We start from the raw sequence: 51,883 nt of genomic DNA, 5'->3' as shown, positions 1-51,883 counted from the left end.
TCTCTCTCTCTCTCTCTCTCTCTCTCTCTCTCTCTCTCTCTCTCTCTCTCTCTCTCATAGTTTCCACCCAGCAATGAAATGGTTTCAAAAAGAAGATGTTGTAATTGTGAAGATAAGGCTAAGAAATGTAAAAGATCAGAAATGTAAATTTTTTAGAGAAAGGGTGGTTTTCAGGTAGGCCTGTATATGTATTTTAACCAAAAAAAAAAAAAAAACTGGAACCACTTGACTGTGTTAAAAAGACTAACCTTACTTTTTTTAATTTAGTGCTTGGGTAGGAGATAAATTTTACTTGGCTGATATGGACCTACATGCAAGTATATTAAAAGAGGAATCCAAATGTCTAATTAAGAATGAAGAACCTATAGTCACTCTTGTAAAAGAGAAAAAAGAATCTTGGCATAATTTGCTCAAGAAAAGGGTAATAGATTTTAATGATTTTTAAGTCTTAATATCCTTGGGGTGTATATATAAATATATATATATATATATATAATTTATAGGTATATTTATCCTATTTTCTCAGTTAATGTTATATTTTATATTTAACAGAATCCTAATGTGTCTTTCGATTTTGATCATTGGGAGGAATGTGAAGATATAAGCCCCTTTTCTAATGGTAAGACTATATTATTAGGAAACAAGGAGAAAAGTTTTAGAGGGGGAAAAAAGTTCTCATTAGATAGTATGTTCTAGTTGGGCTATATGTTCAAAGCCAAGAACAGGGGGACTAAAGCAGAAGCAGCGATGGGGTGTGAGTCGCGATCAGAAATTATGGCTTCATATGGTCACATGTAGATATGTATGGTCCTTTAGGAATTTAAACCTCTCTGAGACATTTTACTTCTGTTACAATTCATATAAGAGTTCACATTCATTTTTTTCCACATAGTTGTTCTGTTGTGAACATGTTTGGAAAGCTTTCTGTTAGCCAAGTAGATAGTTTTTTAGCAAGAGTGGGATATGTGTACCTTTCTTATTTCTTATGCACTACACGATTTTAACAATTTGAGTAATTTTTTTTTCCTTTTGAAGAATAATATCTCAGATTTATACAACACTTTGTTTTCCTCAAAACAAACCTGTCAGGTTAATTAGTGCAAGGCGGTATTGTCTCCATTTTACAAATGAGGAAAATTATTTATCCATAGCTGCACACAGCTAGTTGGGACTGGGATTGTAATTGGAATCCACATCATGCCTACTATACTACAAACCTCTCACTTCTGTGGCCACTAAAATAAAAGTTTGTTTAGTTTCATGTAGTGAGACTTTTTTCACTCCAGTGCTGTGTTGAGTAATTAGTTTGAGAACCATGTAATGAGCTGTTTAAAAAGTTCTTAGCAGGCTTCTTAAAATAGATAATAATGCTTGAGAAACATGCTTTATTTAATCTGTGATATATCCAGATTGGTGTACAGACAAGTTGTGTTTTATGACCTGTCATAAATATATAGCTATTTAGTCTAAAAATAATGCTACATATAAAGCAAACTTTCCTTGTACCTGTGGAGAAGAAGGTTGGTTTTGATGGCTTATAAGCTAGAATTAATCAGCTAAATTCAGACAAAAACAGAAATGGGGACTAATCTAAGTGCAGGAATTGAAGAGTACAGGACATCCAATTCTTGACATGTTAGTTTTGGAATGAGAAGTGTTGCTATTTATTGCTTTTCTATACTGTGAACTTTATTGTTCCTTTAGCTCAGTGATTTGCTTTTTTTTCTTTAAGAAATTATGTACTAATAAGCATAATGATAAAAAATGGTTCGTTTATTTCTACATTATTAGCATGACATATTAACTGACTCAGGTTTTGAAATGAACACATGAAACTATGCACAGAAAAGATTTTTCTTGAGGAAAATAATTGAATAAACCATTTATTTATAAAATATATCTATTAATAAATAGAGAATATCTAATTACCAGTACATAAATTGTTCATGCTCGAATTCCGGAGAATAAACATTGTGCTATTACATGTTTTGATATGAAAAGCATTGACTGAGCTTACTTGGCTCCCTATTATGACATAGCCAATAAGTGTTTAATTTACTGAATTATGTGTAATTTTTTTTAAGTTGTGTGCTCTAGAAAGGTACTCAACACTGGTGTGCAGATAAGCGAAGATATAGATGATTCTTCTGAGGACAGTGAAACTGAGAGTGAATAGCATGCAAATTAAATGCTGGTTGGAAGACTTTTACAGAGCAGTGTCTGTCACTGCACCTGCAAGTTGAGAAGATATGCATGGACACATCTGAGGAAAAAAAACCATATTATCTATAAAAGTAGTCATTTCATTTATTAATGATAAGAATTACTTAGTTGTTAGTTTATAAAGAGACCAAATCAAGGGAATAGCAAGGGAATAATGGGGGGGGACATTGGCTACTTAAGGAATGGTGATAGATATTGGTTACCTGGTTGAAAAAATATATGCCCAGCTAATAATGTACCTTCTGTTTTACTCCTTCTCCTCTTCAATATCATTTAACTCTGGCAAAGTTTAAATTTGATTGGCAGATAGCAAATTTTGATCCCCCAGGTAGTAAAATAAAGACTTTCAGCCTATTAATTTTACTTTAGATCTGTGTTATAAAACAAAAATTTGTATGATTCATTGGCCTACTTAAATTATTGAAATTTATAATTCTGTTCTAATGAGTAGGCTTTCACCTCATAAAATTATACTTTAAACTGGTTTATTGATCCCATTATTTCCTTATTAATTAGGCCTTAGGTATATAATCGTCATCTTCTTATTGTTGTAGGGTGTAGATGTTTGAATCAGTTTGCATTAATATGTATGTACGAAACAGTTTAATAGTCTTAAAATAACTGGCTTATTTTTCCGGTGGTACACTTTATGAACACTAAATTCACTCTTTGTGAAGAAGAGGTGTAATTAATGACTTTGACATCATTAATTTTAAATTAATCTCAAGTACACTGGTGAAAATTGGATTGACCTAAAGTTATATCTTTATGATCTACAGACCGTTTTTAAAAGAAATACCTAAAGAAAGTCCTAAAGTGAAGATTTTTCTGAATGCAAAAGTTACAGGTTCCAAATAATCCTTTGTGCTATGCAGGTCTGTGATCAGGTCTGTGTGGGGCTCCATGAGTGTATGTATCACAGAGTAACCCCAAATGGGGAAGCAAAGAAAGGTTGCATTTTAAGTGAGATTGCAAAGGCTGACAGATTTGGACACTCAGGAAGTTTAGATTTCACAAGATCTAGGAATGTCAGAATATTCTTAACCAATTGGCAATACTGAAGTCATCAAGATCACATATTTGGTTGAAAGCACATGTAGAACTCATACTTAGTATGTATGTACATCGTAGACTTCCTTTTCAAGTTTTATAATTTCCACTCCAAATTTTCTTCCCTAAAGTTTTTTGTGTTAATTAATACAACACACATTTCTGTTTGAACATATAGGGAAAAAATAGATCTTTAAAACTGAAGACAGATTTGAAATTTATAAGGTAGATGTGACTTAAAGAATGGTGCATTTCACTAGTAGTGTTAGATGGTATTTAGGCATTCTCCTTTTTGTTTAGCAAAAAGAAAGAAACAAGGTCCTTTCCTCATGAAATTTGGTAATAGAAATATATATATATATATATGTATGTTTGATAAAAATCAAAACTATATATATAGAAAAATATATGTGTGTTTGATAAAAATCAAAACTCTTCCTTCAACTGTTCTGTGAGATGGAGTGAAATTAAACTGTGTCTCAGTTTTCTCATCTGTAAAATGGGCTACTTATAGAGAAAGAATCTCAGGACGACAATCACAGCACCATTTTAAAGGAGTATTTCTAAGAACAAAGTTAAGATATTTTTCCCATGATGAGATCAAGTTAACCCTTTTTGCCAGAGCGGGTAGGGATTTTCTGACTTCATATAGGTAGGTACAGCTCTGTGTGTGTGTTTATAGTAGCCCTTCCCTTTTGCCACTTGTTAACTTTAAAGTTTAGTGAATCGACTTTTGCCCCTACCAGTGATGTTGTATATTGAGTGATGGAGATGAGGGTCAGGGAGGTAGGTACATATAATTCAAAGTGAACTTAGATTTTCTTTTTTGATGGTTGAATTTAAACTAAGTAAAAGGTATCAATATCATCATGTACTTCCTCCAGTGTCTCTTAGTACTTTTTTGACTTTAAATTAATTTATACTTATACAACTTGTATTCCCACAGAATTATAATAACCAGCCCATTACAATATAAGCCTTGTTCAGTGAATTATCTTATTGTGTGCATAGAGATAACCCAATAGTCTGTAGGATTTCGTTGCTTTCTGTCAGTAGTATCTCTTTTTGTTTGCCTCTTTTTGTTTTGTTCTTTTATGAAACCTTTTTTGTAGCCAATGATAGAACTACCTAAAGATGTTTAATCCTAAAAAAATAAAAAGCAAATAGCTAGTAGTTGTGGTGGCCTTTTAAAAAAATAAATGTTAAGTTACTGTTATTTGGTTTTTTTTTTATTCAAACATTTTTAAAAGCCACCAGTTGGTTAATTAGGATTTTTAATTATATAATTTTATTTTAAAAGTATGGAATGTGCAAGTGCTATTTTTGTATTAGAACATATACTATTGACAGATTTAAGACTTGTAAAATGTGATGTTACAACTTTTTAATAATGGAAACAAGGCTTCTATATTTCAGGTTCCACGATAAATATTTTCTTGGAGGAAAAAACCTCATCTCTTATATGGTTTAATGTGATGAATAGCATGCAGAGTTTTGTCCTATGGTTTCTTATGTCAGTTGCCTGTGGTCTTAGTTACACATTGTAATGGGAAGTGGGAATATGTCATCAATAAAATGTACTTGTTTTCATACAAAAGTGGCATCCAGTTTTTTTTTTTATTCTTCTTACAGTATTTTCATTGACTAATGACAAAGTGTAGTAGCTAAAGAGCAGGTCTCAGAGTGAAAGAGTCTGTGCTCCAGTCACATGTGATTCTTACTGCCTGTGTCTCTGGGCAAATCACTTAGCCTCAGTGCCCCAGGAAAGCCTGGAATTTGAGAATAGTTGCTGATCTATGAGAGTAAAAGTTAGTTTTACTGGCATAACCATATGAAGGGGGTGTATTTGGGGTGGGAGAGGGAAGTTGGGGAATGGAATAAAAGTCAAATTTTATTCCTGGGAATTTTCTCCTCCATCTATTTCAAATGCTAATGAAGGGCATTTGGGTGCCCATGAGAGCCACTGACTTGAGACTACAAGTCAATATAAGATATCAAATTGATGTGATCTGTAAGACTAGAAACAATGGCTTGTCAGTGACGTTCACACAAACCAAGATGTGATCAATTATCCAGATTAGTTACTATGTTAAACATAGATATAAATAATCCCTTATTGGTTTGATTCTCTTTGAAATAAAAAAATTATTTAAAGGAAGCAGATAGTTCACACTGGCTGTGCCACTTAATATCGAATCAGACTTTTTCTGGACCTCAGTTCCTTCATCTGTAAAATGGGTTTGGACTTGACCTCTATATCATACTAGGTGAACTATTTCAGAATTACAATTTCTGAAATATTTGTTCGATTTCAAATATACTCTTCTGAAACAAAGTTTCAAAGGTAATTGAATTCAAGCATAGAATCCTATGTTCAACAAACAAGTGTATATGCAAAGCAAAATGTTAGGTGTTAGAGAAAATAAAATTTTGTTAAATAAGATACAAAAAGCATTTGACCATTGAGTTTGAGGAACTTACTTTACTGACAATTATTTTAAATAAATGTATGGTTCTCTTTGTTAAATAAGTCACCACCACAACTGTGGCATTTTATTTACCACTCTCCTAATTTTCAATAGGGCAGAGTAGCTTCCTTAGCTTGCTAATTTTAGCAAATTCCAATTGCTTCTCCTCCCTATAAACTCCAGGCCAAGAGAGAATTGTGGATCTCTTTAAAAAAAAAAAAAGATATTACAAATATTTGTAAAAATTCTCTTGGAAAAAAATGTGTACATCAAGAAGACATAATCACAAATATTCCATACAAAAATACATCTATTACATGGCTTGATGTACTAAAAATCAAATGTTAGTTGAGATCTTCTTCTGGTGGGACAACTTCCAGGAGCATCTGTAAGTGCATGGTGATGGGTTCTGAAATCCCAAAGTTGATACAATTAGAAATAATGTATTATAGATGGCATTTAATCCAGAAAGTCATTAAAAGTCAGCCAGTCATAGAATTCATTATTTTGATTAGAGATTTCTAACTGTTTACTGCCTGTAATACAGGGTGTCCCAAAAGTCTTGTCATAAACTTGTGCAGATTTAAGCTTTCGTAGCTGACAATGGCAAAGTAAACAGAATAATAGCCTAAAACTGCAAAATTTTAAGCTTTAATAGTATAAAGCTTAGCACTTAAGACTTTTGGGACAAACTATATAGTTTATTACCCCTTGATTTGCCATCTTCTTCCTACACATTTCCACAAGCCAGAACTGTCCCCCATACACTATTCCCTGGAGAATAATGTTTATTTAAGGCTGTTAAGGTATTGGGAACTAGAAGCCATTTCATAGAATCTTAAATTGGAAGGGATCTGAGTTTATCTGGCCTAAACTATACCTAAACATGAATTCCCTCTCCAAGCCACTCAAAAGTCCTTCTGCCTTTGCTTGAAGATTTATACTTCTATACAGCCTCTAATTGTTAGGAAGTTTTGCCTTTACATCAACCGTATATCTGTCACTCTTCCCTCTGGGGTGAAGCAAGATTCCTCTAATCACTCTTCCATGTTTCAGACCTTCAGATACTTGAAGACACTTGAAGATGGCTAAAATGTCTTTCCTATGTCTTCTCCAGGCTCATCCCTTTTTCCTTCACATCCTCCTCCTAAGGTATTATCTCTAGGTTCTTCACAGTCTTAACTGTCTTTATGTTTTCTTGTTTTGTCTTTCTTAAAATATAATACCCAGAACTGAAAACAATACTCGGGACAAGTTCTAATCAGGGCAGAATGTTCTTGACACTGTACTTGTCAATACAATCTGATTTCATATAGGTTTTCTTTTTATTGCTGACTCTCATTGAACTTGAGGGCCATTAAAAACCTCCATGTTATTTGCAGATGAACTGTATAGTCACATCTATTCCATCTCATATTTGTGAAATTGACTTTAAAAATTTTTTTATCTATTTGTTTTTAGTTTTCAGCATTCACTTTTGTAAGATTTTGAGTTCTAAATTTTCTCCTGGTGTGCTATCTGATATAGGCTATACATGTGCAGTCATATTAAACACTTCCACATTAGTCATGTTGTAAAGAAGAATTAGAACCAAAGGGAAAAGTCACGAGAAAGAAGAAACAAACAAATAAATAAAGAGAAAATGGTATGTTTAAATCCCCATTCAGACTCCACAGTTCTTCCTCTGGATGTGGATAGCATTTTGAAACTGATTTTTTTTTTTAACCTAAGTATAGGACTTTGTATTCATCCCTGTTAAATTTCATCTTATTTATCCATTATTAATCCATAATTATTAGTCCAATGCTGTAGACTATTGAGAACTTTTTGGATTCTTATTCTTAACCTGTTAGCTATCTGTTTCAGTTTTGTACCATTTGCAAATCTGATAATTATGCCATCTATACCATTATCCAAGTCACTGACAAAAATGTTTAACAGTATAGTGAGGGCCAAGCAAGGACCCTTGGAGCATTCCAGTAGACACTTTACCTTTCTCCTATCCTATGGCCCCTCTTGTGATTTTAATATCCTAGGATGTAGTTAATATGGCCTGGTGACTTAAACTCATCAAAGGCAGCTAGGCACTATCTACCTATGATCTTGATTTCAGCTCCCTATTAGTTTTTATATGTCCTTTTGAGTCCAGAGATTGTTCTCTTTGACAGGAAAGAAGAAAACCAAAATCAAAAGAAAGGTTAAAGTGGTTTGGTCTTACACATGGAAGTCACTGACCAACTCAGATTTTCGAAGAATCACATATCTACATCTAGACAGTTTTCCTTTCTCCTTTACACAATTTTCTGCTTGAGTATTCAGAATCTCATTCTTGGTAGCTTCTCATTGTTTTGAATTGATATCCTACAGAATTTAGCCCCTAGGATTCTACTTATTCTTTCTCTGAATCCTTTAATATCTGCTCTACAAAAATATAAGGGATGTCATTTTGTCCAGTTTTCTCTCCTCTGTCATGAATCCTAAGGTAGAGTGGTCACTTATTTCCAAGGTTTGCATCATTTCCTGGAGCATAGATCGAAGAAATAAACAGATCCAAGATTTGTCAAAATAGTTAACTTCTGGTAATGGACATGAGCACTAATGATACTGTCAGGAGCCCAGAAACTATTGCCAATGGTTATGAAGTCATGAATAAGGAACTAAAGACCATTAAGGAGACAAGGTTTATTTACCTCACTGCTTCCTCAGTAAAGGCAGGGAATGCAGAAGTTTAAAAAAAAATTGTATTTAGAAATGAGCTACTTTTTCCAAAAGTGAAATGCATTCCTCTAGGGGGCAGTAGGTCCCCTCTTACTGAAGAACTAGATAAGTAGAAACAAGATGACTTGTGTTAGAGAAAGAATTGCAGAGAAAGATAGGAGTTGGATTAAATTCCTGTGTAAGTTTCCTTACAACTCTTAGGTTCTGTGAGACATTTGTGTTTAGTGGAGACACAGAACTCTAAGGTCATGGAAAAACCAAAGGTGTGTGGAAAAATCAGGACATATCGGCATCAATGGCCCCCACAATATTAGAAATACTGAATCATAAATCACAATAATTTCCTGAAATTTTAAGAATGGATAGAATCCTTCAAATTAGAAGGCAATTCTTTCTACATACTTGATTTATACTGCTGTGACAGACATCTACATCAACAGAGAAAAATATTAAAAATATAAAAACATTTTAAAGGTGAAATACTTGCCAAGGAATCAAATAGGACTTGGATTTCTGGAACATAAATTAACAATATAGGGTTGACAGTCTCCTGGACGAGGATGGAGGGTACCTAACAGGCTAGAAGGTTATTTGCCAAGTGTCTTGCAAATCTAAAGGGTGTTCAATATAAAAAGACGAAAGAGAAGTCTGCCTACGTATATTCATCAAGCTAGATGCAGTACAATAGAGAGGTAGCTATGGTGAAGGAGAAAAGAGCAAGTAAGACAAAAGACACACAATCCAATAAAGAAGTCAGGAGTAAAACTCCTGGCTCCATGTGTCTATAGGTGGATATCAAAAGTTTAGACAACCAACTAAAAGAATGAGAGGTTCTAATGCAAGGAATCATTAGGGATATATGACAAAGGGCCATATAGTGAAAGGTATGGTTTTTCCAGTAGCAATGTATGGTTGTGAGAATTGGACTATAAGGAAAGCTGAGCACTAAAGAATAGATGCTTTTGAATTGTGGTGCTGGCAATGCCTTTTGGGAGACCTTTGGACAGCAAGGAGATCAAATCAGTCAAGACTTTAACAGTCAAGAAATTAACTCAGACTATTCAATGGAAGGTCAAATACTGAAGCTGAAGCTGAAATACTTTGGTCACATAATGAGAATACAGGATTCATTGGGGGAAAAACCCTAATGTTGGGAAAGATTGAAGAAAAAAGGAGAAGGGGACAGCAAAGGAGGAGATGGATAGATAGTGTCATGGAAGCATTGAACAGGAGCTTGGAAAGACTTTAGGAGATTGTAGAGGAGAGAACGGCCTGGCATGCTATGGTCCATGGGATCACAAGGAGTCAGACACAGCTGAACGACTGAACAACAGTAACAACAACAAATGCAAGGAAGCAAAGTTGACCTCATCTGTATCATTGATTTAGTGGGATGAAACCTATGACAGAAATATGGTTCTGGATTGATACATTTTATTATTTTTTTAATGGACAAATAAAAGGAGGTATGAGTGGGTGGATGAATATTTAAATAGAGATAATCATGTGAGCAAATCCAGGACCCAGAGTAGAAAAGTGTAGTGAAAATCATTTGGATAAAGATCAATAGAGGGAGAAATGGAAGCAATTTTATCATTAGAGTTTACTATGTGCCACCTGGATAGAAAGAGGAACTAGATGAAGAATTTGGAAAAGATTATAGGATTATAGATGTTTTTAAATTTAAATTTTTCAATGAACAAAAATGTTTTCCTGCCCTTCCACCTTTCTTCTACCTTCCCCCATTAAAAAAATAAAACTCGTAAAATTATGCATAGTCAAGCAAAACAAATTTCCGTAGTAGCCTTATCCCCACAACATGTCTCATTCTTTACTCTGAGTCCCTCATTTCTGTCAGGAAGTGGGTAGCTGGCTTCATCTTCACTCTTCTGGGATCTTAGCAGACCACAGATTTAGAGCTAGAAGAGAACTTAGTGCTCATCTTCTCAAACTTCCTCATTTAATAGATGAGTAAAACTGAGGCCCAGAGAGGTTAACCAGCTTCCCCAAAGTCAGATAAGGAGTAAATAGCACAGCCAGGATTTTTAAGTCTAGGCCTTCTGATGTCATATCCAGAGCTCTTTCCACCGAATCACACATTCTCTCTTGGAGGCATGGCAGATTACTGATGAAGGACTTCAATTAGCCAGAGTTTTGTTAGAAAGCTTTCTACCACAAACAGAAGAGCTAAGAGTTTCTTAATTTTCCTTAAAGATAATTGAGTCCTAGAAAAGTTGGAGGAGTTAACAAGAGGAAATTCTATATTTGATTGTTACTAACTAGAAAAATTGGTTGCAATGTGGAAAGGATAGGAGCCTTGCAGGAAAGTGACCAGATCCCTCCTAGAGTCTATGATGGAGAAGAAAGTTAGGCATAGTCTGACATGCACCCAAGATTTTAGAAAGGGAAATTTCACAGGTTTCAAAGACTTCATCAACTAAAATTCTACAGGGAAAGTCAGATCAGGAGAGATGGCAGATAATAGAGGCCGAATATGATTGTGGCATAGTCCTATAAGAAGAATTTCAGTAGTATATAATAAGCTACGCCAGGGGAGGAGAGTGAGGCAATAAAAAGACTTTTTAGCTAGAAAACAGAAAGTGATTTTTAAAAAAGGGATAGGACCAGGAGTGTACTCCCAGGGCTCTCTGAAAATTCACAACACATTTTAAAGTTTAATCTGCATAGACAATCAGCAAGAGAATAAATCAGACCCTGATTTGTAAATCTGTCAATTTCTGAAAAGTAAATGCTCACACTGAAAATTTAACTGTAGGCTCTCAAGGGGGTAAAAGTTTCAACCTCCACCCTTAGATAGGACTACTGCTTGGGATGAATAGGGTGACAAGTTGATGACAGAGAGAAGGTAGAATTTTTTTATTCCTTTTGTTTCCTTTTATAACAGAAGATGATCTTTGGACTAAAAGGGACAGAACAAAAATGATAACAGGGATTTACTACCCAAGATGAGTAAAGAAAAAAGGCAGCAGCTAGCTGCCCTGAATGAATTCAAATCATCTGACCCAGATTAACTATATCCTCGGGTACTGAAAGAACTGGCTGCTGTGATTTCTGAGCCACTGGTTGTCAGCAATATGTGAAAGAACATGGAGAATAAGAGAGAGCTCTAGAAGGGCGTATGCTGTCGGGACTTTCCAAAAGGGGAAAAAATAGTCTGCAATCTATAGGCTGGTAAGCTTGACTTTGATTCCCGGGAAATTTTTAGAACAGATCATCAAAAAAGCTGGTGAACTTTTAGAAAAGGAAGAGATGATTACAAAAAGCCCACATGCTTTCATCAAGAACAGCTCATTCCAGACTAATCTTACTTGGTTTTCTGTCAGAGTAGATCAAGATTATGTGCTAGATGGAGTTTATCTGCATTTTGGCAAAGCATTTGATAAAGTATCTCATACAATTTTGTGGAAAGGATGGAGATACAAACTAGATGACAATACAAAATGGATGGATTTGGAACTGGTTGAATGGCCAGAACTGGTTCAATGTCAGCTTGGCAGGAGCTTGACCCTGTGTTGTTTCATATTTTTATCAGTGATTTGGATAAGGGCATAGATAGCATGCTTATTAAATCTGCGAATGCCACAAAGCTTGGAGATAACTAACACACTGGACAAGAGAGTCAGGATCCAAAAACCTTGACAGTTTAGAGCACTGAGATGAATCTAATAAGATAAAATTCAATAGGGAGAAATATAAAGAGTTATACTTGGGTTAAAAAAAAAACAGCCAATTTCACAAGTACAAGATGTGGAGGAGGATGACTTAGATAGTAGTTTGTCTAAAAATATTACATATAGAATTAAATTAATTAAATATTAAATTTTAAATTAAATATTAAATGTAGAGCTGCAAGGGATCTTAGAGGTCATTTAGTCCATTCTTTTTATTTTACAGATGAGGAAACTGAAGTTCAGAATTGGTAAATGACTTGTCCTAGTGGAAAAGCTGGGAATCATGAACTCATATCCTCTGAATTGAAATTCAGTGTTTCTTCCCATACAACAGCCATAAGCTGAAGATTTTAGTGGATTACAAGCTTAATATGAGTCCATTGTGTGATATGGGAACCATAAAAAGCTCATAGGATCTTGGGCTGCATTAAGACACGCATAGTTGGGGCAGCTAGGTGGTGCAGTGGATACAGCTCCAGCCTTGGAGTCCGGAGGACCTGAGTTCAAATATGGCCTCAGATGCTTGACGCTTACTAGCTGTGTGACCTTGGGCAAGTCACTTAACCCTGATTGCCTCACCCAAAAGAGGAAAAAAAAAGAGAGGCATAGTTTCCAGGAAGAAAGAGAGTCATTTTTTTTCCCCATGCTCTGATCTGATCAGACCATATCTGCAGGATTATGTTCCATACTTGGTGTTTTAGTTTAGAAAGGAAATTAACAAGCTGACATGTCTAGAAAGAGGACAGCTAAGACAGTGAGGGGCCATATAAGGATAGGTGAAATGGATGAAGTCAAATTCGTCTCACATTAGTATCACTAGATTACCTTGCTTGTTACCCATACTTTGTATATTTGTATGTAGACATCTAGGTTTTGTTTTTGTTTTGTTAATTCCTTTCTTGAATTTTCTTTTCTCTAATGAATTTCTTCAATACTTCTTATATTATAAGCTATCCTTCAACATCTAGCTTGGTGAATGCACACACATACACATACACACAGAGGCATTTTTCTTTCTCCCTTATTCCTGTTGATGTTAAAGATTTGTAAGAATTCAGGCAAATGCAGTTTTACTAGCTCTTATTTGTTATCAAATCCAGAGGAAATGGATTTCAGAGGAACTCTGCCCAATGAGCAACAAAATGAGAATTGGTATTTATAGACAGGAGCATTTAAAACTATTTGGTATTGTTAAAACAACAGAAAGGTAGATCAGTGGAACAACCTTGCTAAGCAACAGTGAGAAGTCAAAAACAGCAGCCCGGTGTTTGATAAGCACAAATTACTGAGGAAAAGACTCCTTATTCATCAATAACTAATGAGAACACTGGAAAGCAGTTTGGCAGAAATTAGGTTTAAACCAGTATTTATAACATGCAACCATAAACTCCAAATGGATACTTGACTTGACTATAAAAAGACCCAGGATTAAAAAAAAATATAGAAGGATGGAGAAGAGCTATTTCCCCACAGCCATGACTAGGGGAATAATTTTTTTGGACTTACTTTTTTTTCTAATTTATTATTAACTTATTTTTAATATTCTTTTTTGGGATAATTTTTTTAAAAAATATTTATATCTTTTGTTTTTACATCATTTTTGTTTCCAAATATATGCCTTTTCAACTTCATACAATGACCAGAAAGTCGTCCTTTATAATAAAGAAGAAAAGAAAAAGGAAAAAAAACTAGCCAATACACCAACTGAGTCTGATAGCATATGTAATATTTTACATTTACAGTCCCCTAACTCTTCAATGATATAAGGGAGGTTTATTTTCTTACCTCTTCTTTGGGGGTTAAACTTGGTCATTTTAATTAGACAGCATTCAATTTCATTGTTGTAGTCATTGTGTTTATTATTTCCCTGATTCTGGTTACTTTACTTTTCATCAATTCATATAACTCTTCTCTGTTTTATATTCCTCAAATCTTAGACAGCAGTAATGTGACATGTCAAGATTTGTTTAGCCACCCCACAACTGATGGGTATTTACTTTATTTCCAGTTCCTTGCTACTATAAAAAATGCTATAAATATTTTGACCTTAGCTACTCTTATCAATAATATGATTCACAACAATTTCAAAGGACTCAATGAAAAATGCTATCTAACTTAAAACTTTGGGTGTGAATTGAAGCATTTTTTCCACTTTATTTTTCTTGCTTTTTTTGTAACATGGATAATTTGGAAATATGTTTTGCATGACTTCATTTGTATAATGTATCTTATTGCTTGCCTTCTAAATGGGTGGGGTAAAGGGTGGAGAAAGGGAAAGAATTTAGAACTAAAAATAAATTTAAAAAAAAACTTAAAAATTTCTTTTGGTGTATCTTGTATGTTTCTTTTATTATCTCCTTCGAGTACATGGCTAGCAATGGGATATCTAGGTCAAAGTATTTTAGTCATATTCTTAGCAAAATTCCAAATTAATTAATGTATCTGTCTTCTGCAATCCCTCTGGCATTGACTATCCCTATCTTTTGTCACCTTTGTTAATTGACTCAGCATGAAGCGAAACCTCAGAGTTATTTTAACTTACAGTAGGAATAGCTAGATGGTGCAATGAATAAACTATCAGGGTGGCTGTGATGACCAAATGATATAACAATTGTAAAGTCCTTAGGATATTGCCTGGCACATAGTAAGTGCTATATAAAAATTATTAATATTTCTCATTAGTGGTTTAAGGCAATCTTTCATAGGTTGTTGTTTGCAATTTTTTAGAGAAATATTTGCTCGTATTCTTTGACCATTTATATATCGGAGAATAGCTTTTGGTTATACATACTTTTGTTGTGTTCGTTCATGTCTTAGGTATCAGACCATTACCAAAGATATTTGAACTAAGGCTCCTCCTCCCCCCACCCATTTTATAGCTTCTCTTATGATCTGTCTTATTTTTTGTGATTACCTCCATCCTTTGTTTGGTGAGGAACTCTCAAAGGGAACAATTCTTTATTAGACAAGGTATAAAAGTGATCATAAAAGAAAACAAATTTATATTACATTAATATGTAAAGCTTTTATGTGAACAAAATCACTGAAGATTGAATATAAAGAAACTGACAAGCAGGGAAAGTGGTTACATCAATTATCACTGATAAAAGTCTAATATCCAAGCTATATTGGGAATAGCCACACATATATAAGACCAGGAAGCATTTCCTAATAGGGAGGTGGTCAAAGAACACGAACAGTTTCCAAAAATTAAAAAAAAAAAGAATCACAAAATGTAAACAACCAGATAAAAACATGTTCCAAATCATTTATGATGAGAGGAACAAATTAAAACAATTCTGAGTTTTTATCCTCACGGCCTACATATTGGCAAAGATGAAAAAAATAAAAACAGGCCAGGCTGAAGGGGATGTGCAGAGACAGGAGCATCAATAATACTTACGGTGAAGCTGTGGATTGGGGCAAGCATCCTGGATGTCAATTTGGAATTATTAAAGAAAAGTGACTAACCTTTCAATGAGTGGAAGTTGACAAGAAGAAAACTAAAGCTTCGTGTAAGGAAAAGCTCCCTAACAATTAAAGTTATACAAAAATAGAATGGGCTACGTTGTAAATAAAAGGTTTCATCTGACTTGGGTCTGATAGATTGAAGGAGGAAGGAAGGAAGAGAAAAAACATTCATTAAGTCCCTACTATGTGTCAGGCACTGAGCCAAGCACTTTACAAATATTACCTTATTTGAGTCTCACAACAATCCTACAAGGTAGGTGCTATTACAATCTCAGTTTTATAGTTGAGGAAACTGAAGCAGACAGAGTTTAAATCACTTGGCCAAGGGTCACAGCTAGTAAGTATGTGAGGCTAGATTTGAACCCAGGTCTTCCTGACTCCCAGTCTAGCACTCTGTACACCATACCACCCAGATGCTTTCTTATTTAAGTGTAGTTTAGGCTAGGTGAACACTGAGATCTCTTATAATTCTCAAATTCAGTGATTTTATGATTCATACTATTTGGTCCAATGACCCTATTACTGAGCCGATGTCCCAAGGAGGTAAAATAAAAAATCAAAAGTCAAATATAATAATAATAATAACTAGCATTTCTATATTCCTTTGATGTTTGCAAAGCGACTCACAAATGTTATCTCATTTAACGCTCCCCGACATGTAAAGTAGGTACTATTCTTACCTTATTTTGCTGATGAGGAAACAGAGGGTGAGAGATGATGTGACTTGCCCAGGGCCACACAACTAGGAAGTGTTGGAGGCAGTATTTAAACTAAAGACTTCCTGATTCTAGGTAGAACTTTCTATCCATCGTGCCATCTAAATGCACTCCCCCCACGTATATACCAAAATATTCATAGACATCTTTTTTATGGCAGCAAAGAACTGGAAACAAAGTAGGTGCCCATCAATTAAAGAATGACTGAAAAATCTATGCTATTAAAAATGAAATGGAATATTATTATGTAGTAAGAAATTAATGCAAAGAAACTAACGAAAACTTGCATAAGCTAATACAGAGTGAAGGGCGGCTGGATAGCACAGTGGAGAGAGTGTTGGACCAGGAATCAGGAAGATTCATCTTCCTCAGTTCAAATCGGGACTCAGACACTTACTAGTTGTGTGAACCTGGGCAAGTCACCTGTTTGCCTCAGTTTCCTCATCTGTAAAATGAGCTGGAGAAGGAAATGGCAAACCACTCCAGTATCTTTGCCAAGAAAACCCCAAATGGGGTCACAAAGAGTCAGATACAACTGAAACAACTCAACAACAACAAATGTAGAGTGAAATTAGCAGAAGCAAAAGTACAATAATCACAGTAACTGCAACAGTGCAAAAGAAGGTGACTAGAAGGAAGCTAACCAGCGATGGTCTTGGAGAACAGACGTGAAGCAAAGCTCCCTCATCAAAGCAGAGAAGGGGACCACAACAGCAATGCTGTCAGATTTGGTCAGTGTATCAGGTGTCTTTGCTTGATTATTTTTCTTTGCTACAATGGAAGCTTTGGACAGAGAGGGGATGCCTTTCCAGAAATGATCATAATATATTGACAGAAGGCATCAATAAAACTTTTATTAAAACAAAAGAGAGTTCTGTAGAAATAACATTTAACTATATGAACAAAAACTCAAAATATATCAGAAAGAGTACAGTTATTTTCAGATCTTAAGGGCAGAGACTTTTTTACTTTAATGCCAACCAAATAAGTATTTTACATTGTATAATTTATATCTCATGTATTCACAAATAATTTTTAAGCTAAATTTTGTAAATTGAATTTGGTTGTGATTCCTCTGCAAAGACTTCCTAACTTATTTTTTGTGACTTTTGCAACTTAGTTTTTAAATTAACGCAAGTAGGCTCATTGGAATATTATGTGCATGATATTTTATCCTATACACCCAAAATTCTACACAGAAAATTCAATATCTGAAAAATACAAAGTAAATCAAAGCCCCTTCTGGAGTACCCATTCTACAAGGGGTTAAAGTACTACCTTGGTTACATTTTCTTTCTTTTTTTTTTCATAAAGGAAACTTAATCTGGTATATAATTGTTTTGGGTGTTTTGCTAAGACTACTATTTTTATACTACTTCAGTGGAATAATATAGTTTTTCCAACTATGCCCCATATGCCCTTAAAAAGTATGGATACCCTTGTTCTAATCTTTCTGCCTCTCTTTGACCCACTGATAACCTTGCCCTAGCTGTTACTGAATGCCAGCTAAATTATAATTTGTCACCTGGCTAAGCCTTCCCTATTTTCTCCAGACCTGGCTTAAATCTACAGCAGCTACTCGCCCAACATAATCAGACCTTGGAAGATAGCATTAATCCATGTCTCTTTTTAATAACCATGTGAAAAACCAGTAATAACCATGTTAGGACTTGATATATTAACCTACTTCTGGCCATGATTGGAGGTCAGGGACAAATTAAGTTAATGAATTTCTAAACGTCATTAGATATTTGATGTTGTAGTTCATTCTTTTTTTTATATTAAATGATGAGATATCTGTTACATTCTAGTACCCTCTGAAGTACGACTGTTAGATTGTTTAATTGTGGGAATTGTTTAAGGGGAATTGTTTAAGTGGTCAGTCAATTTTGGTTACATTTTCAAACAGAAGTGACTACTAATACTTAGCACAGTGTCTGGCATTTAGTAGGTGCTTAATAAGTGCTTGCTGATTGACTGACTACTAAAGACAGCGATTCAATGATTGGATGGAAAATTTCTTGCCTTTTAGTGTAAGGAGTTTTATTCAATGACAGTGTTAAAATGCTCCCTTTCATCTACCAGTTTCAGTAAACAGGTGCTTAGTGTAGACAAATAGCTTATACAATTAACTGCGGATAACTATATTTTATTTGCAGAATATTTGCAAATGTGTTTTGTTTATACTTACTTGAAATCCTCTGTACGCAGCTGAACTTGTTGTGAACAAAAAGTAAATAAAACAGAAGTCCACTCAGTATAAATAACACGCAATATAGATATGGTAACTCTGGTTTAGTGATGATTGGTGCCAATACGAGGTAAATTGAAATAAAGGTCATCAATATGGGAATAAAAACAGGCACCTGTAAAACAAAGCAACAAGTTGATATTGGTTATGGTGTTCTTTTGTATTCAAACTATGCCTTATGTAACAGAAGAGATTCTAGAAGTATGAATTTGTAGAGCCGCCCATTCAATTTGTGTCAAATGTCCAAACTCTACTCTGACCTGGTTTCATTCCTGATGGTTAAGATTTTGTTCTAGGATGACATAATAGCTCTCTAAAACAAAATTCTAGATCTCTTATTAGCAGCTTTTAATAACTCTCATTTTTGTTATTTATTTTTCATCTTTTTTTAGTTAACAAAAATGGATTTTTCTCCCTCCCACATCTCCATCTACCATTGGAGGAAAAAAAAAGAACAAAATTCTCCTAACAACTATATATTGTTGAGTAAAACAAATTCACACATTGACCATGCCCAAAAACTATATGCTTCAATATGCACCCTGAGTCCATCACTTCTCTGTCAGATGGTGGGTACATGCTACATAACTGGTCATCTGGAATCATGGTTGGTTATGGCATTGATCAGAATTCTTAAGTCTTTCAAAAATAATTCTAACTTCTATAGCACTTTCTTAACAACAACTTTGTTAGGTAGTTAGTATACATTAGTTAGGTAGTTAGTATACGTATTATCTCGATTTTACTAAGAAGGAAATAGGCTGAGAGGCTGAAATTTGCTCCTGGTCAAATAACTAGGAATTATATGAAGTGGAATTTAAACCTCTGTAAACTCTAATTCCAGTGCTGTTTATACTATACTGAACTACTAGCTAAGATTTGTTAGTACTTAGGTTTAACCAGAAAAGGTATACTGCCACTTGAAGACTTTGGATACAAGAGAACACTAGGCACTTGATAGGGGTAGGGATATGCTGCCATTTAATTTTCCTGAGGCCTTTGAGTGGGAACCATTTACATGCCCTAGCAAGATGCCTACCAAAGACTGCTAACACTTCATACACTGAATAAACTGGAAATATGTTTCATGCATGTTTCAACCTTGGTAATATTTTATTAAAAGTGCATATACATGAATCAGCTAACCCATTTACTCGAGGAGTCTTAGGCTATGAAAAGCTATGTCAGAGGTATTTGTGATGTCTAATCAGACAAGCTAATAAAGGGATCAAGTCAGTAAATGGTAAAAATGAAAGTTTGGGGACCTACCAATTCAATCAATCAACAAGCTCTTCATAAGCACCTAATACATGTCAGACACTAGAGATACAAAGTCAAAAACAAGAACAGAGCTTGCCCTCAAGGATCTTATATTCTACTCTCTCCCTACACTATACATGTACCTGTAAATAAATGTATAATATATACAAAACAGAATAAAAAAGTAATCAGGAAAGAAAGGAAAGTTAAACCTTAAAGGAAGGAGAGGGCTTTTTCTTTTTAAACAGAACCTACCTTGATAGGTCTTTTATGGTCTTTCTTTGTAAACCTCATCACAATCAGTCCTACTATAGTCAGGCCATAAAAGAACCATGCAGCAAAGCTGAAGTAGTTAATTAATGTATTTATATCTCCAGGTATGATGTACAGGATAGTAATGATGCCCTAAATGACGAAAAGAGTGAATTTTGAGGTTACTAGAACACAAACATTATCCTGATGTCCCTGAAAAAAATAATTCCTCCTATAATAATACAGATTTGAAGAGGTGGCCGTGAGACAAGGGGACATCTTTTACCTCACAAGCAGCAAAGGCAGACACGAGCACCTATTACTGGCTTCCTTCAAGCTCAATGGATACAAATTGACATGTCTACAAGGATTTGGTGTTTCCATGATAAAGAGAAAAAAACAACCTGAACTGGCCTAACAACTATTATATTTAATTCCACTTGACTTCTTACTCAAATTCATTTGGCCTTGGGGGAAAAGAGAGCTTTATATTGATCATGTCAACAACATTTGGCTGAGATCACACTCCTTTCTTCTGTCTTCTTGCTTATATAGAATCTATAATTTGTGACTAGACTTGAAAAAAAATTCAAGTATCTATAACATGGGGTCAGTAGTTTGGGGTAAACACACATTGAATAGCTTAAGCAGGAACTGACAAACTATGGCTGGGATACTCAATAAGGCACAAGAAACTTGGTAAACTATTGGACATTTTCACTTTACACAGACAATCTCTCCCAGGAATAAAGGAAAGAATGCTGTTTATTTGGAAACCGTTGTGATTAACAACAAACATTTTTGTGTCTGAAGGGTTTACCTTGAAGAATTTGTACTTACATAAAAGATGATGGCAGGTGCTGGAGTTAGGCGCTTAACACTGATGTAAGAAAGCATCTTTAACATGTGACCTTCCCGTCCTGCCACATAAACCAACCTGACAAAATAAAAATAACTTGGGATGCTCAGGAAAGAACTGTACTGGCCCTCAGAGAAATGTTTTCACATTTATTGAGCCTTGTACACATATAATGTCACTTCATTAATGAAATAAAACATTTTTTTCAACTGCACTGTTGGCTTTAGTGGTGGATGAGTTTAGATCTCAATTTCATGACAGTGTGAGGAGGTGAATATTGGAAAAGTGAATTTTGTTTTGTAAATGTGATATTTACATGGCTCTTGGAAGAAAATGTGACTAGTGTATTCTACTTCCTCTTTTCTAATAATCAGAAAACTACTCAGATGTGCAAATTACTCTAGAGGGGGTAAAATATGGAGCTTGGGGAATTCAAAAGTTTGCAGATACTCTGTGGGCTGATTTTGTACTTTATGTCAAGCTCTAGAAGTTCCTTGAAGTGAAAATAGTTACTTTCTAAAAACCATTTCTTACTGATCATTTTGTGGCCCTCTACATATGAAAAGTAGAATTGGATTTATGACCATGTCCTTCCTGATCCCCCCGCCTTTAATATCTCCTCTTAACTTGGTTCTTCATAACACTAGCAGAGTAATCTTCCCAATGCGCAGTTCTGATCACGTCGTCGCTGTTTGTTTTTCATCCTTCATTTTTGAAGAAGATCAATGATATCACAGGTGATGTCTTGACTTGCTAGTAAATTATATTTGAGTGAAGCAGAGTTGCCTAAAGTGGTCCATCTCACTCTGTCTTCCAGACTCATTGTAGTCCAGTGGCAAGACAAAAGTCAGGACAATTGGCAATGACAGGGGTGCAGAGGTTAACCTTGGTGTCTTCAATGTCTGACCAAGCTCTGAGCGCTCCACAGTGCCTGCTTTAGCAGCCTTCATGGCCCATTGGAACAAATTATTCTCATCCACCCATTCAGCCAGGGGAAGTCTCCATGTGCTTGGGGCAGACATTTCCCTAGTCACCGACTGATTTAAGGCCTCTTGGTTTCCCTCATCCTGGTTGAGCCTGTCTGCCAAGAGAATTTTACTGGGGTCTGGTCGCTGCACATGCTATATCTTCTTGGATCTACAAGTGAGAACTCTTCTGCTCTTCATTCTCTTCTAAATAAAAGTTCAAACCCCATATTTCAACATTTAAGGCTTTCCACAATTTGGTTCTAATCTACCCTCATCTGACATTCCACCTGTTCACATGCTCTGAGTTCTGTCTAAATTGGACTACTTAAATTGATCTTATCCTGTCCCCTCCATGTAGTTCCTAATGTTATCCACTTACGTTGAGCCCCATATCTACCTAACCTCCACCTACTGAAAGCCTTCCCTGTCTTTAGAGTCTAGCTCACATACCACTTCCTCCATGAAGCCTTCCTGATCACCTCTACCTGGATGTGACTTTCCTTTTCCTTGTTCCGACTACCACCACCAAAACTTTCTCAGAACACTTTTTATCTCTCCTATGCCCTTAGCATATTATAATTTTTTATATTTGCATTCATGTCTTTTCTGCTTTATTAGATTATTAGCCCCTTGAGGGCAGGGACTTTAGTAGGGTTTTGCTTTTGTTTTTGTTTTGTTTTCGTTTCCTTTTGGTGAGGCAATCAGGGTTAAGTGACTTGTCCATGGTCACAAAGCTAGTAAGTGTCAAGTGTCCGAGGCCAGATTTGAACTCAGGTCCTCCTCACCCCAAGGCCAGAGCTCTATCCACTGTGCCACCTAGCTGCCCCTAGTAGTTCATTTTTAATACTTAACAGAGGATTGCTTTGCACAGAGTAGGTGCTTAATAAATATTTGTGGAAATGACTTGAATTTTCCTCCTTGAGGGAATCACAAAGCTGATTTGCTCTGCCCATGTTTAACACAACTAGTTGTCCTGAAACTTTACCTTCCAGCAGTGAAACAGGTCCCATTAGCAGCTCCAATCGTTGAAAATGCTACAAAGAGTGGGACGATCCAGGAAGCTGGATGGAGAACCCGGTCACCAAAAGTCTAGGAGAGGAAAAGAATTTGCTCCAGAGGAAGTTAAAAGTTCTTTGGCCAAGGAAACAAACTTGGGTTGACTGGTTCATTTCAGATCTTGGGGGTTGGCAATTCAATCTAGTTCCGTATTTATGCCTGACACACGCTACAATTACCTTAAAAGTCTTAAGTGTTTTCTATCCTACACGAAACATTGATTTGTCTTTGATGAACAAAGAACCCTTTTCCTTCTAATTCAGGAGTTCTTAACCTTTTTTTGTTCATGGACCCTTCAGTGGCCTGGTGAAGCCTCTAAACCCCTTCTCTGAATAATAATGCTTTTAGATGTATAAATTAAAATACATAGGATTACAAAGGAATCTAATTATATTGAAACATAGTTATCAAAATAGTTAACCGAAACAAATTTATGGACCCCAGTTTAAGAACTCCTGTTCTGATTGATAATTTAGACCAGAGATGTTAAACACAAGACCCATGGGCAACATATAGCCCACAATACTTTTGTGTCCAGAACAAAATCAATAAAATTTAATTGGGAGTAAGTAAAAAAATACAATAAAACATAGATAATGTTAATATGTGATTTTCTAAGTCAAAATGTGACCTGAAGGAATCCTTTGATATGGCTGCTTTAGAGGCCCTTGTTTTCATTTGAGTTTGAGACCAGTGATTTAGACTTCCTCCCCCTACACTAAGCCACAGCCATTGGGTGGGTGGAATGCTTGTTCCTGATACGATGATTCCACAGTAGTTCTGCAGTAGGGACATTGGGAGTATGGGACGGGATAGGGGGGTTGTAAGAAATGATAGCTGCATTTGTTATTGAAGGAGAAATGATCTTTAATGCTTCTATCTCCTGTGAAGAAACATCTGACCATCTTTAATGATTCAAGAGAATTTGTTTTCTTACCATCCCGGTGTTAGGGGTTGTTTCATTCTCAAGGGAGGCATGTCTTTCTGATCATAGAATCACAAATTCAGATCTGAAAGACATCTTTGACTAAGTCAGGTTCAATTTCCTGATTTGATAGATGAGGCAACTGAGGCCCAGTGATTTGCCCAAGGTCACATAGGTAGTGACAGATCCAGGATTCAATTACAATTCTTTGACTCCAAAGCCAATGTTTGCCCTAGGGTAAAATCAGCTGCTCATCTTGATTGTAAGTGAAAAGGCCACCCAACAAAAATGTCGAGGGCAAATTTTTATTTGGGGTCATCAAACTCTGTTTAGGTACTTATGATAACTAGGTGGTTGAATCTTCCCCAAAGCAAAGAGAAGGAAAAGAGATATCAGAGGTTATGGGACCACAAGGTCATTAGACAGTACAGCATTCAAGAACTCAAGGTCACCTCTGTGCCTCTAGTCACTAATAATAACACAATTACTCATAATGATAATAAATAAGACAGTGTCTTGCAAAAATTCTGGATGACTTACCACAGCCACAGCTTGGGACTGTAAGAGTTCTGTAGAAGTCATTACAGTGAAGTAGGAAATATTTATTAGAATGTAGCACACAGTTACCAGGGGGATGCCAATGACGATAGCCAGGGGCAAGTTTCTAAGTTTGCAAAAACATAAGAACATAGAAGCATTCAAAGCTGTTGGTATTTCTCAAAATATATGGCATAAATCTTCCTTAGTATTACTTGGCTAATGGACAAAAATCATTACAGAGAAGCTCAAATTTTAACTCAATAATATTATAACTAAAATTATAAAAAGCAATTGAAAAAAATCAGTTTTTCAACCAGGTTCTCCTATTTTAGATACAAGATCAGCTCACATACCTCCAAAAGCAGATTGGAAAAAATCTTGAACTATAACCCTGTGTGTGTGTTACTTGCTCATGACTTTTGATGGTGGGGTGTGTGTGTGTGTGTGTGTGTGTGTGTGTGTGTGTGTGTGTGTTTGTGTGCAATGTTAAACAACCTACTAAAAACTTGGGGTTCAGAGACTCAGGAGCATTTGTTCATTGAAGCAGTTGGGATATTATGGCCTGCATTGTGTCAGCTCCTTCGTCAAATCAGTGGTGTGTCCTTTGTCAGAAGACTGCTCCAGAATTTGTCAAGACAGTGGATTTGTTACCCTTTCATGAGGCTAATGAGCATGCATTTCCAAGTTACAAAAGCCATGAGCAAGTAAGTACTGGGAGAAGGGTAGGAGTATACTGGCATTTATATAATAATAGCTAGCATTTACAAAGTGCTTTATAATTATCATCTCATTTTATCCTCACAACAACTCTGGGAGGTAGGTGCTATTACTATCCCCATTTTACAGTAGGGAAAACTTGGGCAAGTAGAAGCAAAGTGACTTTCCCAGGATCAGACAGCTAGAAAACATCTGAGGTTGGATTTGAACTCTTGTCTTCCTGACTCCAAGGCCAGGGCATTAGCTATTATGCCATCTAGCTTTCCTACCCATTTGGCCCAAATGGAAGGTGAAAAGTTTTGCTAAGACTTAGATCAATGTTATGGCTGTATAGAAAATAAAGTTACTCGTTTTGATATTTCTAAATGACAGATCAAAGCTCCATCTACCACAGCCAGCCTAGACACTTTCATCTCATAGCCTTCCACCACCCTGCCCCCCACCAAAAGCTCCGAAAGTGCTAGCTAATGAGCTCTCTATCCTGAAGAAACCAGCCTCCGATTCATCTTCAAAGAGGTACAAAGGGATAGTAGAGGAGCCACGAGGGAGTAGTTTTGACTATCTGTGGGAAGAGATTACACCTGCCACTACACCTTGCCTCTTGTTACTCTGGCTGGGCCCAGAGACACTTACCTGTAGGGGTTTTTAAGTTCTTCTGTGATGTAATTGAGTTGATTCCTGAAGAAAGAAAAACAGCCATGTCTAGTATATCTGTGGTTTTCCAACAATATTCCTCCTGATTTTGGCAGGAAGACTTTCTTGGTCCTCCTCTCCCCAACACTCTCCTCCTATAGTAAGTTGCATTCTCTCTGAAATGATCTTTTATCTACACCTTAGGTATCTTTTTATTTTTAATTTTTTTTATATTTGACATGTGTTTTTAAAACTTTGGGTTTCAAATTTTCTCCCTTTCTCCCTCCCCACCCATCCTCATTGAAAAGGCAAGCATCTTGATACAGGTCATAGATGTGTAGTCATGCAAAACTTCCATAGTAGTCCTGTTGTGAAAAACTAAGTATATTTCCCTTCATCCTATCCCACCCCCCATTTATTCTATTCTCTCTTTTGACCCTGTCCCTCCTCAGAAGTGTTTGCTTTTGATTATCACCTCCCCCAATCTGCCCTCCCTTCTATCAACCCCCTGCTCTCTTGTCCCCTTCCCCCCTTATTTTCCTGTAGGGTAAGATAGATTTCCATACCCCATTGTGTATGTTATTCCCTCCTTAAGCCAAATCCTATGAGAATAAGATTCACTCATTCCTTCTCATCTTTCCCCATTTCCCCTCCACTGTAAAAGCCTTTTCTTGTCTGTTTCATGTGAGATAATTTACCCCATTCTACTTCTCCCTTTCTCCTTCTCCCAGTATAATCCTCTCTCACTCCTTAATTTTATTTTCCAGCTATCACCCCTTCATCTTCAATTCACCCTGTGCCCTCTACCTATCTATACATACATATAATTTTTTCCCTCCCACTACCCTAATACTGACAAAGCCCTCATGAGTTACAAATATCATCTTTCCCTGCAGGAATATAAACAGTTCAATCTTCACAAGTCTCTCATGATTTCTCTTTGCCTGTTTATCTCTTCTATGTTTCACTTGAGTATTGTATTTGAAGGTCAAATTTTCTATTCAGCTCTGGTGTTTTCTTCAGGAATGCTTGAAAGTCCCCTATTTCATTGAATGACCATTTTTTACTCTGAAGGATTATACTCAGTTTTGCTGGGTAGGTGACTCTTGGTTGTAATCCTATCTCCTTTGCCCTCTGGAATATCATACTCCATGCCCTCCGGACCCTTAATGTAGAAGCTGCTAAATCTTGTGTTATCCTGATTGTGTTTCCACAATACTTGAATTGTTTCTTTCTGGCTCTCTGCAATATTTTCTCCTTGACCTGGGAATTCTGGAATTTGGCTACAACAAAAGAGTTTTCCTTTGGGGATCTCTTTCAGGAGGTGATTGGTGGATTCTTTCAATTTCTATTTTGCCCTCTGGTTCTGAAATATCAGGGTAGTTTTCCTTGATAATTTCTTAAAATATGATGTGTAGGCTCTTTTTCTGATCATGGCTTTCAGATAGGCCAATAATTTTTAAGTTCTCTCTCCTGGATCTATTTTCCAGGTCAGTTGCTTTTCCAATGAGACATTTCACATTATTTTCTATTTTTTCATTCTTTTGGATTTGTTTTACAGTGTCTTGATTTCTCATAAAGTCACTAGCTTTTGATTGCTCTATTCTAATTTTTAAGGAAGTATTTTCTTCAGTAATCTTTTGGACTTCCTTTTCCATTTGGCCAATTTTGCTTTTTAGGGCATTCTTCTCCTCATTGGCTTTTTGGACCTCTTTTGCCATTTGGGTTGGGCTATTTTTAAGGTGTTATTTTCTTCAGTATTTTTTGGGGTCTCCTTTAGCATCACTCTCAGTTTTTTCTCTACTTCTTTTCCTTGCTTCTCAAAATCCTTTTTGAACTCTTCCATGCCTGGGACCAATTCACATTTTTCTTGGAGGCTTTGGATGTAGGAGTTTTGGCTACGTTGTCTTCTTCTGGTTGTGTGTTTTGATCTTCTTTGTCACCAAAGTAAGATAATATAAGATAATAACTCTTTTTGTGCTGCTTGCTCATGATCCCGGCCAATTACTTGAGTTATAAACTCTTTGTTAAGGTAGGGGTCTGTTTCCAGTGTGGCGAATGTACTGTCCCAAGCTTCAGGGGTTTTGTGCAGCTGTTTTCAGAGATACTTCTAGGGACCTGTAAATTTTCAGTTTTTCCAAGGTGCTATGATCAAGGGTGAGGTGTTTACTCCTTTTCTGTCCTGTGCTCTGCTCTATGAGTGACCTCAAGCACTCTTTTCTGTCTTGGAACTGTGAGGAGGATTTCCTCTCCAGAGTCAATACAAGCTCCACCACGCCAGTGCTCCTCCTTGCCCCAGGACCCCCACCCAGAACTGTGACCCAGATCCAAGCAAGGGCAAAGCAAGAGAATCCTGCACCAGTAGAGAGATCCCTGCAATCCCCCTCTTATCAGTCACTCGATTCCCCCTCAGTCTGTGGGCCAGAAGCTCAGGAAGCAGCTACTGCCCCGGGGCCAAGCTAGGGGAATGGGGCTGGGACCCTGTGCTTCTCTCTCACCATTGCAGAAACAGACTTTTCCCACTGACCTTTTAAGTTGTCTTTGGCGTTCATGGGTTGAGATGTCTGGAAACTATCACAGCTGCCTGTGATTCAGTCCACTGAAGACTGCTCCAGGTTTGCTGCAGCCTGCACGCCCACGCCAAACTGTGTTCCTCTCCCAGCCCAGTGAGATATACCTTTCTGATCAACCATCAAACATCCAGGCTGTCTTGGGCTGGAAATTTCACTTTGTCTTTTTGTGGGTTCTGCTGCTTTAGAATTTGTTTAGAGCCATTTTTATAGGTATTTGGAGGGGTTTGGGGGAGAGCTCAAGCAAGTCATTGCTTTTACTCCTCCATCTTGGCTCCGCCCCCCTATAGGTATCTTATATGTACAATTTTTGCATGTTTTCCCATCTTGAATGTGAGCTTTTTAAGGGCAGGGACTGTGTTTTTGCCTTTCTTTGTACCTGCATGCTTAGCACAGTGCCCGGTACCCTGTAAGAACTTAATAAATGTATATTGCTTGCCAACTTGACCAGAAAGGTCTTTCCTACCCCTATCCTCCTCATACAAGAATGTACTGCCAAGTCATGTGAGCTCAATGACAGGCATCAAGTACACTCAGGTAAGACTCCATTCTTCACCCCTGTCTTCAGCACTGTAAGGTAGGTGCTATTTTATCCCCAATTTACAGATGAGGAAACTGAGGCAAACAGAAGGTTAAGCAACTTGATCAGTGTCACACAGCTGGTAAACGTCTGAGGCCAAATTTGAACTTAGGTCTTCTTGACTCCAGGCCTGATACTCTCTCTACTGTACCACCTAGTTGCCCCTAATATAGGCATTTAAATTTCAATTATGTAGTTTTGGGAAACAAATGGAAGAAGTAAGGATGTAACCATGTAGAGGTTCTGAAAGAAAACAGGTTTCTATAACGACCAAGGTAACATGGGAACTTGCTGCGGCCAAAAAGCATCTCCAAAGATAGTTCAGGGCCCTGGCTGACATTCCAATTGTCCCTGAAAGGAAATTTTAGCTGAGACTTGAATTTCCATTATTCCCTAGCCAGAGAATTAAGGTCACACTGTAAGTATTTAAGAGTTGAAATATACTAGCTGTGTGACCCTGGGCAAGACACTTAACCCCTGTTGCCTTACCAAAAAAAAAAAAAAAAAGTTGAAATAGAAAGAGATAAAATACTAGCTGATCTGCTAAAGTATCTGGAAGGCAGTGACTACTTCATTCATATAGACTTCTTGGAGTAGCTCTGGAAATAAATGTAGGGTAGTGTCTGGCTAACAGAGAGCCAAGGCTTCCAGAAGAGGCATCCTCATAATGAAATTCTTTCATATAAAAAGGTGTTTCTCCTCTTCTATTGTCCATAGCATTTTTCTGTTAGTAATAGCTTCTAATTGGTCCCCCTGCCTCCAGGTTCTCTGTCTCTCTCCAGTTTATCCATCACACAGCAACAAAAATAACCTTCTAAACGGACAGGTCTGACCATTTCACCCTCACACTCAAAAACCTTCATTGGCTCCCTAGCGATTCTAGCAGAAAATACTAACTCAATAGTCAAATATTCAAAGTCCTCCATAATCTAGTGCCAACCTTTCTTTCCTTCCTTCTTTCTTTCTTTCTTTCTTTCTTTCTTTCTAAATTCAATTTTATTTTTAAGTCCACATTCTTTCCTTCACCTCCCATCTACCTGCCCACTCCCAGTTGGGAAAGCAAGAAAATCAAAACCTGTTATATATTTGTATAGTCAAGCAAAACACATTCTCACATTAGTCATCTCCAAAGAAGTATGTCTCAATCTACATACACTTTGAATCCATCACCTCTCTATCTGGAAGTAGGTAGCAAATTTCATCATGGAATGAAATGTGGTTAGTCATTGTGCTGATTAGAGTGCCTAAGTCTTTCAAAACTACTTGTCTTAACAATATCGTTGTCATTGTATAAACTGTTCTCCTGATTCTGTTCACTTTTGCTTTGCATCAGTTCATACATGTCTTCCCAGCTTTCTCTGAAACCACCCCATTCATCATTTCCTATAGGACAAGAGTATTCCATTATATTCAAACACCATAATTTGTTTATCTCTTCACCAATTGATGGGCACTTCCTTAGTTTCCAATTCTTTGCTGCCACAAGAAAGACTTGCTGTATGGGTCCTTTTTGGTATAGACCTGGTAGTAGTATCAAGGGGCCAAAAATATTCACAGTTTAATAGCTTTTTGGATGTAGTTCCAAATTGCTTTACAGAATGGTTGGACAAGTTCACAGTTTCACCAACAATGCATTAATGTACCTATTTTTACACAGCTCTTCTAACATTTGTCATTTCCCTTTTTTGTTAACTTAGTCCATTTGTTGGTTGTGAGGTGGTACCTTAGAGTTGTTTTAATTTCCATTTCTCTAGTTACCAGTGATTTAGAGCATTTTTTCATATGGCTATTGATACCTTGAATTTTATCTTCTGAAAACTGCCTATTTATATTTTTGGACCCTTTATTATTTGAGGAATGGCTCTTATTCCCATAAATTTGAATCAGTTCCCTATATATCTTAGAAATGAGACTTTGATTAGAGAAATTTGCTACAAAGATTTTTGCCCCATTTACCTGATTCTCTTCTCATTTTAGCTGCATTGGCTTTGTTTGTGCAAAAACTTTTTAATTTTATGTAATCAAAGTGACCATTTAACCTCCTGTGAACCTTTCTTATTTCTTATTTGGTCAGGAACTCTTCCCCTATCCATATATCTGACAAGTGGTTTTTTCCATGCTACTCTAAGTTGTTTATCACCCTTTCTGTCTACATTGTATACCTATTTAGAGCTTATCTCAGTATATGGTATGAGATGTTGGTCTGTAACTAGTCTCTACCAGATTGCTTTCCAGCATTCCAAATAATTACAGTCAAATAGTGAGTTCTTGCCTCAATAACTGGGATCTGTGGGTTTATCAAACACTAGGCTACATGCATGTTTACTTCTACATATTGTGTACCCAATCTGTTCCATTGATTAACTTCTGTATTTCTCACCCAGTACTAATTTTTTTTTGATGATTACAGCTTTGTAGTATAGCTTGAGATCTTATACTGCTAAGTTGCCTTCTTTCTCACTTTTTTTTTCATTAATTCCCTTGGTATTCTTGATCTTTTGTGCCTCCAAATACATTTTGTTATTGTTTTTTCTAGTTCTATAAAGCAATACTTTGGTAGTTTGATTGTTATGTACTGAACAAATAAATTACCTAGGATTAGTATCGTCATTTTTATTTTATTGGCTCAGTCAATTATATCTGTGTTTCTTTGTGTAAAGAGTGTTTTATAACTGTGTCCATATAGTTCCTGTGTGTCTTGGCAGGCAGACTCTCTACCTTGGCAGGTAGATTTCTCAAGCTATTTTAAATAGAATTTCTCTTTCTTTCTCCTGCTGGATTTTGTTAGTAATATTTGATGATTTGTGTGGGCTTATTTTATATCACGCAGCTCTGCCTAAGTTACTAATTATTTCAATTAGTTTTTAGTTGACTCTAGGATTCTTTAAGTAAGCCTTCATATCATCTGCAATAAGTGATATTTTGTTTCTTCTTTTCCTACGCTTACTCCCTCTATTTTTCTGGTCTTAATACTTTAGCTCACATTTCTAGCACTATATTAAATAGTAATAATGAATATCCTTTCCTTACTCTTAATTTTACTGAAAAACCTCTAGTTTGTCTACATTAAAGATAATGATGGTTCTTGGTTTTAGATAGATAATACTATGTATTTTACTATGTTTTTTTTACTATGTATTTCTCTCTATAAACATTTTCCTTTTCCTTTAAGAATTGAGATGGTATGCTTTTTGGTGCACATGTGTTTAGTATTAATAATAATTCAGTGTCTATGTGGCCTTTCAGCAAAGCATAATTACTTTGCTTACCTCTTTTAATTAGGTCTAATTTTGCTATTGCTTTCTCTGAGATTATGATTGCTACTCCTGCTTTTTTTTTTCCTACTTCAGCTGAAGCATTAAAGATTCTGTTGTAGCACCTTTTATTAATTCCACTTACATTTTTCTGTCCGGAGTGTGTTTCTTGTAAATAACATATTGTTGAATTCTGGTTTCAAATCCTTTCTGCTATCTTCTTCCATTTTATTGGTGAGTTTGTCCCTTTCATATTCACAATTATTTCTGCTAATTGTGTATTTCCTTCGAACCTATTCTTTTATAAATCCCTCTCTTTGTTTCTGGCCCCATCTTTAAGAGTTTGTTTTGCTTACAACTAATTCCTCCCTTAGTTTATCCTCTCACTTAATTCTCCTTTTCTCTTAAACCCTTTCCTTCCTGTTTTTCTGTTGACTGAAATGTATTTCTGTACTCAACTGTTTGTGTATACTATAGTCTTCCCTCCTATGACTAATTTAAGTGAGAGTGAGGTCCAGAGTCAACCACTGCCCCTCATCCCTTCCTCCTTGCTGTATAGACTTCTACTTCTACACTCCAATTATGGGAGATACAAAGTAATTATAATAAAGTAAATAGAAAGACACACCAAAAAAACAAAAATAAATATAACAAAATTATAAAGATAAATGGTACTCAAATGAAGAGATGTGAGAAGATACCTTCAAACCACTCCTTTGAGGAGGTGGAAGGTCCACAGGTGTTACATATTGCATATGTTTTCACATTTTTTCAATATATTTATCACTAGTGCAGACTTTTTTCCTCTCCAAAAAAAAAATAATATTTGTCATATGGGATGGCTCTCTGGGAAGGAGAGGAGGATAGACACATGAGACCCCACGGTGATGTAAGAAAAAGAAAATATCAATTAAAACTTGTTTAAAAATGAAAGAAATTAACCTATAAGTTCATGCCTACTCACCCTAATGGCTAAGATTTGTAAGATGGAGCTTACTATTCTTTTTCTCATTTCCATGGCTAGATGTATCACCTGAACAGGCCAATGTGAGTTTGAAATCAGGTATTTTAAATTCAAAGTCGAATTACAGATCTATGGAATTTCACATCTGGAAGGGATTTCTTCATTTTACAGGTAACGAAACACAGGCCCAGCGAGAGGAAAGACTTGCTAAAGAGCACTGAGCTCATGAAAAGGTTGACCTAGAACCTAGGTCTCCTGACTCCTAGTCCAGGACCCTTTCACTGCACTAGATTGTCATCTCCCTTGGGACCCTCTTCTAGGTCTTTTTTCTTACTTTACCTCTTTTCTTACTTTGCTGTCTTCCCTTCTCAGTCTTGACCTTGTAGTTAAGTAATGCAATGTTGCACTGTCCTCCAGGTCTAAGTCTTTGCCCCTCTGTCCCAATAACACTCATGACTTGCTAAATCTCAGCTGTCCACTATCCCCCACCTCCACTACTCTACATATTCTAATGGTGATGAATTGGCTCCACTACGTATTCAAGTTCTCTAATATCAACTGAATCCTCGTGGAAATAAAGCAATCCTTTCACTCCTCTCTAACTGATTTTCTATGCACTCCCCACTGCAGCCGTTCTAAGTCTTTTCTCCTCTCCTCAAACCTCTCACATCAACTTTCAGCAGAGGATTTCCTCTCATGTTTTATAGAGAAAATTAAAGCCCTTCACTTTGAGCTCCTTCTTCTCCCCTGCTCTATATTTCAAAACCTTTTGATATCATCCCTCATTCTTTCGTTTATTCTTTCTCCCAGATAAGGCCATTCCCTCTTATTGTCTCCTTAATCCTACCCCTTCCTGTATCCTCCAGGGAGAATTCCCACCAAGATTATCCCTTCTCTCTCTCCACCTCTCTGTCTCTTTGTCTCTGTCTCTCTCATCTTCAATTTTTCACTATTTACTAGTTCATTCCCTGTTGCTTACAAACACACTCAAGTCTCGCCCACCCTTAAAAACCCTCACTTGACCCTATCACCCTCCCAAGCTAAGATCCTTCATCATTCCTCCCTTTCTTTGCTAAACTAGAAAAAGCTATATACTCTTACTGCCCCTACTTCTTCTCTTCTTACTTACTTTTCAACGTTTTGAAGTTTGTTTCCCAATTTCATAACTCAGCTAAAACTGCTGTCAAAGATCCCAATGATTTCTTTTCTTCCCCCCAGTGATTTCTTAATTGCCAAATCTTGCGGCCTTTTCTCAGTCCTTATCCTTTTTTTTTTTTAGCCTCTCTACAGCACTTAACACTGTGGATCCCTTTCTCCTCCTATATACTCTCTTTTCTCTTAGTTTTCATGATATTGCTCTCTTTTAGTTCTCAATCTCTTTTGTGACATAATCATTTGTAGGATTTCTCCTAATTTTAGGTGTACCACAAGGTTCTGTACTGGATTCTTTTCTCTCTATTTTCTCTTGGTGACTACATCTACTTTTATGGGATAGCTCCCAGATCTATATATCCAGCCCTCATCACTCACCCCCATCTTACATCACCCACTACCTATGGACAATTCAAATTGTATGACCTGGAGACATCTAAAATTCAACTTGCCCAAAACAGAACTTATTTTTTCCCCAGAACTTACTTCTCTTCCAATCTCTATTTCTGTGAAAAACACTGCCTTCTTTTCTTTTTTAAAAATATTATTTATGTATTTTTTAACATTCTTTTTTTTAAATTTTGATTTAATATGTTTCCCCCAATTACATGTAAAAACAATTTAAACATTTTTTCAAATTTTGAGTTCCAAATTCCTTCCCTCCCTTTCCCTCTTATTGGGAAAGCAAGCAATTTGATAAATGTGTAGTTATACAAAACATGTAAGTCATGTGGTGACAGAAAACACAAACCCAGTCACCCAAATAAAAAAAATTTTTTAAAAATGCTTTAATCTGCATTCGGATTCTGCCATGTTTTCATAGCCCCAGTTCAAAAATTTTGCTCTGAATATCTCACTCTTGCCCCCCAATTCCAAACAGTTGCCATGTCTTGTTGATTTTAGCTCCACAACATCTCTTTTGTCCATTCCATTCTCTCCACTCACACAAGCTCCAGTCCTCATCACCTCTTGCTGCCTGAACTGCTGAAATAGCCTCATAATTAGTCTCCCTATTTCCAGTTTCTCCCCTCTCCAGTCCATCAACCACAAGGCTGCCAAAGTGATATTTCTCATCAATAGGTCTAAGCATCACTTTTTTGCTCAGAAAAAAAATTTCTTTTTCTTTCTTTTTCTTTCATTGCTTTAAGCATTTAAACCCTTTCACAATTTGGCTCATACTTAGCTTTCCAGACTTATTATACATTATTGCTCTTAACACACTCTTCAGTTCAGTCAAACTGACCTACAGGTTGTATTCACATATGACCTACCTCTATCATGGAAGGCACTCCTTCCCCTCAGGTTTCTAGAACCCCTAGCCTTATCCAAAACGGAGTTCAAGCACAAAGGCCTTCCCTATCTTCCCTCTCATCCCAAACTACTAGCTACCTTCTCAAAATTAATTTGTACTTATTTTGTATATATTTGTGTGTGGAATGTTGTTCCACTATAATATGTATGTTTCTTGAGGGCAAGGAATGTTTTAATTTTGTTTTTGTATCCCCAATGCTTAACACAGAAAACATGCTAATAAATACATGTTATGTATGTATAAAAAAACTTGTTTCTTTGCATTAAGTGATGTGGGAACAGAAATGTATTATCTGAAGCCCTCATGTACATGGTTTTCAACAAAATGATAACAGAGAAATCAGAGAGCATGGAATGTAATTAGCTAGTTAGCCAATTCTGTTTGGCTCAAGCAATTAATGTAGTTTCAACTTAATTTATAAATTTTTTTGTTCTTTAGTCAAAACCTGAAAAGATGTTGAATTCTACCCTTTAACTGCTCTAATTGATTTAAGAAAAACCTCTAATTGATACTTGGTATAATGTCCAAGTTTGAGTTAGAGTCAAGTTGAACCTTCAGGGAAAGTCTAGTACTAGAAAGTTTAAAAGAGAAACAAATCACAAGATTTCAGATGTCCTTTGCTTACTTTTGAGAGCCCAGATTATTGTGGCCAGTAGTATTTACTACCTCTATGGTATGTCTAGTACCCAGATAGTAACTTACCATCCATCATATGCCCAGAGTCCATTATAAAATGCCAGACTCATGGCACCCACAGAGACACTGGAATCTTCAAAGGAATTTTCAAAGTTTTTTGTTTTCCCTAAAATAAAAATATAGATGCCATAGGTATTGAGAGATGAAATTAATAGTTCCACCCCCATTTTCCACTTGAAATAAGTATCTGAACAGTGATTTCAGATTATAAGACACATACTTTGACAACAAAATGAGAGGCTAAAGATTCTTATGAACTAATCTACTAGATTTTTTTCTTACATTTTCCCATCTCTGTATAAAATGAAAAATTATACCTTAAGAACATTTAAAGCAATTCCACCAACAAACTCAATACAGTTATTTACCATACTAAGACAATCAGGACCTGCTCATAAAAGGAAGTTGTCCCAATTCCTTAGAAATAATTATAATTCAACAAATACTTAAGTGTCTACCACATGCAAAGCAATACTAAGAGAGGAGGTTAGTAGTAGGTAAAGAACTGGTGTCAGCGTCAGGAGGACCTGAGTTCAAGTCCTCTCTCTAACACATACTGACTGGGTAACTGAGCAAATCACAACCTTTTAGTGCCCTAAGCAATTCTCTAAGACTATAAATTGCTGAGCAGTTTAACTGCTCTCCCACTTCTTCCACTGAAACCCTCAAAACTTTAGAAGGCCTTGACCTCACAGAGTTCACAGAGAGCTCAGCAATAGGAAAGATAGAAATGAGATTTACCTTGGGCAAGAAGCACAATTCCACTTATAATAATAATGGTGACAATCACCAACTTGGCTGCCGTGAAAAAGTTCTGTACATAACTGCCCAGCTTCACACTCAGGGAATTCACTGTTGTGATAACCACTGGAAGGAAAGTCAGACATAGGAAAGGAGTTTTATATTCTAGATTTTTCAAAATCCTTGATCTAATGCCAACACATAGAAAATGCTTTGGGAAGATTCTGGAAGAATACTGTGATGCTCATTCCTAGGTATATCCTACATAATTACCTATTGGGTTTCAAGGAAAATACATACACATATACATATATATGTATATACACATATATTTTTATTATGTATATTTATATATAAAAGATAGGTTAGAGAACATTTTAAACATCTGTAATTGTTTTAAACATTTGTAATTTTAAAAATCAGTCCAAGTATGGCTTAGACATCCATCCAGTGGAAGTATAACAAGGTACATGGTCTAGTGAAACAGGAGGAGAAGGCTCTCAGCCAACAGTCTAATGTGAATGAAACCCTCAGCCTAAAGTGTGTAAAAAGGGAGAACCGAGCCCTTGTCTAACCTCCCTAAAGCTCCATCTATTACATCACTCAGCCTCTTCCCCAGTACAATAGCCAGTCTTGGGGCAGCCAGGTGGCTCAGTGGATAGAGCACCGGCCCTGAAGTCAGGAGGACCTGAGTTCAAATCTGGCCTCAAACCAAATACTTGACACCTACTAGCTGTGTGACCCTGGGCAAGTCACTTAACCCCAATTGCCTTAAAAAAAATAAAATAAAGAGTTTAAAAAAAATAGCCAGTCTCTGTAGAGCCCCTGGCCCACTCAGATGCTATGATGGGGAAGTAACAAAGAGGCCAGTGATTCCAAGTCTAGGTTTCCTCAGGAAAAGCAGTATTGGCTGTATTATAGCCATTTCATCCTGGGAAACACTCAGATGCCAGAAGGATCTAGAGTTCATAATTCATGTTCTCAGATAGGTATATCTGCATAGCAATAGAGGAAACTTACAGATGGCTGCTGCTGCAAGACACTTGACAACGAGTTCTGGAGGCTTACAATTGCCATAGAAGGGGACAGACACGTATTCAGCAAAGGTGAGACAAATAATGGCAAATGAAGAGGGTTTGATGACAATCAAACTGGTCCAAGAAAAGAGGTAGGCAGGTATAGGGCCAAAGGCTTCCATCAGGTAAGGATATTCACCTCCTGATTTGGTGATCATTGTACCAAGTTCAGCAAAACACAGAGCACCTGAAGAATAAACACAGAGAATGAAACAACCTCTATTTCCAAGGAGCATATGTCTTAATGGAACATACATAGCATAAAATATACATAGCGTAAATATAAAGCACAAATACATGCAAAGAAGATAAATACAAGGTAGTCTGAGAGGGAAGGCACTATAATTGGGGAGATCAGGAAAGACTTTATGGAGAAAATGATGCTTAAGCTTCATTTTATTTTTTCTTCTTCCTTTTTTTTTTTTTTAAGCTAGTCAATGGGGTTAAGTGACTTGCCCAGGGTCACACAGCTAGTAAGTGTCAAATGTCTGAGGTCAGATTTGAACTCAGGTCCTCCTGACTCCAAGGCTGGAGCTCTATCCACTAAGCCACCTAGCTGCCCCTAAGCTTCATTTTAAAGGAAGGAATGCTGTCTGCGAAGCAGGAGTAAGGAAAGAATGCATTCCAGGCATGTGGAATAGCCGATTCAAATGCACAACCAAGATAGTAGATGGCGTGTCATGTGCGAGGAACAGCAGAAGATCAGTTTGGCTAGATGGCAGGATAGAAAAGGAGGAATGGCTAATGAAACTAAAAAGATAGGTTGAGGTCAGGTTTTAAAAGCCAAACAGATGAGTTTATTATATTGGGGTTGATTGAGTAGGGGAGTCATACAGTCAGATCTATGTTTAAGAAAAATTATTGTGGTAGCAGTGTGTAGGTAGGACTAGAGTGGGGACAGACTTGAGACGGAGAGACCAAAGAGAAGTAAACATGTCTGAAATGAGACCAAGGCCAGCAGAGCTCCCATTTGGATGGAGTCACAAATATTAAATCCTTCAGCACCCAAAGTTCTTTGGTGATTTACCCCTGAGTAGAATCCAAATTCCCCTGGTGTACCAGTGGCTCCTCTTTCCTATTCTTGACTGGAGAATTCTGGCTAGTTGGGACCAACCTCCTTTCCCTATCCTGGATTTCCTCACTGCTCTCTTCTCCCTCCTTGGGTATCATATGAGTCTCTCTCTGCTCTCCCAGCTCTGTATAGCCCCTGGATTAGGGTTAAAGTTATGGAAAAATGTTTCAAATACTCTGGCAACTTTGTCCAAAGAGTTGGAATGGGGCCAGCAAACCCAATGGTGGTAAACCTCTCCAGGAAGTTTTCAGAGGTCATGCATGTCAGCCTCCTCTGCAGGGAAACTTCTCCTTTTAGTAACTGCTTTCTCTTATCTGTAATGAGGACTATGTAGCACAGTGGAAAGATCACTAGACTTGAAGTCTGAAGACCTGAAGACCTGAGTGCAATCTAAGCTCTGACATTCACTAGTTCTGGGACAATGGACAAGTATCCATGATCTCTCTGAACCTCAGTTTCTCTATTTGTAAAATGGTGCAAATAATATAATACCTACCTCAAAGGGTTGTTTTTGAATTGAGGAAAGCATTTTGTAACCCTAATGCACTAAGTAAATCATTATTAGAACAGAAAGAGATGTCCATAGAACTAAGTGTCCAAGAATTAAAAGAAAGGTATTAATGACATGGCTGAGACTACTGACTAGCATTTAAAAAAGGAAGATATGACACTCCCTAAAAAAAAAGTCTATTTCTGGGACATCTAGGTGGCACAGTGGATAGAACACTGGCCCTGAAGTCAGGAGGACCTGAGTTCAAATCTGGCCTCAGACAAAACACTTGACACTTACTAACTGTGTGACCCTGGGCAAGTCACTTAACCCCAATTGCCTAAAAAAAAAAAAAAGTCTATTTCCTAATGCAGTATTGATGGTTATTATGGTGGCTTTCTCCTCCTGTGACTGTGTATTCATTTATGAGCTGAAAGCTACCAGTACATCACAAATACCCATTCTCTTCCGACAACATACCCATTCTTAGGTCTTTCCTGTTTGACAGTTCACATATTTTACATTATTGCTTCACCTATCGATTTACAAAAGTCCCCATCACCGATTTAGCTAACTTGGAGAGTCCTCAAAGGAAGGTTGTCAGCAGCAAGAGAGACAATACAGAACGAGGTTAACACAATGTAACTTCGTGTACTTAAATTTAAAGTGTCTTAAGTACCACACAGGTACCGATTTGGATGTTTTGTTCGTTTGTTTTTTTACCTAATGTAGCAATAATCCCACAGGTCGACCATATGATCAAACAAGGTCCCACAGCATTGACGTTGCTAAGTACAGATTTGGGTGAAATGAAGATTCCTGAGCCAATTATGGTGCCAATAATGATACAAATTCCACTAATTAGGCCCACCTTGAATTGAGAAGGAGAAAAATAACCGTTAGGTACGCTGAAGTGATTTTGGTAGGAAAAGCTGCCTAGAAAGACAACAAAAGAGAAACCAGGATCGTGAACCCAGGCAGAATCCCAGAGCTGGATGAGACCATAGAGGTTGCCCACTCATCCTGGTATCTACCCTGCCAGCTTCTCCCCACCAGAAACAGCAGTCTCTTAGACCAGACCTCCAGAGACCCTGGCCCTGAACCTGAAGGGAGCTCGTTCACTCAGCTTTAGAACTCCACTAACGCATTGCTACTCTATATTAGAGGGGGAGTAAATCAATCTTTACCTCAACTCTCTAGGTCTAACCAGTTCCAAACCATGTAGCCATCTACCAGAGTACCAGTTGGTCAAGAAGAATTTATTAACCACCTACTTCGTGCCAGGGACCATGCTAAGTGCTGGACCAGGACCTAGCCAGCACAGACATCTTCTTATTTATCCCGTCCTCTGATGGCAGCCCCTCCTGTTCTACCCTGACTCATCCTCTTTACCTCTCTTACTCAGAAAACAATAATAAAATCCATCTAACCATTGTGACTAGAAGATGTGTGAAAATCCACTATGATATAGCTCTACTCAATCCCTGTGACTGCCTTGATTGAAGTGCCCTTCCATGGTCACTACTCTCTAAAGACATCTTGTATTCCTATAAAAATAGAAGCTCCTTAAGGGAAGGGGTGGTCTCATTTGTACCAGCACCTAGCCCAGTGTTTGGTACAAAGTAGGTACTTAATAAAAGTTGATTGATAGTCCAGCTAATGCCCAAGCAGTAATCACTTCTTTTTTTAAATAATATTTTATTTTTTTCCGAAATACATGTAAAAACAACTTTTAACTTTCATTTTTAAAAATTTTGAGTTCCAAATTCTCTCCCTTCCTCCCAATCCCCCTCATTGAGAAGGCAAGCAATTTGACATAGGTTATACATGTGTAATCATGCAAAACATATTTCCATGTTAGTCATATTGTGAAAGAAAACATAGAACAAAAAACAAACCCATAAAGTAAAAAACAGTATGCTTTGATATGCATTCAGATTCCACTGATTCTTTCTCTGAAGTAGACAGCATTTTTTATCATGAGTCTTTTGGCATTGTTTTGGATCACTGTATTGCTGAGAATAGCTAAGTCATTCACAATTGATCATTTTATGATTTTGCTCTTACTGTTGTCCTGTTCTCCTGGTTCCACTCACTTCACTTTGCATCAGTTCCTGTAAGTCTTTCCAGGTTTTTCTAAACCCTCCTGATCATCATTTCTCATGGCACAATAATATTCCATTACAATCATATGCCACTTGTTCAGCCATTCCCCAATTGCTAGACATCCCTCCACTTGCAGGAATCACTTCTATAGCATCCTTCATACTTGGTCATCCAGCTTCGCAATTGACTTGTAATAAGGAGGAACGCACTACTGGGGAAACTTATTCTACTTTTGGACAACTTGAATTACTATTAACTTTTTCTCTCACCCATTCTTCTTCTCTCAAATACAGCCTTCACATATCAAATCAAAAACTTCTTTTCAAGTCCATAAAAGGACAAAAGAGGGCCAATTTAGTCTGTGCCTGGAATGTTTTTGTATTTCATACTTCATGGCAGATACTTAACAAAATAAGATTAATTATACTAATAATAATAGCTTCCATTTCTACAGCACTTTTAAACTGACAAAATGCTTTCCTAAAAACAATCCTGCAGGGGGCAGCTAGGTGGCATAGTGGATAGAGCACCAGCCCTGGATTCAGGAGGACTTGAGTTCAAATCCAGTCTCAGACACATAACACTTACTAGCTGTGTGACCCTGGGCAAATCACTTAACCCCATTGCCTAGCCAAAAAAACAAAAACAAAACACAATCCTGTAAAGTAGACAGAAAAAATATGATTATCATGATTCTCCAAAAAAGAAATTTGAGTTTTAGAGGAAGGAAGAGACTTTCACATAGAGTTAGTAAATTTCCAAGCAAAGATCTGAACCCACATTTCCTGACTCTATGTATTATACTCTTTCTTATTTGCACTGCCTGGCTTATAAATGATGGTTTATAAAAAGATCCTTTAACACTTCAAGGATTGGTCATTTCTTTGGTAGTAGTAGTGTCCCCACTAATGCAGACTGCAACTCCTCTATTACTTAGTAGCTAGTCTTCAGGAGTTCCTGTGGCCTCCACTAACATCCTTCTCTGATGCTTCATCATGGCATGGAATGACCTGGGGTTTTCAAAGGCTGTGCCAGCAGCAGATTAGATGCTACCAAGCTGTACTGTTTAAGGGCCAGATTATGCTCAAAGGAGCCGATCATCTGGAATTAATTTTTAAGCCACAGAAATAAAATTGAGTGAAATAGCTGTAACTATTCCTATCTACCTCTTTGCCACAGGATAGAGCGGCATCGTATTACTTCATTAGACAAAGACAAAAAGAGAAGAAAAGGATAATACTGAGAACTGTGTTTGTGTTTACATCAGAGGGACGTGAACTTGGGTTGTTGATGACACATTTGGGGAGGACAAAGAGTTAACTGAAGACTTAACCTGGGGTTGATGAACTTGTTGTTGGTGACATTTTTAATACATATTTTGGTAACTTTTTCAATATAACTGACTTCCTTTCTAATTTTATTTTGTGTATTTATCTGAGAAAGGGTCTTTAGGCTTCGTTAGACAGTCAAATGGATCTGGGGCACAACAAAGGTTAAGAATTCCTGCTTTAGGGACTTTACAAGAAATAAGGTGCCTAGAATACAATTTAGGTCATGCAAACACTGGTGATACTGACCCAAGAATATTTCCCATGACCAAAACCAACAAATGACACTCTTCCTTAGACTGACAGCGGCTGAAATTTGAAGGGTAGGCACAAAGGAGATCTACATGTGTTCCCTGTAGTTGTGCTGATTGAGTTATGAATGTCAACAGGGAGAAGGTAGGAAACGAGCTATTTGACACTTTTAACAATGGCTTGGACAAAGGCATTAATAGCACGTTCAACATACTTGCAGATGACACAAGGCTGGGAAGGATAAATAACACCCTGGTTGTCAGAGTCAGGATCAAAAACTATCTTAGGACCACTGGATCAGAGATTTAGAGCTGGAAAGGACCTTGGTAGTCATTTAGCCCAACCCCCTTCATTTTACAGATAAGGAAACTGAGGTCCTGAGAAGTTATTTTCCCAAAGTCACTTGACAGGCTGGACTAACATTTGGCTGAAACTAATAAATTAAATTTAATAAGGAGAAATATAGTACCTTGAACTTGGGTTTTAAAAAAAAAAATCAACTTTATAGGTACAGGACAGGGCGGGGGACATTTTAGATAGAACTGGACAGAAGTTTGTTTGGAAAGTATTTGGAAATTTTGGTGGACTGCAAACTAATTAAGAGTCAGTAGTGTGATTTACCAGCCAAGAAAAGCTAATATGATATGGTGTTACATTAAGAGAGGTATAGCTCCCAGAAAGGCACAATCCTGCTTCCTCTGTTATGGTAGGGACACATGTGGAGTATTGTGTTCGGTTTTGCACACCACAGTTTAAGGACGACATGATAAACTGGAGAGCACTCAGAGGAGGGTTATCAAGAGGGGCTTTGAGACTATGTCATATGAGAATCGGTTGAAAAAACCAGACACATTTTACAAAAGAGAGTGGAAAAGATTTCGAATCAGCACCGCTCCAGGATCCAGCTCTCCTCTGGCAGTCCAGGTTACAAGCAACTAGCTCTATCTGACAATTGAAGGAGGGAAGGAGACCTTCCTGAAGCACTTAGTTTAGCCCAAGCTCAGTCTTGTTTCTCTAGTTGATGCTATCAGATTCTCCAGCCTAATCTTTCAAGGACCTTGATTTGCATAAAAGCTGATATCGCTAGAAGCAGGCATTAAAAAAAAAAAAAGCCTTAAATGCCCTGAATAGCTGCAGAATTGAGTATGTATACATTTCATGCATGATCCCTCAGCTCTAACTTCTGAAAAGTGCAGGGCCATCCTTATGGTTCCAAAAGGACATCATTACAATCTCAAACTGATATAAAAGTGAGTCACTTAAATCCTGTTTCCTTGACACTATGGAACTCCAAGCCACAAAGATAAATTAGTGATGAACTTATTTTTAGCTGGGCAATTCTTTAGTTCTTAGAAGAATTCAGGTTGCTATTACACACTTAATTTGGGTCATATAACCTCCTGACTGCTGAATCTGCATTCTAGAAATTTATTCCAGAAAATCCTGAGGCAGGATTCTTTGGAGAAGGGAGTGACTGGCACTCCCTTTCCAATGTCTAATCCTGACCAGAAGTAGCTGCCAAATTCATATACTGAACTCGGGAAGTCAAGGAGGGGAGATGAGACCATTAGAAAAGAGCAGCCCAGAAAACCAGGAGCCTTGTAGGTAATTTCCATCTGGGAAATGTCCTGAAGTCTATGGATGAGACTGAAAGTATTTGGGTCCACATGTTATGGTGGCCACAAGTGTCCTAAAGTAACCCTAGTTCTTCTCTGAGTCTGTCTTTCACATCAGAGTACTCCTAAGTCATCCTGCCATCTGCTCAATTGGAGATGTCACAGCAGTCCTGAACCTCAGCCCCAGGGTTGCACCAGAACAACCTCTCTCAGGGGCCTCAGGGCTGAATGGCCAAAGTGGTGGGACTTCTTCTGCCCCAGGGAATTCTTCTCAAGGTTGACTCCTCTCTGCCAGCCTCACCTGATCTCAGCTAGAAAGATTTCAAGTTAACTTTGAAAAACATGGGACAGTTTTGAAAGTTATTAACCTATGCTAAGGAGGGCTAATAGGAACTCAATCTGGGAACCGAGCCAGCCGTTCCAAGGGACCTAAGGCTGATGGTTCCAGCCTCCCATTGTGGTAAACAGCTCAGATTGCCCTTGAGTCTCAGGGTAGCCTAATAGCACTTAATTATGAGAGCCTTCTCTGATTTCTCTTCGGTCCTTCAAGCCAATGCTCTGCAGGCATTGTTTATGGACAAGAACAGTGAGAATGAAATGCTTGGAGACTAATTATAAAAACAAATCTTCTTACTCATATGTTGCTGTATGCCTTACAAATTGTTTTACTTATGTTCTCCTATTTGATTCTGGAAATAATAACTCTGAGAAGTAGTATGGCAGAATGTAAAAATGGCTGAGCTCAGGAGAGTGAGGTACTAATCCAGTTGTTTCTGGCTCTGAGCCAAAGGCTGTTTTATTATATGTCTCGGTTGCTTTTCTCTCCATATCTATTATGGGTCATTCCCAGATGTCCACTACACATGCAGAAATATTAAAGTTTCTAGGGGCTAAAAACTGGCTGTTACATTTTCTTTGGAGGAGGAATCTTCAGTTTTTGTATTTACTGTCATTATTTTGACTGGGGATTTCCCTGTCTTAGCTCCTGAGCCCTGATACTAGGCTTTCTTTTGTTCTCTCTCAAATTTCCAGACTGACCAGAAGGCCATATCACATTTGCTGTAATCTCTGACATGGGAGAGGCGCCAGAAGGGAGAGTATTAGTCAAACTGATTGTTTACTGTCAAGCTAGTTATTTCATTAGGGAGATTTCATAAGCCCCACTGAACTCCAAATAGTTGGACTTTTGTCCTCCAATTGCCATCAAACTGTGGGATTCGATAATGTTTCTCAAAAATGGAAGTTAGGTTTTAAAAATCTAGAGTATTAGATCATGGCTTTACTGAGATTTAAGGGACCTTAGTGATTGTATTCAATCCTATAATTTTACCAAGGAGTAAACTAAGTGTCCAAAGAGGAAAAGTGATTTGCCCAAGGTCACACAAGCTAGTAGGTGGCAGAGGCAGGATTTTAGTCAGGTCTTCTAGAATTCAGAGGGATCAAACCATGGGCCACAAGAAGCCAGCAAAACTCCAAAGGAACCAGATTAAAATGTAATTGGAAATGTTTAACAAAATAAATAAAAATACAATACCACATAGATAATGTTAATTTGTGCTTTTCTAAGTAAAAACTGCAGGGATCTGTCTCTATTAAAGTTCTATTTTCTGTTCTATTTCTAGACCACTGAAGTCAATTTCAGTACTCTTAACATTACAATACAGTTTTCTAAATCCAATTCTATAGGCAACAAGTTTAGAAAAATGGGGCTCATGCTAGAATTCCCCAAACAATCTTTCCTATTTTTGTTTCTTTTCTAGAGTGGCTAATAATCAGGGTAATGAGCCAGTTTAGTTTGGCAGGATCAGGTGACCTACAGGAAAGGATAAAAGCTAATTGTATGGCTTTACTCAGGGAACAGGAATTGAATGGAAATTTAGGGAATCCCACCACATGTACACATCTCTTTTATTTTGAAAAAATCTTTTCTTGGTACTGTTTTCCCTCTAACAACCATCCTTTCTCTCTGCTTCCATTCATGATCAAACTTAAATCAGTGTTCTCTATCCTCTTCCTCCATTTCCTGTCCATCCATTTCACCTTTGACATTGAAATCTGGCTTCTATCCTTTTCACTCAGCTGAAAATGTTCTCTATTAATTCCATGGTCAAATCTCATGGTCATTTACTCTACCTCCTTTTTCTTTGGTTATTCTACTGTATTTGAAATCCTTAAATTTCCTCCTTAAAAGTCCCTCCCTTGATTTGTGTGACCACACAATCACTCGGCTCCTCCTAGCTCTTGAACCACTCTTTCCCAGTTGTTGTTAATTGCTTTTGTTAATTTCCCTTTCTTCTTGCAATATTTATACTTTTTCCTTTGCATAATTCATGTGCAGACTTTAACTCTCACACTTTCCAATCAATGCGGCCAACTCTCAAATTTGTCTCCAATGCTTTCCCCTCACCTGTATTTCCAACTGCCTAGTAGGTGTGGTCACAAGATGCCTTGCTATTATGTCAAAGTACTCATTATTTGAAAATCTCACTACAGTAAAACGATTTGGATGTACCATGATGTTTATTGTGGGATTTTCCCTGAACAAGGACCCCTTTACCTCATGCCAATCAAGGACATATTTTCTAAGAAGCATGGAAACATTATGGGGTAAAGGGTAAAGGAAAGAACACCAGACCAGGATTCAGAAGATGTGGGTTCAAGCCACACCTCTGCCACTTCCTCTCCACATGACCTTGGGTAGGACCTGTGATCTACTGCAGCCACAGTTTCCTAATCTGTAAATAGGGATAGGTAAGCACTGCTTACCTTATAGAGTAATTGTGAGTATCACAGTAAATGATACATGTGAAAGTGCTTTATAAAGTGTAAAGCCCTTTGTAGGATAGAAGGAATCATTATTATAATAACAGGTTTCCAATATTGAGAGGAAAATAATGTGCACTAGTCATAAGAAGAGGAGAGGACCAAAACACTTATGGCACTTTTTAATTAAACATGAAAAATTAATTAAATATACATTGATGTGATTTTGCCTGCAATTCTTTATATACCAGTTCCTGTCTGTCACAAAGAGGAGGGTACCAATTTTTTAGAAGGAAGAATGACACTCACCTCTTTTTGTAGGTTTGTAGTTTTAGCTTCTTTACTCTGGATCGATTGGTCATCTTCTCTTCTTTTTCTTACACTCTTTTCCTCCATTTTAACCTCTCAATAGGTCTTAGGAAGATATAAAGAGAACAAAAACAGAATATTTATCAAGCAGATTCATTCCCTACTGACTACTGCAGGATTAATAGACAAACATGTACAGCATCAAGATTTTCCTCAGTTTTTCACTATGCAATGGAAAATCAGCAATTCTGCTAACATTTTTGATAATTAAGCTACAATTAATCTGTAGCAAGTTTAATTATCCTAATTAACTCCAAAATTAAAGGATTTACATGTCTTAGGGAAGAACAGGTTTCTGTCATTGACAAGTAATCCTGTTAGTTCTAGTAGCGAAATTTAACCTGTAAAATGACACAGTTCTGATCTTTGCACAATTTAAAATCATCAGTTGCATAAATATTTAGAAACTCATCATTTATGTATGTCAAGCTAGACCTTCTTGCATGTCAAGATGTTATAAAATCAGCTCAAATTTGCTTCATTTTGGGGGACTCACAACTTTATTGTATCTTACACATCCCTATGGCAAAGCACGCTACTTTTTAGTGCGGATTTACTGAGAAAGCTTTTGACAACACTTTCAAATTTTGTTTTTTCTAAGTGAAAAAATAAATACTATATCTATATATAGTGCCTGGCAGAAATCTCAACAGCCATGTCATCTGTGCCTTTTATTTTGCACCTAGTCAGTTCTCAGAAAACACTCACTGAACACTGATACATCATAGAATAAAAGAATGGTTAAGGGAGACCAACTCAAAGTTAATTCAATAGTGAATTACAGTTAAAAGACAAATTCCCCATTTCCCAAAAGAAACCCCCTCCTGACACTTTTGACTGAGTGATTCCATCATGCACTTACCTTCCTTCTCTCTTTGACCTTACAGATCTAGGAGATGAGCTTTTCCTTCTTTAAAAAATCACTCACTTGGGAACACCCATGTCTTTTGCTTAGGAGTAGAGGAAAAAGGTACAGAGGTCGTTAGGGGTAATTATTAAACGAATTTTTCTGCAAGGAAGCTGAGATACACACACAGAAAAAAACAAAGATGTGAGGCTGAGGCAAGATAGCTTCTCTTCCAAAAATGCCTTTGGTTTTTTTTATGAGTACAAACCAAATTTCTACCAATTTCCACAAATGTCAAGTCACACCATTGAGGATTCATTTTAAAGAGTTCTAAAAGTGTTTTTCTAATCTCTAAGAATAAAGTTAAGATGAGCATTGCATTCATTACTATATTGTTTTTAAAGAGGCTCTGTTTGCAGCTTACCCATGAGTTCTACAAACATTAACTGCAGTTCATATAACTCATCGGTTAAGATGTTTTGTTCCTTGCTTAGGTCAGGAGGTTTGCCCAAAGCTATTGATTTGTTTTTCAATATGGTTGAATTCCAAGTAGGTGGGTAGGTGAAATGAAGATGAGATTTTTTTTTTCACCTACCATTTCCCATCGGATTTTTTTCTTTTCTACTCAAAACCAGGAACTTGCAATTTTGCAGACGCATGTTTCTCACAGGAAATTCAGAACAGGTTGTTTGTACTTGCCATCTCTGTCAGATCCTCATCTTCCTTCTCTTCTAGAATTCTGTAAAATGCCAAGGATCCTAGGGAAGTGACTGGGGTTCCAACATTTTGCTACTAATGATACTGTTTTTAGCAAGATCCTAGAAAGGTCCATTTTAGAATCACAGAAGAGTTCCTAGAGACCCCTTTGTCCCTCTCAAAGAGAGCTCCACACTTGCGGCATAGCACAAAGTCTCAGAGGAAGTTCAATGAGGGGTTCAACATCCATGATAACTCAGAAACCAAAGAAAGAGACTCCAGGAGAGAAATCCTTAGAGGAAAAGAAGAGTGTCCTTTTAGTCTCAGTCTCTTTTACCACTGACTTTTCAACAGGATTTCTGGGAGAACAAGTTAGATAAGGTGGCAAAGTATAATTTAGAAGGTCCTGACTAATGCCTAAACATTAATGGTACTTGCTTATCAATGATTCTTACTCAGGGAGAAATTTCACTGTGTGAGAGAGACTAAGTTGGGGAACAAAAGGTCATAGAACAAAGAATTTACCTTGAAAATTACCTTGGAACCAAAACACACACATATCTAAAACTAGGAAGGCTGTCTTTTCTAAGCACCAGACTAGGCTTTCTTCAAACAAGTTAACATGGTGCAGTGTCACAGGGCAATACAATACCCTGCAGAAGAGAACTTTTTTCATCAACTCTAAACTGAAAAATTAAAATGAAAATGAGCTTTGTAAAGCACACCTCAGGGACAAAAGATTCCATTTATATTTTGGAAGTTTACTGTTTACACCTGCCTCCATTAGAGTGCTGCTTAGCATGATACCCTCAAATAACCAACTCCACTGGGAGCCAGACTATAAACATGGTATCAATAATTGCTCAAACAGATCTGTGATTTCATCAATGTAGATATTCTCTCCAACGATTCAGTTCACAATACATTCATGCCTGCTGATCCTGTGTGATTCTTGTCCATACCCTCTCATAAATTTACCCCAGAAGGTTAAGTCAATGTAGGGGCTTTCCTTGTTTTCACATGACATCACAAGGATATAAAGGGAATCCAATTGGCTGTCTATATATTATTTTTTGCTCTTACCCCATAACCAGCCTATCTGCTTTTTCACTCATAAATGTCTCTGATGACATTTTTGATTCTTCATAATTCTTTGTAATGGGTTGCAACCTGCTCATGCCCACCCTGGGCCTCTCCACTATCCTTGGGGTGATACTCATTTTCAGTCCTTCAGATACTACATTCTTCCATGATGCACAGTACACTGTTGGTAGATATTATTTTAAGAAGATGGGTCTTAGTCTTATTAAAAAGTTTAGAGTTATAAAAATAATTTTGCAACTTCCCAAAGGGAGATCCATCACACTTATAATAATAACTAGTATTTTGAACAGTTATATATACAGTATTTTATACAGTTTATATAGGTTTGCAAAGTGCTTTCCAAATATTATCTCATCTGATCCTCACAACAACCTGGGAGATATGGGTTATTCCCATCCCCATTTTACAGATGAGGAAACTGAGGCAGACAGAAGTTAAGGGACTTGTCCAGAGTCATACAGCTAGTAAGTGTCTGAGCTTAGATTTGAACTCAGGTCTTCTTGACTTTAGGTCTAGTACTCTAATTCACCTTGTTGTCTCAAGACCTTGATCTTGTTCAAGAGCTTCTCCAAAATTCCAAGTCTTAATGCAACCAGCTGCATATCTTCTACAAAAAGGAGACTCTAGAGGACCTTATGATATATAGGGAGTCCTTTGTAGCCCTGGACTCTGCACTGGGTCTCTTCTATGATAGTAGTAAGCACCTTTGGCAAGTATCTATCTCTGTTTTATGCCTCATAATATTTATGATCAATGGGTCATGAAATAAGATTACTTCTGCTACACTTTTCAAGGTATAATAGATTTGAAGGAATCTTATATAACTAGGACATATATGTGGGAGAGGTCTTGTTGGAAGAGAGCTCTTAAGGTGATATTTTGCTCTACTACTTTTTTTATAGTTAATAAACAGTAAGCACAGTAGGAGCTTGTATTCTCTGAAATTTTCAGTCAATTGTATAATGGTAGAGATATAAATCCTTCATCCTATCTTTCTTAACTTTCTATTTATTGATTGATCAATTGATCTATCTATCTGATCTACTTTGGAATAACACCTGCAACAAGCATGCATTTCCCTTCTATTACCCTCATT

The 51,883-nt window shown here is 37.0% G+C and overlaps 2 protein-coding genes across 3 annotated transcripts in view; one reads left to right on the top strand and one right to left on the bottom strand.

Moving 5' to 3' along the window:
• The window catches only part of LOC114047028 (putative ATP-dependent RNA helicase TDRD12), an 82,168-nt gene extending 77,689 nt beyond the window's left edge, over positions 1-4,479 (top strand). For both annotated transcript variants that reach the window (XM_027867688.1, XM_027867687.1), the window contains 4 exons: positions 61-174; positions 268-421; positions 553-619; positions 2,085-4,479. In XM_027867688.1, the coding sequence (XP_027723489.1) occupies positions 61-174; positions 268-421; positions 553-619; positions 2,085-2,176 (427 nt within the window). In that variant the 3' untranslated portion in view covers positions 2,177-4,479. The remainder of the gene's footprint in view (positions 1-60; positions 175-267; positions 422-552; positions 620-2,084) is intronic.
• Positions 4,480-6,085: 1,606 nt separating this feature from the next.
• On the bottom strand, positions 6,086-48,167 carry LOC114047317 (b(0,+)-type amino acid transporter 1). Its single transcript, XM_027868090.1, has 12 exons — positions 48,081-48,167; positions 40,430-40,577; positions 38,089-38,331; positions 37,069-37,194; positions 36,334-36,433; positions 25,800-25,844; positions 24,450-24,573; positions 22,914-23,017; positions 20,942-21,038; positions 20,105-20,254; positions 18,530-18,704; positions 6,086-6,150 (listed from the first exon to the last, which is right to left on the bottom strand). Exons 1-12 carry the CDS (start codon positions 48,165-48,167, stop codon positions 6,086-6,088), a joined length of 1,464 nt encoding a protein of 487 aa, XP_027723891.1.
• Between the last annotated feature and the right edge of the window lie 3,716 nt (positions 48,168-51,883).

Source organism: Vombatus ursinus, unplaced genomic scaffold (assembly GCF_900497805.2).
Source record: "Vombatus ursinus unplaced genomic scaffold, bare-nosed wombat genome assembly UNPS02014786.1, whole genome shotgun sequence".
In the NCBI taxonomy this organism is placed as follows: domain Eukaryota; kingdom Metazoa; phylum Chordata; class Mammalia; order Diprotodontia; family Vombatidae; genus Vombatus; species Vombatus ursinus.
This window is presented reverse-complemented; position numbering and strand designations above follow the sequence as displayed.

Excerpts from the sequence above, each read along its gene's own strand:
- LOC114047317 (XM_027868090.1), bottom strand. The coding sequence starts at position 48,167 with ATGGAGGAAAAGAGTGTAAGAAAAAGAAGAGAAGATGACCAATCGATC. Across the intron at positions 40,578-48,080 it reads CTACAAACCTACAAAAAGAG|GTGGGCCTAATTAGTGGAAT; the intron begins GTGAGTGTCATT and ends TCTCAATTCAAG. Across the intron at positions 38,332-40,429 it reads TGGGATTATTGCTACATTAG|GTGCTCTGTGTTTTGCTGAA; the intron begins GTAAAAAAACAA and ends TTTATTCTTCAG.